Below are 72,089 nucleotides of genomic sequence, written 5' to 3' on the forward strand. Positions count from 1 at the left end.
CTTTGAACATCTCTATGGCCAACCGGTCAGAGGTCCATTGGCCCTGATCAAGAAGTGGTTGGAGAGTCCTCCTTCCCCCACGTCAGTCAGAGTCACTGACTATGTGATAGGACTCCGAAGGAGAATGTCACACATGATGGCTGAGGCAAGTGATAACTTGAAAGCAGGTCCGGCTCTGGTCAAGCATTGGCATGACCAGAAGGCCAACATGGTTTAGTTCGCTCAAGACCAGCTAGTTCTTGTTATGGTCCCAACAAGGAAGAGGGCCTTGCAGGACACATGGATGAGACTCTTCAAGGTTGTGGGAAAACCTGGAGAGGTGAACTATCTGGTGGACCTAGGCAATCCCAAGGAGGCTCCTAGAGTCTTTCACATCAACCGTCTAAAAGCTCTCGAGACCAGAACTGGGAGCTTTACTTCTAGCTTCAGCTCAAGAGGAGGAGGAGAGCAAACTGTTAGGCGGAAACCTGTGCAGTTCCCTCTGGTACCACTGCAAAAGATTTAGGACTACAGGTGGTTGGCGGTGAACCCACTTGGTAGCAGTCTGTACCACAGAGATTCACTTGGTAGCTGTGGCTGAGCAGTCATCCTTCCCTCAAGAAGAGTTGAGCAGTATGTGGAGTATACAAAATAGGGCAATTCTTCACAGCAAGACAAGCAAACACGCAACAAGGCTTAGTGTAAAGATATTAAGGTATTTATTTATAACGAAACATCTATCAAAAACACTATGGCAAATTCACGGCAAACAAATCAAACACAATTACTCTACGAAGAAGAAAAAGATCAATCCCCCTAGCAATATTTCGACAAGTCTAGGTTCTACCGGTATCACTTATTTTCAGACAGAGGTGTATACCTCAACCTAGATGGCACTCTAATATTAGTTAGGACCGGAGAGAAAAAGATAGGCAGGTTATGAAATCAACACGGTTCAATCCTTTGCGGATAATATGCAAGGCAGGAAGACAAGAATCACAATAGATCGTAAAGTTCAGAGGCCAGGCCCACTCGGAGAGAGGAAAGGCGCGATGTCCCAAAAAGTCTCTAGTGGAGATGCATTCAAGTCTTTGTAGCAAATTGTTATCGGCAGGTTGAACCAGTTCAGAACAATAAATGAGAAAAGCTTGGAGGCAACCCAACGGAAAGGAGAGGATTAAGACACCTCACTCGAACCAATCGAAAAGGGAAGCCAGGCGGACACGGTACCTTGTTGTGGAGGGCAGCTCCGGAGGGGGCAGTTGTTCCTGGTGGTGGATGCACGTCGGGTCTTTGCCAAGAGTAGAGATGATCTCGTCGTCGAAGAAAAGTGAAGTCCGGTGCACCACCAGGGAAAAGACCAGCCGCGGAGTGCTCCGTCACAAGGCACCACCTTTTGGTCACGGTACAGGGGTAGTGGCTATCCGGTTGCCGAGGTGCTCTGCACGGGCAATTCGACCACTGCGTCCTGAGGCGAATAAAAAGCAAAGGGGACTGGTTGTTCCCACCAGTCAGGGGAAGAGACTCTCCGGCAGGGAGATCTCCTCTGTCGTCGGGCAGTGGTGAGTCGGTTCTGCAGGGCTCCACCGGAGGTGTCGTTGTGCAGGTCGGCTCAGCGTTACCCTCGTCGGATGCTTAGGTCCTGTGGCGACTTCTGAAGATCCAGTCCCAAAAGCCCTGCTTTTATGCAGAAAACCCCCATTCATTCAGCCTAGCTGTCAATCAACACATGCTAAGTGGTGAGCGGGAAGGCTCACCACCTGGGCCAATCACTCCAGAGTGCGACCGGGGTTGGCAAGGCATCTCGGTCCAGGGTGCTTAAACCCCCTCCCACACCCCTGTGGTAACCCAGACAGAATGGCACCACTTTGGAGGGTCTCTGTACAGAGGCCCGCCAAAAGTGGAACAAAGGGCTCAACCTTTGGTTTAGGAGTCACAGAGACGAACACAGACGCCATTTTACAAACCGAGTTCTGGCAGAAAATACCATCCGATAAACTTATTTAAGATAAGTAGGCCGGTGGTACATTAGAGATTAATGAGAAAAGTATTACTACTGTTTTAACTTGTGGAGTGCCATTTTGCTCAGTTTTCAATCACTTATCGTTCTGCTAAAGTGTCACTGTGCATTACCTGTTCACAAAACTTCAGGGAAGTGTTGCTAGGGGGTGTTTGAAGATATTTCAGTTTAACTTGTGCTTTCCCTCCCTTTCGTTAAAATTTTAGAGTGCCATTTGTAGTTGGTTTCACTGTGCCATTTTGCTCATTTTTCACTCTACCGCAAGCTTGTCTACAATTGAAAAGGGAGTTGTATATACTTTTCCTTGACTGAACTTAACTTACTTTATCAACTGTGATTTATGTGTTGAACTAGACGTGTATAAAATAAATATATTCTCTTTTTGATACAAAGCTTTGGTCAGTGTTTCCTTGTTCCATAGTACTGTGATACTTATTGTGTAAACCCTGAATACTGCTCATCTCCCTCTTGAGATAAGCCTGACTGCTCAGCCACAGCTACCAACTAAATCTTTGTGGTACAGACTGATACCAAAGGGGCTTTATTGCTCTCACCTGTAGTCCTAATCTGGTGTAGTGCTCCCCAAGGGAACTGCACTGGATTTTGCCTAACACTATACTTAAATGACTATAGTTAATAAAAACACTCGACAAAATTGTTGATTTCGAATAGCAACAATATTGAACGTGAATTTCAATGGGGGAATTAATTGATTTATTTCATAATGATACTAAGGACTTATACAGACAACTGCAAGATTTATCAAAGGAATACGCTAATGTACACGGGCTAATACAGATTCTACTATGGGAAGGTGAATGAATTATAATGGCAATTTGGACTTTGAATGGGATTTTCAATGGGATTTTCAATGGGGTTATGTTGTAAAAAGGAAAGGATTATGTAATTTAGGGCGGGAGTTATTTGCTACTTAGAAAGTGAGCCTTGGTTTGGGATTCTGGGCAGCTAGCTGTATCTCATGACTTTCTGGACAGCTAGGGCAAGGGATCTGGTCTCAGCACTCTGCCTGGATTTGGATTCTGGACATCCAGCTGGTTCTTAGGACTCTCTGGACAGCTAGGGCAGGGGATCTGATCACAGTACTCTGCCTGGGTGGGATTCTGGACAGCCAGCCAGATTTCAGGACTCTCTGGATAGCTAGGCAAGGGGTCTTGTCTCTACACTCTGCCTGGTTGGGATCAGCTGCCTCCTCACCGTCCTCCTCCTGTCCCCCCGGATTCTTGTGTGTGTGTCTGTGTGCCCCTTTGTCTAGTACAGTCACCCCTTATATAGCCCAAATGACATCATTCATTTTACAATCTAGGGGAGTACTCCAGAATTACTCATGCCCCTGGATAGGACAGTTTCCCATTCCTTTCCCCGGGAGCACCATCTGTCTATTTGGCATTTATGAAAGTTCTTTGTTTCTTAGGTCACTTTTTGACAAAACCCAGTTATGTTCCATAACTTCATATTTCTACTAGACGCTGTCATAAGAAATAGATAGCCAGGTTCCGGGGGTTATAAGTTATTAGGCAAGCTGATCGCCAACTCTGTGCGAGGTAGCATGGCCCCTTGCACATTTCTGTCTTTTTCATGAAATGCATAACAGTGGTAACTCTGCAAATGATGGAACAATTTCATAATGTTCATCTCCATCTTTCCACCAACTGTCATATTTGTACCATTTTTAAATCAGGCAGAAACTAGTCTCTACTGGCCATTTCAGTCTACAGAGTCCTAGGAACATGCACTTAGTCTCTTCAGAACTCCCTGGAAATCACATGGAAAAATATCATAAAACAAATTATTTCTTATTCTGAGTGCTGGGAGAAATGCCTAAAAGCAATCATCTTTTAATGTCAATCTGTCACATGTGGGAGGGTGGTGCTTCAACCCCCACAGCCAAATGTCTCCCCCCATGGCTCAGCTTGCAAAAACAGATGTTTATTATGCCATTTGAAGTTTGTCAGTTAGTCCTTGGTAGTGGGTGCTGGAGGAACTTGCATATCTTGGTCAAGTACTAGCCACACTTGCTTTCTTTGTACTCCATGCTAGTACTGCCTTCTAGTTTGGCAGAGCAGAGAATCATCAAACCCTCAGCTACATCACATGTCATTGCAGAATGGTTCACTTATTTATGCAACTTCCAGTTGGAGGCAAGACTGTCAATTGAGTTCTGTGCCTGAGCCCACAAAGTGGTTTCTCTGGTATTCTGAGCCTCAAGGTGATGGAAGTCTTGTGGGGGAGAACATAATGTACATTGCTTTATTCAACACCCCACTCACAGCATATTTCACTGACATTTTCAATGCAAGCAAAGTTCACTTTCACAATGGCTTTTAAAAGCTATGTTTCTTCATTTAGAACACGTGTGCAAGCCATTTTTCATCTAACGTTTGAAATGCGGTTTTGTAGGTCATGGGATTCTTTTGATTTGTCCTTTTGAGTGAGTTTGCATTTGCTGCTGGCCCATTGACACAGAGGGGTTCTGCACATGGTTCTTTGATTTGACACGGAATAAAAATGAAAAGCAAAGTTGTTTTTTCAATTTGCAATGTTTTGAGAGCTGCGGTTCACATGAAAGGGAAAACGAAAGCTGTGTCGGTTTGACATGTTGAAATCCTTGCCCCTCATGTGAATTAACAGTAAGACAAGTCTGTTTGGCTGTAGTGCATACGTTTTGGTATTCAGATGCAAGAAAAGCAACTGCAGAGCTGTTCTGAATGCAGCACATAATTTCTTATTATTCAAATGAAGAAAAACAAACGCAGAGCCGTTCTGAATGCAGGGCATAACTTCTTATTATTCGGATGAAGAAAAACAGGGACAGCACACCATGGCCGTTTTTCATGTCACTGTTTAAATGGGGTTGTTAGGTGACAGGGATTTCTGTTAGGGCCTGTAAATACACCCCACAGTCTAGATATATAGCACCCTTTGAATTTTAATATTCTGACTGTCAGTGAACATAACCATTTGGCCTAGGTATGTCAGTGAACAAAAACATGTAGTCCAGAAATGTGATATTACGTTTGTGATATCATCTTTGATGTCCTGGGTGTTAGTCTTAGCAGTGCAGACACAAGTCATGGTTGCTTAGCTTACACGTTTCTGAGATTTTTTGGTTTTACTTGTAACCATAACGTCCCTTTAACAATGTTTTATTTCAGTGAACTTCAAGGATTTTTACCAGTGCATGCACATTTCCTACAGCTTACTAATATCATATTTACCCCAACAATGCAACATTTCTGTCCAATTTACGCAGTTTCAACTTAAAGCTCTGCCATTTCCTACCTTATAGTATCATTTGTAACACTTATATACAGTTTTTCCAATCTTTTCCACTGTTTTTGTGTTCATCGACATTCGCGAACATCTGACGTCATTGTAGACTTTCCAGACAGTGTTCGTGGACGCATCTGAAATTCGAGATCGGGTCTGTGCTTCGCGGACAGTTCAGAACTGCATTTTCTACTGATCAAGGAACTTTCAAGCTCAAAATGTACCCCTTGCACAGCTCCTAACCCATTCTTACTCATTATCCATTAATAATCTAGTACAGAGCACATACTTGGAAGAATATTAGAAAAACTGCTATTTATCTTAAAAATAGCATCTGTTTTATTTTTTATTTTTTGTTATGTAATCTATAGATTATTATAAAACTTCTATTACAACAATCCTTAACTTTACTTTAAATCTTTTTACGAGGAAAAAACAAAGAAAAACTTCTCTCGGCATCACTTCATTAGTCCAAGCATAACCGGGGTCCTGGGTTGATGCAACAGAAAAAGCGACCTACTTCCTTTTAAGTTCAATCCAATATTTTGTCAAGAAAGTTTATTACTAAGCAAGTTAGATGCACCGAGCTCCCTCTCAAGATACGAAACCACCAGTCATCCATGTTATCGACCATAGGTGCAAATTGACTCAGATGAAGTGACCTTAGATCTTTTATTGCAGGACATTCAGTTATTAGATGTTTGATAGATCCAGTCCGGTCAAGACAATGTCAACAAACATCATCTTTTGTGTCATCAATATGTCGCAAGACCATCATTTGCTTTGTTTTATGAGCATTCAGATGCAGTCTCAGAAAGCTATCACAATGAAGCCAATAAGGAAATTGCTGCAAATACTGTGGCATTTTTTCCAATCGATTCATTGTTGGCCCAAGCTCTAGCGCAGTTTGTAAACTATCATATTTGGACAGATTCTGTATCCAAAACCACTGTTTTAGCTTTTTTTTTCGTAATTTGGGGCTGGGCCAGCAGAGTGTTCATTTGGATATCAGCCGCATGCATTATGTTCTTCAAACTTTGGTTCCATCTCAATAATAAACCAGCATCAGGTCGGTTGCAAGATGGTGCGAATATTTTGTATGCTGGTTCCAGACTGGCAATTACCATCTTCCGTATTAAAGCTAGTGATTTCCAGATCACAGTTCCACATAGCTCGTCTAATGCTAGTTCATGTCTGATGCTAATCATTGATATGTATTTTGGCAGCCTCAGTACACGTCTCCAGAAGAGCCCTTCTAACTGCGACCAGATTTTATGGTCTATATTCCATCCTGTTTCAGCACCAAAGGTAATAGCAGGAATTACTTTCTGCAAGTAGAATGTTCTAACTTGGTTTAATTGAATTTTCCGAATAAGGTGTGAATTCTGGTGCCTTGTAGCGAAAACGGTTTAATCTGCTTGAATAGATTTTGTACCAAGCTCCATTCACGTATCGAACTGTTGGTAATACTCCCAAATATCGAATTTCAATGACTTCTTCAATTGCTTCAGTGTATATTTTCCAAATTAAGTTTTTGTTTTTTCTTCTTTTCGATGGGCCAAATTTCATGATTTTTGTTTTTTTAACATTTATTCTCAGTTCCTTTTCATCCATGTACCATTGTAATTTTGCAAGAAGTCGATGTAGCCCTATTTGGGTGGAATCCATTAGGACTAGGTCGGCAGCATATATTGCAGAGCTAATTTGCTGGCCATTAATTTTTGGAGGGAAGCACTTCACATTGGATAAAACAGTTGGGACGTCAGCAATAAACATCTTAAATAAAGTGGCAGCCACGGGGCATCCTTGTTTAACCCCTTTAAGTGTATTGATTGCCTCTGATTGGTCCCCTTTTTCATTAATCCTGATGCAAATTGATGTCCTGGAATGGAGAGCCTTTATTGGTTGCAATATAGTTTCAGGGCACTCCCAATTAGTAGGTTTCAGCCATAACATCTCCTGGTTTACAGTATCAAAAGCCTGTTGAATATCAATGAAGGCAACAAAGAGATTGGACCTTCTTTCTAATGCTTCTAATTTCAACAGGTTTATCATTGTCAGATTGATCTCAGTCCCGACACTCTTTGTAAAACCTGTCTGGCGGCAATCTGAGATTCCATGATTACTTGCCCAAGTTGTTCATTTTTGTTGCAGAAATGTGGCAAGTATTTTTCCAATTGTATCGAGAAGGGCAATCGGGCGATAGTTGGCCGGATCTGCCCGATGACCCTTCTTAAACACCGGCACAATTAAGGCTTCAGTCCAGGATGGTGGTACTGATCTTTGTTCTGCAATTCTAACACATAGCTTCACTATGAATTTAGACCACTCCTGTTTGTGTGCTTTCAACATCACATTTGTTATGCCATCAGGCCCAGCAGCTCTTGAATTTTTCAATTGGCCAATGGTGTTGCTTATGTCATCTTCGCTCTATAGTATCTCCCTATAGGTTGCAACCACAGCAGTTTCAGTTGGGATTATAGAAGACGCTATCGAGAATACCTCTTTGAAGTGCTTTAACCAGTCTTCTTCGGTGACCCCATTTGCCAACATATCTGTCTGATTCGCGAACCCTCTATTCAGGATACGCCAGATCTCTCTTGAGTTGTTTGATTTAATTAGAGACAACATCGCCTCACCGCTTTCCTGGTTGCGCAGGAAAGAGAATGCTTTTAACCAGTTTCGATATTTTTGCTTCCTTCGTTTGATGGCTCCGGGCGCATATGCTCCTAAATTCTTCTTAAGATCTTGTATATCTTTATTGAGTTGTTTCTTCTCATTCTTTACACTCGTGCTCCATGCGTGGATATGTGTTCTTGTTCTTTATAAATTCTGTGTCATCCTTTGGTAGGGTAATAACCATACATGATTTGGCGAGTCACAAGTTGTTTTGTCAAGTGATTGAAAGTCTTCAGTCAGATGAGTTATTTGTTTCTCTTTTAATCTGAGCTGATTTCGCCCATGATTTACTTCCAGCGCTTGGTTCAAATTTGGTAAATCCAATTTTTGACATATCAACCATGACATTTCGAGCATATCGTGAGCGCTATACTTGGTCGGCACAATTCTTAGTTTCTCGATCTTATTCCACAGGCTTTTTGAAGTGCAGATATAGGGCCTCATTACACGGAAGGCGGTGAGCCATGGCGCTATTAGCGCCATGGCTCATGCCGGTAAAATACCGGCACCGCCTTGGCGGAAAGGGGATTTACCGCCCCATTCCAAGGTTGGTGGGGCGGTAAATCCCCCTTCCGCCATTGCCCTTCCCCATTCCCATTTCTGCCCCATAGGGCTCTATGGGAATGGGGAAGGCGCTAATTACGGCACCGCAATTTTGCGGTGCCGTAATTAGCTCCGAGGTCCCTTAGCGGGTTGGTTTTTAACGCCTGCAAAAAGCAGGTGTTAAAACACCAACCCGCTAAGGGACCTCGTAGTAAGGCGGTAATGGTTAACGGCCACCGTTACCATTAACGGTGGCCGTTAACCATTACCGCCTTCCGTGTAATGAGGCCCATAATCTAAGGTCTTATCATAACCCATGTTATGCCAGGTACAATTTGGAGGTTGAATTTGTTGAAGGAACTTGGGGTTGGTCACCCTAGGTTACCTGGGGGCAACCAGACGTGGACTCCCTGCTCACTGTGCTTAGAGAGGCTCAGCTTCACCTCACTGATGATGCCCAACAAGGCTGAAACACGTGTATTGGGTTGCTGGTGGTACTCTTGTTCAGAGAGGAATTGCCATAGCATTTCGGTGCTGGACTGCCCATGTGGGCAGTACAAAGACTGATATGCAAATGGATATTTCCCATCTGTGAAAGGTACAGTGAGCAAAAAGCAGATGGCTGCTAACTTTCAATGTGGTTAACAACCACTGAACAGGTTATCATGCCTTGTTCTTCCGAGAGAGGGGCGCCTGCTACCTTTGTTGAATTTGTTGAAGGAACTTGGGGTTGGTCACCCTAGGTTACCTGGGGGCAACCAGACATGGACTCCCTGCTCACTGGCCTTAGAGAGGCTCAGCTTCACCTCACTGATGATGCCCAACAAGGCTGAAACACGTGTATGGGGTTGCTGGTGGTACTCTTGTTCAGAGAGGAATTGCCATAGCATTTCGGTGCTGGCCTGCCCATGTGGGCATGACAAAGACTGATATGCAAATGGATATTTCCCATCTGTGAAAGGTACAGTGAGCAAAAAGCAGATGGCTGCGAACTCTCAATGTGGTTAACAACCACTGAACAGGTTATCATGCCTTGTTCTTCCGAGAGAGAGGCGCCTGCTACCTTTGTCGAATTTAGAAACATTTGGAGGTATGTCACCGTTAACCTGGCCATTGACCATCTCGCAATCTCTTGCTTCCAATTCGGTCTCCCATCTATCTCTCCTGGATTTTACTCTCTGATCTTCTTTGACAGTGTCTAGAATGGGCTCTTTTTTGGCATTGAACCATGTAATATTGAAATCCCCACACACGATAATTGATAGGTCTTGATGGTTCCTTTGATTTTTATCAATTATCAGCATTATTGAAGATATAAAATGTTCAGTATTAATCTTGAGTGGGTTCCAATAAACATTTATCAGGAGCAAATGTTGTACTTTCAAAGCGTGTCCGTTCGAGTATTGTAGCACTGTTGCTTGAACAAAACTGTTTGGATTTTCATTTTCAAGTACTTCCCAGTTTGTGCCATTTTTCAGCATTGTTATTAAACCTGAAAAAGGGTGACCTTGGCATTTATCTCGGCTGGATTTAACCATGTTAGATAGCCATCTTTTACTGGTGGAGTTCACAGCCATGTTTCTTGTAAACATATGGCAAAATTGGCTGTCAGATCCACTGGGAAGTCATTGAATAAATGTCGAAATCCTCACGTGTTCCAGGATATCAAGGTAGCCGGGCCTTCATGGTCAGATATGTCTAGCTAGTGCTTCTTCATTCCAGATTTGATGCTGCCAGACTGAAACTGGGAAGTTGACGCAGTGTCTAGATGTTTCCGTAGATCGTCACGTCGCTGTTCGTTTGTTTCCTTTGTCACTGACTTCTCTTTTGAACATGATTGGCTTGATTGTACAAATGAGACGTCTTCCGGAATCTCAAAACCCAGGAACAATAGTTCATCTTTTGCTGCCATTAAGGTCTTACGTACTGCCTTAGATTTTATGTGCAAAAGGACCCGGTCAGCTCGCTCTTCAGAAATGTATTCGACTATGCTAATGTCTTGGGTAGTCACCGTCCTTAGCACAGGCACTGAGTGAAGGAGCCGAATTACATTTCCTCTGTTTAAGTTGACATCATTGTCATCATTGAATATATTCCCGATCCATATTTTCGCAGAAGACAATTTGACTTCAGTCAGATTTTGTCGCTCCAATTGCAGAATTATCTTCTGCAATTGTGCTGCTGTTTGTTTCAGATTTACAGGGTAATTCATAGAAAATCGCACAAAAGTGGCGCACGCGACTGGCGCACAGCATGCCCGTGCGAATGTCTGCGCCAGCCGCGTGCTCTAAAATCGATTTCCGCGCACAGCGTGTTCATGGATTTTCGCATCCAAAACCAGCCGTGGCGCAGCGTGGCGCTGCGACGCTGCAGCAGCGCCAGTTACGCCCCCAAGAACGCCCTCGCGCAAGGAAAAGCCCTCAAAATCCCCAAACAATCGCAAAGGGCTGCGCTAACCCTGGACCAGTTCACAGGGCTGGCAAACAGCAAACGCCAAGCGGGGACCGTGTATTTCAGTGGTTCGCGGGAAGTTCCACACGGGATTGGCTCCGTGCAAGCAGGGTACGTGTATTCCAGGGGTGCGCGGAAAGTTCCACACACGATTCCATCAGGGTACGTGTATTTCAGGGGTGCGCAGGAAGTTCCACACACGATTGGCCCCGTGCGAGCAGGGTAGGTGTATTCCAGGGGTGTGCGGGAAGTTCCACACGCGATTTCAGCAGGGTATGTGTATTGCAGGGGTGCGCGGGAAGTTACACACGCGATTTCAGCAGGGTACATGTATTGCAGGGGTGCGCGGGAAGTTCCACACGCGATTGTCCTGTGTACGTGTGCATCAGGGGTGCGCGGGAAGTATCACACGCAAATTCAGCTGGGTACGTGTATTTCAGGGGTGCGCAGGAAGTTCCACACGGGATTGGCTCCGTGCAAGCAGGGTATGTGTATTCCAGGGGTGCGCGGGAAGTTCCACACACGATTCTATCAGGGTACGTGTATTTCAGGGGTGCGCAGGAAGTTCCACACACGATTGGCCCCGTGCGAGCAGGGTACGTGTATTCCAGGGGTGCGCGGGAAGTTCCACACGCAATTTCAGCAGGGTACGTGTATTGCAGGGGTGCGCGGGAAGTTCCACACGCGATTTCAGCAGGGTACATGTATTGCAGGGTGCGCGGGAAGTTCCACACGCGATTTCAGCAGGGTACATGTATTGCAGGGGTGCGCGGGAAGTTCCACACGCGATTTCAGCAGGGTACATGTATTTCAGGGGTTCTGGGGAGTACTAAACGTGAATTGGCCGTGTGGGTCCTCCCAGGTGTTCGCTCTACAACCTCCACGGCCCCTGCAGGCAGCCCACACCACGGGGGACTAACCTGCACCCCTGCCCATGTCCCGCAGGCAGCCCATCCACCATGGGCATGCCCCCGAGCCAACCCACATGTCACCTTGCACCACTGATCAGCAATGCATGTCTCCCACCACCCCCACCCCCCAGCAGTGCAGGGGCAGCCTCCACCAGGCCCCCATTCATGTCTCCCACCACCCCCACCCCCCAGCCACCAGGGGCAGCCTCCACCAAGCCCCTACTCATGTCCCCTATTACCCCCCGCAGTGCAGGGGCAGCCTCCACCAGGCCCCCACCATGTCTCCCACCACCCCCACCCCCCAGCCACCAGGGGCACCCTCCAACAGGCCCCCACTCATGTCCCCCTGCACCCCCTACCCCCCAGCAGTCAGGGGCAGCCTCCACCAGCCCCCCACTCATGTCCCCTATTACCCCCACCCCCCTGCAGTGCAGGTGCAGCCTCCACCAGGCCCCCACTCATGTCCCCTATTACCCCCATCCCCCCGCAGTGCAGGGGCAGCCTCCACCAGCCCCCCACTCATGTCCCCTATTACCCCCACCCCTCAGCCACCAGGAGCACCCTCCACCAGGCCCCCACTCATGTCTCCCACCACCCCCACCCCCCAGCCACCAGGGGCACCCTCCACCAGGCCCCCACCCATGTCTCCCAGCACCCCCTACCCCCCAGCAGTCAGGGGCAGCCTCCACCAGGCCCCTACTCATGTCCCCCTGCACCCTCTACCCCCCAACAGTCAGGGGCAGCCTCCACCAGGCCCCCACTCATGTCCCCTATTACCCCCACCCCCCAGCCACCAGGGGCACCCTCCATCATGCCCCCACTCATGTCTCCCACCACCCCCACCCCCCAGCCACCAGGGGCAGCCTCCACCAAGCCCCCAGTCATGTCCCCTATTACCCACACCCCCCAGCCACCAGGGGCAGCTTCCACCAGGCCCCCACTCCTGTCTCCCACCACACCCATCCCACAGCCACCAGGGGCACCCTCCACCAGGCCCCCACCCATGTCTCCCACCACCCCCTACCCCCAGCAGTCAGGGGCAGCCTCGACCAGGCCCCCACTCATGTCCCCTATTACCCCTACCCCCCCGCAGTGCAGGGGCAGCCTCCACCAGGCCCCCACTCATGTCTCCTATTACCCCCACCCCCCAGCCACCAGGGGCACCCTCCACCAGGCCCCCACCCATGTCTCCCACCACCCCCTATCCCCCAGCAGTCAGGGGCAGCCTCCACCAGGCCCCCACTCATGTCCCCTATTACCCCCACCCCCCGCAGTGCAGGGGCAGCCTCCACAAGGCCCCCACTCATGTCCCCTATTACCCCGACCCCCCAGCCACCAGGGACACCCTCCACCGGGCCCCCACTCATGTCTCCCACCACCCCCTACCCCCCAGCAGTCAGGGGCAGCCTCCACCAGGCCCCCACTCATGTCCTCTATTACCCCCACCGGCCCGCAGTGCAGGGGCAGCCTCCACCAGGCCCCCACTCATGTCTCCTATTACCCCCACCCCCCAGCCACCAGGGGCACCCTCCACCAGGCCCCCAACCATGTCTCCCACCACCCCCTACCCCCCAGCAGTCAGGGGCAGCCTCCACCAGGCCCCCACGCATGTCCCCTATTACCCCCACACCCCCGCAGTGCAGGGGCAGCCTCCACCAGGCCCCCACTCATGTCCCCTATTACCCCCACCCCCCAGCAGTGCAGGGGCAGCCTCCACCAGGCCCCCACTCATGTCTCCCACCACCCCCACCCCGCAGCCACCAGGGGCAGCCTCCACCAAGCCCCCACTCATGTCCCCTATTACCCCCACCCCCCCGCAGTGCAGGGGCAGCCTCCACCAGGCCCCCACTCATGTCTCCCACCACCCCCTACCCCCCAGCAGCCAGGGGCACCCTCCACCAGGCCCCCACCCATGTCTCCCACCACCCCAACCCCCCAGCAGTCAGGGGCAGCCTCCACCAGGCCCCCACTCATGTGTCATGATGCCTACCTCTAAGGAGCCAGGCCGGGCCCAGCAACCCCAGAGGCAGACATCATTTTCCCCAGGGAAGTCTCAGCGGGCCCAAGTCGGGGCCCTTTGGACTCAGTCCTGGCGCCTTAGGCGCCAGGCTCATAGCGGACCCCAGTCCTGGCGCCTTAGGCGCCAGGCTCATAGAAGAGGATATGTGTTTAAGTGCTTGGGTGCACACTTACCTGATGCAGACCTTGCTGCTTCATCCAGGCCCTCTTGAGGCCTGAATGGGACTACTTAACCTGTAGGACTACTTCACCACCCGGGTGTGGTCGGGGAAGGATACATACCTGATTGGTGGAAGGATACATACCAGGAACTTCTTCCAAGGCTATTTAAACCCCACCCGAACAGCCACACATGCTTCGCGTTGTTCTGCACCTAGCAGCTGGACGCTCACCGTGTCAGCTCCTGCATCCTGACTTCAGCCACGCCTGCCAGCACCCTGGAACACCTGCAAGGGGAGAAAGGAAGAGAATAGGAGAAGAAAAGCCCTTACCTGCTAAATCTGCATCCCGGAGTCATTTCTCCAACGGCCCTGAAAAGGAAGACATCATTTTAAAGGCATTTCGTTTCGATCGCTGCAGCGCTGCATTTTACTCACCTTTGCAAGGCGCTTCCATCTTCAACAGCGATCTTCCGGATTCAGCTACGCCCCGGCGCCTAGAGGAAAAAAGACAAGAACAAAGGTAAGAGGGAGAAAAGGAATAAGGAAAGCTTAGTTTCCTTTTAAGTCTTACCTGTTGGATTATTCCCACTGCATTTCGGGTCCTGCCGCTTCCTGGCATCTCCGGACCCCGGCCCCTATGGGGAAAAAAGACAAAGACAAATGAGCGAATGCAAAGACATTACCTGAGCGCTCATCCAGAACTGTTTCTCTTCGGGTCGGCGCCATATCTCCCGCACTCCGAACCCCGGCCCCTAAGGGGAAAAAGACATAAGCATTAGCGCTTGCTGCAATTAGACAACGAACATTATTATTAAGCTTGAACTTTTGAACAGAACTTTTACAGCGCCTTACCTGAACAGTCAAGCTTACCTGAACTCCCATCAATCCTCAATCCAGTGAAGAAACTGGGTTTTAACGCGCCCCTGCATCAGAAGCAGGATGGAGAGCTCATCCTTCCAAACCCTAAGGTGAGGCTTCACGGGGAATCGTGGAGGAGGTATCGTGGAGGGTTGGAAGGGAGTGGGAGGCTTGAGCATTGTTCCACAGTTGGTAATACTCCCTTTTCACGCACAGGAGGGTATCCAACGAGCCAGGGAAGCCAGAATAGAGGGGCCCTTCCTGTCCATCTTCAGAGTTCTGCGCCTTCGACGCCGCGCCTCCGTGGGAACCAGGTGAGCGTTACAGAACGCGAAGCCTTACCACAATTTCCCACCTGGGCGCTATGGAGACTTCCGAGACAGATCAGCTGGCCCATCTTTTAGGGGAATTACGGGCAGAAGTGCACTCAGCCCGCCAGGAGACTAATGCTCTCAGAAGGGAACTAATCCTATCCAAGGAAAGAACTGATGATCTGGCCAAAAGGTTATTGCAGGGCCAGGCAGAGCACACTCCTTTGCCTGTTTCCGGAGATATTTCTACAACAATGGGTTCGAATAACCCGGTACAAATCAATCTACCTGGACACATGCCTTTGGCCCCGCCGGAACGTTTTGCGGGGGATCCCAAGAAATATGCCGTTTTTATGAACCAATGCCGTTTACACTTTTTATGCAGGCCCGGGGCCTTCCCCAACGACCAGACCAAAGTAGCCTTTGTACTATCTTACCTCAGTGGCTGTGCTGCCGATTGGTCTATTCCATTGGTAAATCAGGATGATCCCATTCTCCGGGATTTCCAGGGCTTCCAGGCCAGCATGGAAAGATTGTTCGCTCGACACTCGCAGGGAAAGGCCCTTGACAACGAACTGCTATCCTTACGACAAGGTAATCAGGATCTTTAGTCCTATATCGCCACCTTTAATAGACTAGTTGTGGAAACCGGATGGCCTGAAAATAAAAGGATCACATTGTTTCATCGAGGCCTGCGTGGAGAGCTTAAAGATGTTATAGCTCAGATAGTAGATCCACCCCAGGCCTGCGCAGACTACATATACTTAGTGGTTCAACTTGATCACAGACTTCAAAATAGAAAAGCAGATCGGCTCAAGTATGAAACCAGAGTACCTATCAAGACCCACGTTAACTCCAAGAGTACTGACGTTTCCGAACCTATGCAAATTGGCAGTGTTAAAGGACCATTAACGCAGAAGGAACGAGAGAGAAGGCGACAAATGCAACTTTGTCTGTATTGCGGAACTTCCGGTCACTTTCTTCAAAGTTGTCCAGTTAAACCACCCAAGAAGGTGGTTGGAGCCACTGATAACGAGTTATTGACACTTGGTTCGGGAAACGACCTAGCCCGACAAGCGTAGGGGTCCGCTTGCCGAGCTTGAAAACAAACTCTTTGACCTCGCATTTTGTCATGCCAATGGTGCTTGTGAACCCAAAACAGCCTCAGCAGTTGCATGCTATAAAAGCATACATAGACAGTGGAGCTATTGGAAATTACATAGACCGTGAATTGGCTTCCAGGATTAAGCTTCCTCTCCGCCCGAAAGTAGCCCAAGATGTAATTACTACAGTTGATGGAACCGAAATAGCCTCAGGGCCTGTAACGCATTCCACAGTTGAAATCACTCTGGTGGGTCAGGACGGACATCGGGAAGCAATCGTGTTTGATGTGATCAAGGCCCCACAATTTCAAGTACTTCTTGGAATCCCTTGGTTAGAAACACATAATCCGAGAATAGACTGGCGAGCAAAGAAGATAACTTTTCCTGATTGTGAACCAACCTGTTACCCAAGGAATCCAGCTATGGGTCTAGCCTCTGTAACTTCCACCTCTGTACAGCTACCATCTGAATACCAAGAATTCCAAGACGTTTTTCAGAAAGAGCAGGCTAACACCTTACCTCCCCATCGATCTTACGATTGCCAAATCGACTTGGTACCCAATGCACAACTACCTTGTAGTAGGATTTATGCTCTTACTGAACCTGAGAACCTGCATTTGCGCCAGTATTTGAATCAATACCTGGCCAATGGTTTCATTCGCCCATCAAAGGCACCAGTCTCTTCCGCTTTGTTCTTCGTACCTAAAAAGGAAGGAGACCTTAGGGCCTGTATTGACTACCGCGCCCTAAATCAGATAACGATTAAGAATCGTTACCCTTTGCCCCTGATACCTGAGCTTATCGACCAAGTAAAAGATGCTCGTGTGTACACCAAGCTAGATCTCCGAGGAGCTTACCACCTGGTACGTATAAAAGAGGGCGACGAGTGGAAGACTGCATTCCGCACCAAATTTGGGCTCTTCGAATATCAAGTAATGCCCTTCGGTTTGTGCAACGCACCTGCCGCCTTTCAGTACTTCATGAATGATGTTCTTCGGGAACTTATCGATGTTTGTGTCATCGTTTATATTGACGACATCCTGGTGTATTCCTCCTCAGAATCTGATCACAGAAACCATGTTAGGGCAGTTCTTGAGAAATTGCGCCAGCACAAATTATTTGCCAAGCTCGAAAAATGCGTTTTTCATACCACAGAAGTGGAGTTTCTCGGATTCATCCTGACACCTCAAGGAATCCGAATGGACCCGCGGAAAGTGGACGCCATTCTCAAATGGCCATCTCCTAGCTCTGTGAAGGGAGTGCAAAGCATGCTTGGCTTTGCCAATTTCTATCGAAGGTTCATCCCGGAATTTTCTCGAACTGTTCAACCCATCACAGCTCTCCTAAAGAAAAATAAACGCTTTGAATGGACTCTTGAGGCTGAACAAGCCTTTCAAGGCCTAAAAACCAAATTCACCTCTGCACCTGTATTGAAGCACCCGCGCCCAGATCTCCCTTACATCGTGGAAACCGATGCATCCAGTTCGGCCATGGGAGCTGTCCTGTCGCAAAGAGACCCAGAAACTAACCAACTACACCCTGTAGCCTTTTGGTCCAGAAAATTCTCTCCACCTGAACTCAATTACGCAATTACCGACAAAGAACTACTGGCTATTAAATCAGCTTTCAAGGCTTGGCGTCACTATCTTCTCGGTGCAAGATACACCATCACCGTAATTAAGGACCACAGAAATTTGCAGTATTTAAAGACGGCCAAAGCTCAATCTTCGCGACAACTCCGATGGGCTTTATTCTTTGCGGAATTTGATTTTGTAATTACCTATCGCCCTGGCTGCAAGAATGGTAAGGCAGATGCCTTATTCCGGATAGGCATGGAAGAACCCAATTCGAGTTTAGAACCTGTGCCAATCATACCGGAACAAAGAATTCTGGGCTTGACTTCATTGCAAACCATTGAGGACATCCAAGCTCAAGTAAAACAGCTTTTTGACTCTTCTGCCTTACTGGAATGGAGTCAAAAGGGTCCTCACTACACCGTTAAGGATGATTTACCCTACTTCCAAGAGCGGTTATTTCTGCCAAGTAAAGAATTGCAGGAACTTGTCATTACCCGTCATCATGAATCATTAATGGAAGGACACACCGGTATCGCGAAAACAGAAGAAAAGATCAAACGCCACTTCTGGTGGCCTTCTTGGAGAAAAGACATAAAGTCATTTGTGTTGTCTTGCGGAATCTGTGCCCAAAATAAGAGTCAAAAGAAAAGGCCAGCCGGCCTACTTCAACCTTTGGACATTCCACCAGCACCTTGGCACACCTTGTCAATGGACTTTATAACTGACCTGCCTCCTTGTGGTGGTTACAACACGATTCTCGTAATAGTGGATCTATTCTCCAAAATGGCCCATTTTATCCCTTTAAAAGGATTGCCGTCAGCTTCCACCTTGGCCAAGGAATTTATGGAAAATATAGTGCGGTTACATGGTTTCCCTTCCATATTAGTCTCAGACCGTGGAAGTCAATTTATCTCCCACTTTTGGAAGAAATGTTGCCAACTAGCACAAATAGACGTGCGGTTATCCACCAGCCACCACCCCCAGACCGACGGACAAACGGAGAGAACCAATCAGACTCTCGAGCAATATCTGCGGTGCATGTTACACCAATCGGGCCCCCACTCATGTCTCCCACCACCCCCACCACCCCCTACCCCCCAGCAGTCAGGGGCAGCCTCCACCAGGCCCCCACTCATGTCCCCTATTATCCCCACCCCCCCGCAGTGCAGGGGCAGCCTCCACCAGGCCCCCACTCATGTCTCCTATTACCCCCACCCCCCAGCCACCAGGGGCACCCTCCACCAGGCCCCCACCCATGTCTCCCACCACCCCCTACCCCCCAGCAGTCAGGGGCAGCCTCCACCAGGCCCCCACGCATGTCCCCTATTACCCCCACACCCCCGTAGTGCAGGGGCAGCCTCCACCAGGCCCCCACTCATGTCCCCTATTACCCCCACCCCCCAGCCACCAGGGGCACCCTCCACCAGGCCCCCACTCATGTCTCCCACCACCCCCACCCCGCAGCCACCAGGGGCAGCCTCCACCAAGCCCCCACTCATGTCCCCTATTACCCCCACCCCCCCGCAGTGCAGGGGCAGCCTCCACCAGGCCCCCACTCATGTCTCCCACCACCCTCACCACCCAGCAGTCAGGGGCAGCCTCCACCAGGCCCCCACTCATGTCCCCCTGCACCCCCACCCCCCAGCAGTGCAGGGGCACCCTCCACCAGGCCCCCACCCATGTCCCCCTGCACCCCCACCCCCCAAGCCACCAGAGGCAGCCTCCACCAGGCCCCCACTCATGTCTCCCACCACCCCCTACCCCCCAGCAGTCAGGAGCACCCTCCACCAGGCCCCCACCCATGTCTCCCACCACCCCCATCCCCCAGCAGTCAGGGGCAGCCTCCACCAGGCCCCCACTCATGTCCCCCTGCACCCCCACCCCCCAACAGTGCAGGGGCACCCTCCACCAGGCCCCCACCCATGTCCCCCTGCACCCCCACCCCCCTAGCCACCAGGGACAGCCTCCACCAGGCCCCCACTCATGTCTCCCACCACCCCCTACCCCCCAGCAGTCAGGGGCACCCTCCACCAGGCCCCCACCCATGTCTCCCACCACCCCCACCCCCCAGCAGTCAGGGGCAGCCTCCACCAGGCCCCCACTCATGTGTCATGATGCCTACCTCTAAGGAGCCAGGCCGGGCCCAGCAACCCCAGAGGCAGACATCATTTTCCCCAGGGAAGTCTCAGCGGGCCCAAGTCGGGGCCCTTTGGACTCAGTCCTGGCGCCTTAGGCGGAATAAGGAAAGCTCAGTTTCCTTTTAAGTCTTACCTGTTGGATTATTCCCACTGCATTTCGGGTCCTGCCGCTTCCTGGCATCTCCGGACCCCGGCCCCTATGGGGAAAAAAGACAAAGACATTGAATGAGCGAATGCAAAGACATTACCTGAGCGCTCATCCAGAACTGTTTCACTTCGGGTCGGCGCCATATCTCCGGCACTCCGAACCCCGGCCCCTAAGGGGAAAAAGACATAAGCATTAGCGCTTGCTGCAATTAGACAACGAACATTATTATTAAGCTTGAACTTTTGAACAGAACTTTTACAGCGCCTTACCTGAACAGTCAAGCTTACCTGAACTCCCATCAATCCTCAATCCAGTGAAGTAACTGGGTTTCAACGCGCCCCTGCATCAGAAGCAGGATGGAGAGCTCATCCTTCCAAACCCTAAGGTGAGGCTTCACGGGGAATCGTGGAGGAGGTATCGTGGAGGGTTGGAAGGGAGTGGGAGGCTTGAGCATTGTTCCACAGTTGGTAATACTCCCTTTTCACGCACAGGAGGGTATCCAACGAGCCAGGGAAGCCAGAATAGAGGGGTCCTTCCTGTCCATCTTCAGAGTTCTGCGCCTTCGATGCCGCGCCTCCGTGGGAACCAGGTGAGCGTTACATCATGTCCCACTGCACCCCCACCCCCACGCAGTGCAGGGGCAGCCTCCACCAGGCCCCCACTCATGTCTCCCACCACCCCCATCCCACAGCCACCAGGGGCACCCTCCACCAGGCCCCCACTCATGTCTCGCACCACCCCCTATCCCCCAGCAGTCAGGGGCAGCCTCCACCAGGCCCCCACTCATGTCCCCTATTACCCCCACCCCCCCGCAGTGCAGGGGCAGCCTCCACCAGGCCCCCACTCATGTCTCCCACCACCCCCATCCCACAGCCACCAGGGGCACCCTCCACCAGGCCCCCACTCATGTTTCCCACCACCCCCTACCCCCCAGCAGTCAGGGGCAGCCTCCACCAGGCCCCCACTCATGTCCCCTATTACTCCCACCCCCCCGCAGTGCAGGGGCAGCCTCCACCAGGCACCCATTCATGTCCCCTATTACCCCCACCCCCCTGCAGTGCAGGGGCAGCCTCCACCAGGCCCCCACTCATGTTTTCCACCACCCCATCCCACAGCCACCAGGGGCACCCTCCACCAGGCCCCCACTCATGTTTCCCACCACCCCCTAACCCCCAGCAGTCAGGGGCAGCCTCCACCAGGCCCCCACTCATGTCCCCTATTACCCTCACCCCCCGCAGTGCAGGGGCAGCCTCCACCATGCCCCCACTCATGTCCCCTATTACCCCCACCCCCCCGCAGTGCAGGGGCAGCCTCCACCAGGCCCCCACTCATGTCTCCTGTTAGGCGGAAACCTGTGCAGTTCCCTCTGGGACCACTGCAAAAGATTTAGGACTACAGGTGGTTGGCGGTGAACCCACTTGGTAGCAGCCTGTACCACACACATTCACTTGGTAGCTGTGGCTGAGCAGTCAGACTTCCCTCAAGAAGAGTTGAGCAGTATGTGGAGTATACAAAATAGGGCAATTCTTCACAGCAAGACAAGCAAACACGCAACGAGGCTTAGTGTAAAGATATTAAGGTATTTATTTATAACGAAACATCTATCAAAAACACTATGGCAAATTCACGGCAAACAAATCAAACACAATTACTCTACGAAGAAGAAAACGATCAATCCCCCTAGCAATATTTCGACAAGTCTAGGTTCTACCGGTATCACTTATTTTCAGACAGAGGTGTATACCTCAACCTAGATGGCACTCTAATATTAGTTAGGACGGGAGAGAAAAAGATAGGCAGGTTATGAAATCAACACGGTTCTGTGGCCACTTCTGAAGATCCAGTCCCAAAAGCCCTGCTTTTATGCAGAAAACCCCCATTCATTCAGCCGAGCTGTCAATCAACACATGCTAAGGGGTGAGCGGGAAGGCTCACCACTTGGGCCAATCACTCCAGAGTGCGACCGGGGTTGGCAAGGCAACTCGGTCCAGGGTGCTAAAACCCCCTCCCACACCCCTGTGGTAACCCAGACAGAATGGCACCACTTTGGAGGGTCTCTGTACAGAGGCCCGCCAAAAGTGGAACAAAGGGTTCAACCTTTGGTTTAGGAGTCACAGAGACGAACACAGACGCCATTTTACAAACCGGGTTCTGGCAGAAAATACCATCTAATAAACTTATTTAAGATAAGTAGACTGGTGGTACGTTAGAGATTAACGAGAAAAGTATTAATCTCCAACAATGGGACGAATCCCATAGGGTTATGTCCGGGGTCGGACATAACAAGTAGTTTCCACTGCCACCAGCCAAAACTCGACGAGGGGGGACGGGACAGTGCCCCCTCGAGTAACAGATCCAGGAGTAATCGAATTACCCCTACTAGTACGCCCACAATAAGATGGCTTGTACTAGTTATGTTAGTAAATTTAGGTCTAGTAAAGCCAATGGTGACTTTACATGCCCGGGGAGACAGTAGTCAGTCCCCGGGTATGGAGTTTATGGTGGAGGTCCGCTAGGACACCCCAGTGTTACGGCGCGTAGGGTGCGGTGTAACACACATAGAAAAACATATGAGACCCTATGGAGTAAAAGACCCCATAGCCCATAGAACACATTGGCATTCAAAGGAATAACACACATACATGTCCAAGAGTGGGGGAAAAAGAGTCTCACTCTTGGCAGGATGGAAAAAAACAAACTCCAGAAATCCAGCAAAGCTGCTGGGGGGCTCACTAGGTTAGGAAATTCAGCCTAAACAGAGAATTCTCCCTAACACTCTCCCCCCCCCAGACTAAGGAACAGGAGGATTTAATCCACTCCTGGATGAATCTCATACCTCTAGTCGATGACATACATCCTAGAGAGACCATCAGCATTTTGGTGGTGACATCCTGACCTGTGCTCAATGGTGAAATCAAACCCTTGCAGGCAGATTGACCATCTCAATAGTTTTGGGTTTTCCCCTTTCATTTGCATTAACCATCTCAAGGGTTGGTGGTCAGTCTGAATGACAAAAGTAGAACCATACAAGTACGGCCTAAACTACTTCAGAGCTCACACGATAGCAAAGCACTCTCTTTTGATTGTTGCCCACCTTGTTTCAGGATCCTTCAGCTTGCGGCTGATGAAGCAAACAGGGTGCTCCCTACCTTTCCCATCCAGTTGACTGAGTACGGCACCTATTCCTACATTTTAAGCATCTGTCTGCACAATGAAGCGTTGGCGGTAATCAGGAGCTCTGAGTACTGGGGCTTGGCAAAGAGCCTTTTTCAGGTTTTCAAAAGCCTGATTGCACTCCTCGTTCCATTTGACCTTTTTAGGAAATTTGGGCGAGGAGATGACATTCAGTGGAGAAGCTATGGTCCCATAGTTCTCTATGAAATTCCTGTAATACCCAGTGAGGCCTAGGAAGGCTCTCACCTGGGTTTGAGTAGTCGGTGTTGTCCAATTTTGCACAGCTTCATTTTTACTGAGCAAAGGCCTTATTTCTCCACCTCCTACCTCATGTCCAAGATAGACTACCTTACTCTGTCCAATTTGGCATTTACTCGCCTTTATGGTCAGATTGGCTCGCCCAAGAGCCTGCAAAACATCTCTCAGGTGGGTTACATGTTCTTCCGAGGAATTGCTGAACACTGCGATGTCATCCAAGTATGCCATGCAGAAGTCCTCCATCCCATTCAGAACCTGGTTTACCATCCGTTGAAACGTAGCAGGTGCATTCTTCAGTCCGAAAGGCATTACCTTAAACTGGTATAAGCCAACGGGGGTAGAAAATGCAGTTTTCTCCTTGGCATGGTCTGTCAGGGCTATTTGCCAATAGCCTGACGTCAAGTCAAATGTGCTGAGGGACTTGGCGGTGCCAAGTTTATCCACCAACTCATCTGTTCTTGGCAAAGGGTGGGCATCAGTCTTGGTGACTGCATTAAGAGCTCTATAATCCACGCAGAATCTAAGTTCTTTAGTCCCGGCCTTTGGTACTAACACAACTGGGCTAGACCATGGACTAGTAGAGGGCTCTATTACCCCGAGATCGAGCATCTTGCTGACCTCACCTTTGATGTGGGTTCGTACGTTTTCTTACATGCGGTATCCTCTGCTTTTGACTGGCAGACAATCACCAGTGAGTATGTCGTGCTGGCCCCAAGGGGTCAAGCCTGGTGAAAGCGAGAACAGAGAGGCAAACTGATTCAACATAGATTTGCACTCTTCTTGTTGCTCGGGTGTCGAATTGGAGGAGAGATTTACTCCTTCAATTTTTTCATCTAAAGGTAAGCCTCTGAGGAGATCCGGAAGAGCTTCACTCTCTTCTTCTTCCTCGGATGACGCTAGAAGCAACGCTCCTACATCAGGTCGCGAGACATACGCTTTAAGTCGGTTGATGTGAAAGACTGTTGGAGCCTCCTTGGGATTGCCCAAGTCCACCAGATAGTAACCTCTCCGAGTTTACCCACTACTCGGAAGGGTCCCATCCACTTATCTTGCAAGGCCCTCTGCCTTGTTGGGATCATAACGAGAACGAGCTGGTCTTGAGCGAACTCAACCATGTTAGCCTTTTGATCGTGCCAGTGCTTGACCAATGCTTGTCCAGCTTTCAAGTTATCGCTTGCTTCCGTCATCAAGTGTGACACTCTCCTCCCGAGACCTATCACATAGTCAGTCACTCTGACTGGCTTGGGGGAAGGAGCACTCTCCAACCCCTCCTTACTCAGGGCCAATGGACCTCTGACGGGATGACCATAGAGTAGTTCGAAAGGTGAGTAACCTACACCTTCCTGAGGGACTTCTCTATAAGCAAAGAGAAGGCATGGCAGTAGAAGGTCCCACTTATGCTTAAGGGGTTCCTCTAAAGCACCTATCATGCTCTTCCTGGTTCGGTTGAACCGTTCTACCAACCCATTGGTTTGTGGGTGGTAGGCCGTTGAGAACTTGTAAGAAACTCTGCAGGTTTTCCACATGGCTTTCATGTAGTTGGACATAAAGTTTGACCCCCTGTCAGAGATTACATCCTTAGGAAACCCGACCCTAGTAAAAATACCAAGGAGGGCCTTAGCCACAGCCGGGGCTGTAACAGTCCTCATAGGAATTGTCTCAGGATACCTAGTAGCATGGTCTACTACAACAAGTATAAACCTGTTGCCTGAGGAGGTGGGAGGATCAAGGGGACCAACAATGTCAATCCCTACTCTCTCAAATGGGGCTCCCACAACTGGGAGAGGCACTAAAGGTGCCACATTCTTGGAGCCAACCTTACCAGAGGTATGGCAGGTGTGGCAGCTCCTGCAGTGTTTTTCTACTTCGGCCCCCATCTTTGGCCAATAGAAGTAGAGGGAGAGCCTTTCCTTAGTCTTCTTGAAACTCAAGTGACCAGCCAAAGGAATCTCATGGGCTAACTGCAAAAAGTGTGGTCTGTTCTCTTGGGGAACTACAAGTCGTTTGTAGTCTCCAGGTGCAGACTCGGTCGGTTCACTGTAGAAGAGGCCATCTTCCCAGTGCAACCTGTATTTCCCAGGCTCTTGCCCTTCAGCCTGAGCTTCTGCCTGGTGGCGAAGACCTTCCAGAGTTGGGCATTCTCTCTGTCCCTTACTGAAGTCTGCCCTGCTGGGTCCACCTTCTGCCAGTAAAGACTGCAGCTCAGGATGGTCAACAGGATCCAGATCTCCAATGACTTCCGGGCCTTCCATTAGCTCTTCCTCAGAGTCTAATTCTACCACACAGGGTTGTACCACCCTCTCAGCCTCGGCTGGAGGTGGAGTTACGGGTGTAACTTTGGACAACCGCGGGAAAGTCCGTGTTGGCTGCACTGGAATGCTGGCTGCTGGTTTCGGGATAGAAGTCTTAGGTTTCCCTTTCGCTTCTGGTTTCTTGGAGACAGCGGCCAACAATTCCAGTGGAGCAGGAGTGATTTCTTACTTCATCATCTCCTGAAGAGTACCTCGCATGGTCCTCTCTCTTGCAGGTCTGGTTAGCTCCTGTAACCGTTTACTAGGAGGTCTGGGAGTATGCGATACAACTCCGAGAGTTTTCAGATCGTTACCCAACAGTACGCGTCCTGGTACCTCACTCTGTATGCTGACAGGTATCTTCACAGTCATGTGGTTACACTGGATGAGAACTGGTAATTGGGGAAGCATCTGCACAGGCCCTCCAGCTAACTTGGTGAGGCGTTTGGGTGCCTTAGCAACATCCTCAGCCTGAAAAAACGATTTATCCACCACAGTTATGCTGGCCCCAGTGTCCCTAATGGCAGGAGTCTCCTGACCATTCACCTGGACACTGTCCTTATAATACTCTTTAGTATTATCGGGAATAGAATTATAGACATCTAAATTCTGTTGTTCCCACAACCCCACAGATACTAAAGAAACGCTGGCTGAGACTCCAATGGGTTCGTCAGCTAGCAGTAGAAAGTTTCCACTTGCCATTTGGACTTCCTCCTCTAGAGCGAAGGCTAAGGAGACAAGCTGGACCCCTGAAGGTTTACCCTTACATCTGGGATCTCCTTTCACGTGATCAGTCGAGCCACAAACAAAGCATTTCCCGATTGCTTTCTGGAATGGTGGCTTGTTCTGACCTCCTTCCGGTTTGGCACCAGAAGACACACTATTCTGCTGTGGTTTTCCTTGTGACTTACCCTTCTGGTTTTGTTTGGGGCCCTCTTTGGAATGTGAGTTATTAGAATTCTCTTTTGAGTCTTTTTTAGGCTGTTTTCGCTCATCCTTTTTCTGAGTTGCCCGAGAATCCTTATGAGTAGCCCTGTTGGCAACCCACAAGTCAGCAGCCTTAGCTAGCTCCCTGGAATCCAATTCCTTCGAATCAGCCAAGTGCTGTCTGAGCTCAGGAGAACAGGCATCATTAATAGACTCCAACATGAAAAGATTCCTCATACCCTCATAAGTGTTCACTTTGTAACCCTTAATCCATCCCTCTAAGTTTTTCAACCCTTCACTCACCCAGGTAGCCCAAGGGGTACCATCATGCTTTTTGAGGGTTCTAAACCTCTTAAGATACTGGGAAGGGGTCTTCCCGAATCTAGCTATTAAAGCTAGTTTCACACTTTCGTAATCCGTCTTATCCACCTCCCCCAACTCCATTACCACATCAATCGCAACAGGAGGGAGCCTAGAGAACAACCAGGGAAGCAACGCATTCCCGGTGATGTCCTGGAGCCCATGATTGTATTCAAACAGTTTCAACCAATCCAATACATCCAACCTCGGTTCATACATACCCACTAATTACTTCGGCATCCGGGGTCTTTTGGGACTGGAGCTCCTAGAGGAACCAGAGGAGAGAGAAGCATTTTCCATAGACAACTTTTTCATCTCTAACTCGTGATTAAGTTCTATTTCTCTGAGTCTTAACTCAGCTTGCTTCTGCTCAGCCTGGGCATTCATCCGTCTGAACTCGAGCTCTTGGTTTCGTTCAGATTGAGCCAAGAACTGTTTGTATTCTAGTTCGAGCTTCATTTTTTCAAGTTCAAAATAAGCAGGGTTACTTGTGGGACCTGGTATGGGCCCCGTAGGCTCAGCTGGTAAGGCAGGTAGAGGAGCAGGGGAGACAGTTTCATTAGCCCCTCATTCCTCGTCAGCCTCCTCATCGCTATCATCAGAATCACGATTCAGATCAACACCATTACTGTTATCTACATTTGCTGGAGCGATTGGTTCCTCTGAATCAGTACCCAGACTTTGGTTCGCCAGCAATCTCTCGATTAGTTCTAACTTCTTGCCTCTTACAGAAAGATTCTCTTGCCTACAGAGAGCTCGCAAACTCTCGGTATTTTCACCTGACAAAGACTCTTGACTGTAAGTTTCCATCGTAGACATGTTTTTTGAAAGTTGCTTTTTGTGCAAAGTTTTGTGGTTAGTTATCCTACAGTGTCGAAAAGCACTCTAAACTGTATACTCGATACAAATCCCACCGCTGCCAACAGTGCTAGGCGGAAACCTGTGCAGTTCCCTCTGGGACCACTGCAAAGATTTAGGACTACAGGTGGTTGGCGGTGAACCCACTTGGTAGCAGTCTGTACCACACAGATTCACTTGGTAGCTGTGGCTGAGCAGTCAGACTTCCCTCAAGAAGAGTTGAGCAGTATGTGGAGTATACAAAATAGGGCAATTCTTCACAGCAAGACAAGCAAACACGCAACGAGGCTTAGTGTAAAGATATAAAGGTATTTATTTATAACGAAACATCTATCAAAAACACTATGGCAAATTCACGGCAAACAAATCAAACACAATTACTCTACGAAGAAGAAAACGATCAAGCCCCCTAGCAATATTTCGACAAGTCTAGGTTCTACCGGTATCACTTATTTTCAGACAGAGCTGTATACCTCAACCTAGATGGCACTCTAATATTAGTTAGGATGGGAGAGAAAAAGATAGGCAGGTTATGAAATCAACACGGTTCAATCCTTTGCGGAAAAAAAAATGCAAGGCGGGAAGGCAAGAATCACAATAGATCGTAAAGTTCAGAGGCCAGGCCCACTCGGAGAGAGGCAAGGCGCGATGTCCCAAAAAGTCTCTAGTGGAGATGCATTCAAGTCTTTGAAGCAAATTGTTATCGGCGGGTTGAACCAGTTCAGAACAATAAAGAAGAAAAGCTTGGAGGCGACCCAACGGAAAGGAGAGGATTAAGACACCTCACTCGAACCGATCGAAAAGGGAAGCCAGGCGGACATGGTACCTTGTTGTGGAGGGCAGCTCCGGCGGGGGCAGTAGTCCCTGGTGGTGGATGCACATCGGGTCTTTGCCAAGAGTAGAGACGATCTCGTCGTCGAAGAAAAGTGAAGTCCGGTGCACCACCAGGGAAGAGACCAGCCGCGGAGTGCTCCGTCACAAGGCACCACCTTTTGGTCGCGGTACAGGGGTAGTGGCCATCCTGTTGCCGAGGTGCTCTGCACGGGCAATTCGACCACTGCGTCCTGAGCCGAATAAAAAGCAAAGGGGACTGGTTGTTCCCACCAGTCAGGGGAAGAGACTCTCCGGCAGGGAGATCTCCTCTGTCGTCGGGAAGTGGTGAGTCGGTTCTGCAGGGCTCCACCAGAGGTGTCGTCGTGCAGGTCGGCTCAGCGTTACCCTCGTTGGATGCTTAGGTCCTGTGGCGACTTCTGAAGATCCAGTCCCAAAAGCCCTGCTTTTATGCAGAAAACCCCCATTCATTCAGCCTAGCTGTCAATCAACACATGCTAAGGGGTGAGCGGGAAGGCTCACCACTTGGGCCAATCACTCCAGAGTGCGACCGGGGTTGGCAAGGCAACTCGGTCCAGGGTGCTAAAACCCCCTCACACACCCCTGTGGTAACCCAGACAGAATGGCACCACTTTGGAGGGTCTCTGTACAGAGGCCCACCAAAAGTGGAACAAAGGGTTCAACCTTTGGTTTAGGAGTCACAGAGACGAACACAGACGCCATTTTACAAACCAAGTTCTGGCAGATAATACCATCCGATAAACTTATTTAAGATAAGTAGACCGGTGGTATGTTAGAGATTAACGAGAAAAGTATTAATCTCCAACAATGGGACGAATCCCATAGGGTTATGTCCGGGGTCGGACATAACAAGTAGTTTCCACTGCCACGAGCCAAAACTCGACGAGGGGGGACGGGACAGTGCCCTCTCGAGTAACAGATCCAGGAGTAATCGAATTACCCCTACTAGTACGCCCACAATAAGATGGCTTGCACTAGTTCTGTTAGTAAATTTAGGTCTAGTAAAGCCAATGGTGACTTTACATGCCCGGGGAGACAGTAGTCAGTCCCCGGGTATGGAGTCTATGGTGGAGGTCCGCTAGGACGCCCCAGTGTTACGGCACGTAGGGTGCGGTGTAACACACATAGAAAAACATATGAGACCCTATGGAGTAAAAGACCCCATAGCCCATAGAACACATTGGCATTCGAAGGAATCACACACATACATGTCCAAGAGTGGGAGAAAAAGATCTCACTCTTGGCAGGATGGAAAAAAACAAACTCCAGAAATCCAGCAAAGCTGCTGGGGGACTCACTAGGTTAGGAAATTCAGCCTTAACAGAGAATTCTCCCTAACACTCGCCCCCCCCCCAGCCTAAGGGACAGGAGGATTTAATCCACTCCTGGATGAATCTCATACCTCTAGTCGATGACATACATCCTAGAGAGACCATCAGCATTTTGGTGGTGACATCCTGACCTGTGCTCAATGGTGAAATCAAACCCTTGCAGGCAGATTGACCATCTCAATAGTTTTGGGTTTTACCCTTTCATTTGCATTAACCATCTCAAGGGTTGGTGGTCAGTCTGAATGACAAAAGTAGAACCATACAAGTACGGCCTAAACTTCTTCAGAGATCACACGATAGCAAAGCACTCTCTTTCGATTGTTGCCCACCTTGTTTCAGGATCCTTCAGCTTGCGGCTGATGAAGCAAACGAGGTGCTCCCTACCTTTCCCATCCAGTTGACTGAGTATGGCACCTATTCCTACATTTGAAGCATCTGTCTGCACAATGAAGCGTTGGCGGTAATCGGGAGCTCTGAGTACTGGGGCTTGGCAAAGAGCCTTTTTTAGGTTTTCAAAAGCCTGATTGCACTCCTCGTTCCATTTGACCTTTTTAGGAAATTTGGGCGAGGAGATGACATTCAGTGGAGAAGCTATGGTCCCATAGTTCTCTATGAAATTCCTGTAATACCCAGTGAGGCCTATGAAGGCTCTCACCTGGGTTTGAGTAGTCGGTGTTGTCCAATTTTGCACAGCTTCAATTGTACTGAGCAAAGGCCTTATTTCTCCACCTCCTACCTCATGTCCAAGATAGACTACCTTACTCTGTCCTATTTGGCATTTACTCGCCTTTATGGTCAGATTGGCTCGTCCAAGAGCCTGCAAAACATCTCTCAGGTGGGTTACATGTTCTTCCCAGGAATTGCTGAACACTGCGATGTCATCCAAGTATGCCATGCAGAAGTCCTCCATCCCATTCAGAACCTGGTTTACCATCCGTTGAAACGTAGCAGGTGCATTCTTCAGTCCGAAAGGCATTACCTTAAACTGGTATAAGCCAACGGGGTAGAAAATGCAGTTTTCTCCTTGGCATGGTCTGTCAGGGCTATTTGCCAATAGCCTGACGTCAAGTCAAATGTGCTGAGGGACTTGGCGGTGCCAAGTTTATCCACCAACTCATCTGTTCTTGGCAAAGGGTGGGCATGAGTCTTGGTGACTGCATTAAGAGCTCTATAATCCATGCAGAATCTAAGTTCTTTAGACCCGGCCTTTGGTACTAACACAACTGGGCTAGACCGTGGACTAGTAGAGGGCTCTATTACCCTGAGATCGAGCATCTTGCTGACCTCACCTTTGATGTGGGTTCGTACGTTTTCTGACATGCGGCATCCTCTGCTTTTGACTGGCAGACAGTCACCAGTGAGTATGTCGTGCTGGCCCCAAGGGGTCAAGCCTGGTGAAAGCGAGAACAGAGAGGCAAACTGATTCAACATAGATTTGCACTCTTCTTGTTGCTCGGGTGTCAGATTGGAGGAGAGATTTACTCCTTCAATTTTTTCATCTAAAGGTAAGCCTCTGAGGAGATCCGGAAGAGCTTCACTCTCTTCTTCTTCCTCGGATGACGCTAGAAGCAACGCTCCTACATCAGGTCGCGAGACATACGCTTTAAGTCGGTTGATGTGAAAGACTGTTGGAGCCTCCTTGGGATTGCCAAAGTCCACCAGATAGTTAACCTCTCCGAGTTTACCCACTACTCGGAAGGGTCCCATCCACTTATCTTGCAAGGCCCTCTGCCTTGTTGGGATCATAACGAGAACGAGCTGGTCTTGAGCGAACTCAACCATGTTAGCCTTTTGATCGTGCCAGTGCTTGACCAATGCTTGTCCAGCTTTCAAGTTATCGCTTGCTTCCGTCATCATGTGTGACATTCTCCTCCGGAGACCTATCATGTAGTCAGTCACTCTGACTGGCTTGGGGGAAGGAGCACTCTCCAACCCCTCCTTAATCAGGGCCAATGGACTTCTGACGGGATGACCATAGAGTAGTTCGAAAGGTGAGTAACCTACACCTTCCTGAGGGACTTCTCTATAAGCAAAGAGAAGGCATGGCAGTAGAAGGTCCCACTTACGCTTAAGGGGTTCCTCTAAAGCACCTATCATGCTCTTCCTGGTTCGGTTGAACCGTTCTACCAACCAATTGGTTTGTGGGTGGTAGGCCGTTGAGAACTTGTAAGAAACGCCACAGGTTTTCCACATGGCTTTCATGTAGTTGGACATAAAGTTTGACCCCCTGTCAGAGATTACATCCTTAGGAAACCCGACCCTAGTAAAAATACCAAGGAGGGCGTTAGCCACAGCCGGGGCTGTAACAGTCCTCATAGGAATTGTCTCAGGATACCTAGTAGCATGGTCTACTACAACAAGTATAAACCTGTTGCCTGAGGAGGTGGGAGGATCAAGGGGACCAACAATGTCAATCCCTACTCTCTCAAATGGAGCTCCCACAACTGGGAGAGAGACTAAAGGTGCCACATTCTTGGAGCCAACCTTACCAGAGGTCTGGCAGGTGTGGCAGCTCCTGCAGTGTTTTTCTACTTCGGCCCCCATCTTTGGCCAATAGAAGTAGAGGGAGAGCCTTTCCTTAGTCTTCTTGAAACTCAAGTGACCAGCCAAAGGAATCTCATTGGCTAACTGCAAGAACTGTGGTCTGTTCTCTTGGGGCACTACAAGTCGTTTGTAGTCTCCAGGTGCAGACTCGGTCGGTTCACTGTAGAAGAGGCCATCTTCCCAGTGCAACCTGTATTTCCCAGGCTCTTGCCCTTCAGCCTGAGCTTCTGCCTGGTGGCGAAGACCTTCCAGAGTTGGACATTCTCTCTGTCCCTTACTGAAGTCTGCCCTGCTGGGTCCACCTTCTGCCAGTAAAGACTGCAGCTCAGGATGGTCAACAGGATCCAGATCTCCAATGAGTTCCGGGCCTTCCATTAGCTCTTCCTCAGAGTCTAATTCTACCACACAGGGTTGTACCTCCCTCTCAGCCTCGGCTGGAGGTGGAGGTACGGGTGTAACTTTGGACAACCGCGGGGAAGTCCGTGTTGGCTGCACTGGAATGCTGGCTGCTGGTTTCGGGATAGAAGTCTTAGGTTTCCCTTTCGCTTCTGGTTTCTTGGAGACAACGGCCAACAATTCCAGTGGAGCAGGAGTGATTTCTTTCTTCATCATCTCCTGGAGAGTACCTCGCATGGTCCTCTCTCTTGCAGGTCTGGTTAGCTCCTGTAACCGTTTACTAGGAGGTCTGGGAGTATGCGATACAACTCCGAGAGTTTTCAGATCGTTACCCAACAGTACGCGTCCTGGTACCTCACTCTGTATGCTGACAGGTATCTTCACAGTCATGTGGTTACACTGGATGAGAACTGGTAATTGGGGAAGCATCTGCACAGGCCCTCCAGCTAACTTGGTGAGGCGTTTGGGTGCCTTAGAAACACCCTCAGCCTGAAAAAACGATTTATCCACCACAGTTATGCTGGCCCCAGTGTCCCTAATGGCAGGAGTCTCCTGACCATTCACCTGGACACTGTCCTTATAATACTCTTTAGTATTATCGGGGATAGAATTATAGAAATCTAAATTCTTTTGTTCCCACAACCCCACAGATACTAAAGAAACGCTGGCTGAGACTCCAATGGGTTCGCCAGCTAGCAGTAGAAAGTTTCCACTTGCCATTTTGACTTCCTCCTCTGGAGCGAAGGCTAAGGAGACAAGCTGGACCCCTAAAGGTTTACCCTTACATCTGGGATCTCCTTTCACGTGATCAGTCGAGCAACAAACAAAGCATTTCCCGATTGTTTTCTGGAATGGTGGCTTGTTCTGACCTCCTTCCGGTTTGGCACCAGAAGACACACTATTCTGCTGTGGTTTTCCTTGTGGCTTACCCTTCTGGTTTTGTTTGGGGCCCTCTTTGGAATGTGAGTTATTAGAATTCTCTTTTGAGTCTTTTTTAGGCTGTTTTCGCTCATCCTTTTTCTGAGTTGCCCGAGAATCCTTGTGAGTAGCCCTGTTGGCAACCCACAAGTCAGCAGCCTTAGATAGCTCCCTGGAATCCAATTCCTTCGAATCAGCCAAGTGCTGTCTGAGCTCAGGAGAACAGGCATCATAAATAGACTCCAACATGAAAAGATTCCTCATACCCTCATAAGTGTTCACTTTGTAACCCTTAATCCATCCCTCTAAGTTTTTCAACCCTTCACTCGCCCAGGTAGCCCAAGGGGTACCATCATGCTTTTTGAGGGTTCTAAACCTCGTAAGATACTGGGAAGGGGTCTTCCCGAATCTAGCTATTAAAGCTAGTTTCACACTTTCGTAATCCGTCTTATCCGCCTCCCCCAACTCCATTACCACATCAGTCGCATCAGGAGGGAGCCTAGAGAACAACCAGGGAAGCAACGCATTCCCGTTGATGTCCTGGAGCCCATGATTGTATTCAAACAGTTTCAACCAATCCAACACATCTAACCTCGGTTCATACATACCCACTAATTCCTTCGGCATCCGGGGTCTTTTGGGACTGGAGCTCCTAGAGGAACCAGAGGAGAGAGAAGCATTTTCCATAGACAACTTTTTCATCTCTAACTCGTGATTAAGTTCTATTTCTCTGAGTCTTAACTCAGCTTGCTTCTGCTCAGCCTGGGCATTCATCCGTCTGAACTCGAGCTCTTGGTTTCGTTCAGATTGAGCCAAGAACCGTTTGTATTCTAGTTCGAGCTTCATTTTTTCAAGTTCAAAATAAGCAGGGTTACTTGTGGGACTTGGTATGGGCCCCGTAGGCTCAGCTGGTAAGGCAGGTAGAGCAGCAGGGGAGACAGTTTCATTAGCCCCTCCTTCCTCATCAGCCTCCTCATCGCTATCATCAGAATCACGATTCAGATCAACACCATTACTGTTATCTACATTTGCTGGAGCGATTGGTTCCTCTGAACCAGTACCCAGACTTTGGTTCGCCAGCAATCTCTCGATTAGTTCTAACTTCTTGCCTCTTACAGAAAGATTCTCTTGCCTACAGAGAGCTCGCAAACTCTCGGTATTTTCACCTGACAAAGACTCTTGACTGTAAGTTTCCATCGTAGACATGTTTTTTGAAAGTTGCTTTTTGTACAAAGTTTTGTGGTTAGTTATCCTACAGTGTCGAAAAGCACTCTAAACTGTATACTCGATACAAATCCCAACGCTGCCACCAGTGTTAGGCGGAAACCTGTGCAGTTCCCTCTGGGACCACTGCAAAAGATTTAGGACAACAGGTGGTTGGCGGTGAACCCACTTGGTAGCAGTCTGTACCACACAGATTCACTTGGTAGCTGTGGCTGAGCAGTCAGACTTCCCTCAAGAAGAGTTGAGCAGTATGTGGAGTATACAAAATAGGGCAATTCTTCACAGCAAGACAAGCAAACACGCAACGAGGCTTAGTGTAAAGATATCAAGGTATTTATTTATTACGAAACATCTATCAAAAACACTATGGCAAATTCACAGCAAACAAATCAAACACAATTACTCTACGAAGAAGAAAACGATCAATCCCCCTAGCAATATTTCGACAAGTCTAGGTTCTACCGGTATCACTTATTTTCAGACAGCGGTGTATACCTCAACCTAGATGGCACTCTAATATTAGTTAGGACTGGAGAGAAAAAGATAGGCAGGTTATGAAATCAACACGGTTCAATCCTTTGCGGAAAAAAAAATGCAAGGCGGGAAGGCAAGAATCACAATAGATCGTAAAGTTCAGAGGCCAGGCCCACTCGGAGAGAGGCAAGGCGCAATGTCCCAAAAAGTCTCTAGTGGAGATGCATTCAAGTCTTTGTAGCAAATTGTTATCGGCGGGTTGAACCAGTTCAGAACAATAAAGGAGAAAAGCTTGGAGGTGACCCAACGGAAAGGAGAGGATTAAGACACCTCACTCGAACCTATCGAAAAGGGAAGCCAGGCGGACACGGTACCTTGTTGTGGAGGGCAGCTCCGGCGGGGGCAGTTGTTCCTGGTGGTGGATGCACGTCGGGTCTTTGCCAAGAGTAGAGACGATCTCGTCGTCGAAGAAAAGTGAAGTCCGGTGCACCACCAGGGAAGAGACCAGCCGCTGAGTGCTCCGTCACAAGGCACCACCTTTTGGTCGCGGTACAGGGGTAGTGGCTATCCGGTTGCCGAGGTGCTCTGCACGGGCAATTCGACCACTGCGTCCTGAGGCGAATAAAAAGCAAAGGGGACTGGTTATTCCCACCAGTCAGGGGAAGAGACTCTCCGGCAGGGAGATCTCCTCTGTCGTCGGGAAGTGGTGAGTCAGTTCTGCAGGGCTCCACCGGAGGTGTCGTCGTGCAGGTCGGCTCAGCGTTACCCTCGTCGGATGCTTACGTCCTGTGGCGACTTCTGAATATCCAGTCCCAAAAGCCCTGCTTTTATGCAGAAAACCCCCATTCATTCAGCCTAGCTGTCAATCAACACATGCTAAGGGGTGAGCGGGAAGGCTCACCACTTGGGCCAATCACTCCAGAGTGCGATCGGGGTTGGCAAGGAAACTCGGTCCAGGGTGCTAAAACCCCCTCCCACACCCCTGTGGTAACCCAGACAGAATGGCACCACTTTGGAGGGTCTCTGTACAGAGGCCCGCCAAAAGTGGAACAAAGGGTTCAACCTTTGGTTTAGGAGTCACAGAGACGAACACAGACGCCATTTTACAAACCGAGTTTTGGCAGAAAATACCATCCAATAAACTTATTTAAGATAAGTAGACCGGTGGTACGTTAGAGATTAACGAGAAAAGTATTAATCTCCAACAATGGGACGAATCCCATAGGGTTATGTCCGGGGTCGGACATAACAAGTAGTTTCCACTGCCACCAGCCAAAACTCGACGAGGGGGGACGGGACAGTGCCCCCTCGAGTAACAGATCCAGGAGTAATCGAATTACCCCTACTAGTACGTCCACAATAAGATGGCTTGTACTAGTTCTGTTAGTAAATTTAGGTCTAGTAAAGCCAATGGTGACTTTACATGCCCGTGGAGACAGTAGTCAGTCCCCGGGTATGGAGTCTATGGTGGAGGTCCGCTAGGACGCCCCAGTGTTACGGCACGTAGGGTGCGGTGTAACACACATAGAAAAACATATGAGACCCTATGGAGTAAAAGACCCCATAGCCCATAGAACACATTGGCATTCAAAGGAATCACACACATACATGTCCAAGAGTGGGAGAAAAAGAGTCTCACTCTTGGCAGGATGGAAAAAAACAAACTCCAGAAATCCAGCAAAGCTGCTGGGGGACTCACTAGGTTAGGAAATTCAGCCTAAACAGAGAATTCTCCCTAACACTCGCCCCCCCCCCAGACTAAGGGACAGGAGGATTTAATCCACTCCTGGATGAATCTCATACCTCTAGTCGATGACATACATCCTAGAGAGACCATCAGCATTTTGGTGGTGACATCCTGACCTGTGCTCAATGGTGAAATCAAACCTTTGCGGGCAGATTGACCATCTCTGTCAGGCTCCAACCTTCAAGCGCAGGAGTGGCACGAACCAACCACCCCCTCCGCGGTCCGAGTGCCTGCAAGTCACAGCTTACACAGGCCTCCGAGACCCCGGCGGGGAAAGAGGGTTAGGGAATCGATGGTTGGACAGGAACTGGTTTTCAGGATAACCGGGACAAGGGTTAGGAGAGGGAAGGTGGACAGGACTGGGGGTGATAGGGTAAATACAAACTAACAATTAAACATGCATACCAAACCTGCATATACATTACATGCCCACATTACAGACTGTCATCAATGAGGCAGTTAGAGCAAAGGACTTATCTCTGTTTTTGAGTGCTGGCCTCCTGCCTGCGCACTCTCAGGTCCGGTCTCCGGAGCAGATAAATGCTGCAAAGAGAGTTATGAGTTACTACCTTGTGAGTGTTTCCTCACACACACAACAGATCCATCAGTGGATAAGCGACATTCCTTCATGCACCCCCCACGTTCTAACTCGTATGCCCCCTTGAGTGGGTTTCACCCTGATATGCGGTTAGGCCGCACGTGGCCCCGCAGTTCTCGCTAATCCATGTGTTAATAAGCACACGTAGATTAGAATAAACGTGCCGCTAGCCGCACGTGGCGCAGTGCGACTTCTGTACCAGCCACGCCGCTGTGCTCCCAATTGCGGTTCCCTTAGCTAATGCACATGGCTAATTATGCATGCAAATAATATGCACTGCTCGTGGGATCGCTGCGCTTCGGTGCGAGCCTTGCGCGGGTCTTAGCTTTGGAGTTATGCTGGACTTATCTTTTGCCGAACAAGGGGACTGATGAGTCTGGGCGGTGCCCCCTTGCGTGTGCCCCGCTTCGCGTGAGAGATTCCTGACTGTTCGCCCCTGAACGCGGCTTTGCTGCTCAAGCGCAGCTCCCCTGCGCTTGCTGTACTTATCTCAGGCGTGTGAGGGGCCCGGGTGATGGCTGGCTGGGGCGTGGCCCCTCGCGTGTGTCCCCTTCCTCGGAGCTGCAATAAACACGTCCTCTTCATTCGGGAGTTCAAGCACAAGCCCTGTGCTAACATGCGCGCGCGCATGCGCGGATGTGCTCCACCCGACGTGGGTGGGGTTTTGTAGTTTCAGGCCCGGGGCCTGCTGGGAGTTGGAGTTTGTAGGCCTTTGTTCCTGCAAAGAGGGCACAGAAGCCTTCGATAAGGCAATATCCGTTTGCGCTGGGGTTTTTTGTGTTTGTCCATGTGTGGACCACGTCCACAACTCACTCCAGGCTCCCCTTTACATAATCCCAAGGCCTGCACCTTGACAGTACTCCCCCCCGCACAGAAGGCTCTGGGTTTGGGTTTCCCTGGGTAATCTCGATGAAACGCTCTAACCAACCTGGGCGCATGCACATTGCAGGCTGGCTCCCAAGACCGGTCCTCCGGGCCATATCCCACCCAATCAATAAAGTAGTACAAACCTTTTTTCCGATGCTGATAATTCAGAATTGCTCTAACCTCATATTCAGGGTGTCCCTGGACTAATATTGGAGGTGGTTTCTTAGTAGGGACAGTGGAGGGTGCAGGTTTCAAAAGGGATACATGAAAGGTGGGGTGGATCTTCATTTGTTTTGGCAAGGCCAGCTTTACTGCCACCGGATTAATTATTGCAGAGATGGTAAAGGGACCCAGATATCGCGGTTGCAACTTACGTGGGCCGGACATTTTAATATTGCGTGTGGATAGCCAAACGCGGTCCCCTTGTTTATATGGAGGACTTTGTCTCCTTTTCAAATCGACGTAATTTTGTATGATTGTTTTGCAGCATCTAAATTTTTTTGTATACTAGACCAGATTTGTTGTGCATAAACATGATGCCCCCTGAGTGTGGGTATATCCTCCAGGGATGGGCTGGGAACTATGGGCAAAACCCTAGGGTGGAAACCATAAACCCCGAAGAATGGGGTATGCTTTGTGGAACTATGGAGAGCATTGTTGTACGCAATTTCTGCCAACCATACATACTGAACCCACGAAGTTTCAGTGTCTGCAGTGTAGCAGCGTAAGTACTGCTCCAGGCCCTGGTTTAATCGCTCGGTTTGTCCATCGGTTTCTGGATGGTATCCCGAGGACAAACTTACTTCCATACCGATTAACTGGCAAAAGGCGTGCCAGAAGCGGGAGGTGAACTGTGGACCACGATCAGTAATTACTCGTGTTGGAAGTCCATGCAGTCGCACTATGTTTTGTAAGAATAGTTCCACCAATTCCCCAGCTGTGGGTACCCCTTTACATGGAATAAAATGACCCATTTTTGTGAGTGAATCAATCACTACCAAAATGGAAGTGTATTTTTGGACAGGTGGCAAGTCCACAATTAAGTCCATGGTAACAGTGTGCCATGGGGTGGTGGGAGTTGGCAAGGGTTGTAGTAATCCCGCCGATTTTTGATGGCTGGACTTCTGTCTTCCACAAATGTCGCATTCTGTCACATATTTGCGCATATCCCGTAACTGTGTAGGCCACCAAAAAGGCCGAGCAACGTTCCGCTGGGTTTTGGCTACACCTGGATGACCTGCGGTAGTGGCATCATGGTACCATAGCATAACCTCTTTTCTGAGCTCTTCTGTGGGCAGGTACAATGCTTTAGCATAGTAGGGAAGTCCATTTACCAGAGAATGATGTGAACCCTTCCCACACCAGTCTTGCAACTCTTGTGTAGTCATGGCTGTTTGCACATCTTCGAATATGTTAGGCCGTCCGACTACCCCAATAATTCGCGGAGGAGGCACAATAGGCCGATTTTCCATACATTCCTTATCGTCCGAATCGGGGTATCGCGACAAGATATCCGCTTTTTTGTTGTCAGTTCCAGGCCGATAAGTAATCAGAAAATCATAATCAGCGAAGAATAATGCCCAACGTAGTTGGCGTGGACTAAGTGTCTTAGCTGTTTTAATGAACTGTAGGTTCCGATGATCGGTAATCACAGTCACGGTATGATGAGCCCCCATGAGGTAATGTCTCCATTCCTCAAAGGCCGCCTTGACTGCTAGCAATTCCCGATCAGCTATGGTATAATTAGCTTCGGCAGGGAGTAATTTGCGGGAATAGTAGGCAACAGGATGGAGCATTCCCGTCTGCACTTCCCGTTGCGAAAGAACTGCACCGATGGCGTAGCTGGAGGCATCTGTCTCGACCACGAAGGGCTGAGCTAGATCGGTATGCTTTAGCACCGGGGCAGACGTGAAAGCCTTTTTCAACTGTTGAAAGCCTAGTTCTGCGGCTTCGTTCCACACATAAGAACGTCCTTTTTTTAGCAAAGAGGTAATGGGGGTCACCAATTCTGAGAAATTTCGGATAAACCGTCGGTAGAAGTTAGCGAAGCCTAGGAAGGATTGCACTTCCTTCACCGATTTCGGTGCTGGCCAGTCTAAGATTGCTTGCACTTTTCGTTGATCCATTTGTACCCCAGACGGGGTCAAAAAATACCCCAGAAATTCCACCCTAGAAGAGTGAAATTCACACTTCTCCAGTTTAGCGAACAAACCATGTTCTCGTAAACGTTGGAGTACTGCCTTGACATGTTTGACATGTTCGTCTTTGTCTTGTGAGTAAATTAAGATGTCATCGATGTATACCACCGCAAAGATATCTAGAAATTCACGTAGCACTTCATCCAGGAAATGCTGGAAGGCAGCTGGGGCGTTGCACAGACCGAACGGCATCACCTGATACTCGTACAGGCCAAACTTAGTCCGGAACGCTGTTTTCCATTCATCCCCAGCCCGCACTCGTACCAGGTGATATGCCCCTCGAAGGTCTAGCTTAGTGTATATGGTCGCCTTCCGCACTTGATCCAGTAAGACCGGAATTAACGGTAATGGATACCGATTTTTAATGGTGATACGATTTATTCCGCGATAATCGATGCATGTTCTTAAGTCTCCGGTCTTTTTCGGTATGAAGAATAATGGCGAGGAAACTGGAGAATTAGAGTGTCTAATAAACCCACTCCGTAGGTTAGTGTCTATGTATTCCTTTAGATGTTTCGTCTCATCTTCCGTGAGCGCCTACACCCTACTGCAGGGTAAGACTGCTCCTGGCTCTTGGTCAATTCGGCAATCAAATGGCCGATGAGGTGGCAGGGTTTCAGCCGCTTGTTTGTTAAACACATCGGTATATTCCGCGTACTCGGCAGGTAAGGCACTCATGTCTGAGGGTTCGAATGTGGCTATACATGGTTTCTTTTCGGCTTGTAAGCACTGTGCGAGGCAGAATTCGGAAGAAAAGCTCACCTTGTTTTCTGACCACACTATCTTGGGATTGTGTTTGTAAAACCAAGAAGGCCCAAAATAATCCCGAATTGTGGTGCTGCAATTAAATCGAATTGGATGTCTTCCAAATGATTTTGCTGACAACGTAGGGTTACCACTTGTGTGCTTTGGATGACAGGTCCAGAACATAATACAGTACCATCGACCGTCCTGACGGATTCCGGAGTAGATTTACTAAACAAAGGTAGCCCCAGCTTGTTAGCATACGCGACATCAACGAAATTGCCGGTGGCTCCTGAATCCAAAAACAATGTAACCGTAACCTCCTGGTGCAGGAAACCTAACACACCAGACAACGTGACATGCGGAGCATAATTGCTGAAACCAACTGCTGGGGCAATCTCCACGACCTGGCTCGACTGTACCACCCCTACTACTGCCGAGCCAAGGCGTTTCCCTGCGGCTTAGGTTTATTAGGGCACTCTTTTACAAAGTGCCCCGAGATACCACAGTACAGACATAGTCCTTCCTTGCGTCTACGCTCCCTCTCCTGTTTAGTGAGAGGACCACGAACAGCTCCTATCTGCATTGGCTCGTCTCCTGTCACTCTCTCCACAGATGATGTGGGAGGACGGGAAGTCCCAAAACGGTCCAACCTAGCTATGGGACGCGGGTCCCCTCGCTTCTTGTCTCCGCGACGTTCAGCTTGCCTATGATCCAGTCTTAATGCTAGGTCAATCATTGACGGACAATCCTGGGGCTGTGGATCTACCTGGGCTATGAGATCTTTTAATTCATCACGTAACCCTAGGTAAAAGAGAGACATTTGCTTTTCTCTTGGCCACTCAGCTTCAGCGACCAACCTATTAAACTGTGTGACATATGTCACCAGTTCCTTGCTACCTTGACGTAAGGTGAGCAATTCCCTGTCCCTACACGTGGCGGCTGCCTTCCGGTTGAAGATCTTGCCAAATTCCAACTGGAATTCATCCCAATCGTACAACACTCCATCATCCCTATGCACCAAAGGGTTTGCCCAAGCTGCAGCGTCCCCAGTTAGATAAGAAATTACGAAAGCGGTTCGGGCTTGGATGGTCCGAAAGGCTGCTGGTTTCGTAAGGAAGTGCAGCTGGCATTGGGTCATGAAGGTCTGGTATTTCTGGGGGTCTCCCGCATACCTCTCAGGTGGAGCTAAGGGTACTACAGGTTCAGGAGTAACCTGGACTTGTAAGGGCGTAGGGCGCGTAGACTCTGTAGGGAGGGGGGCTGCTTGTGCAGCTAAACTCCGCACTTGCGTAGCTAACACAGCGTACTCCTGTCTGGTGGCAGTAAGCTCAGCCTGGAAGCACTGCAAAACCTTGGTAAGATCCTCCATGACAGGCTGGTTCGCACCACTCGGTCGCCTGTTACACTTGGGCTTGTGCTTCTGTCAGGCTCCAACCTTCAAGCGCAGGAGTGGCACGAACCAACCATCCCCTCCGCAGTCCGAGTGCCTGCAAGTCACAGCTTACACAGGCCTCCGAGACCCCGGCGGGGAAAGAGGGTTAGGGAATCGATGGTTGGACAGGAACTGGTTTTCCGGATAACCGGGACAAGGGTTAGAAGAGGGAAGGTGGACAGGACTTTGGGTGATAGGGTAAATACAAACTAACAATTAAACATGCATACCAAACCTGCATATACATTACATGCCCACATTACAGACTGTCATCAATGAGGCAGTTAGAGCAAAGGACTTATCTCTGTTTTTGAGTGCTGGCCTCCTGCCTGCGCACTCTCAGGTCCGGTCTCCGGGGCAGATAAATGCTGCAAAGAGAGTTATGAGTTACTACCTTGTGAGTGTTTCCTCACACACACAACAGATGCATCAGTGGATAAGCGACATTCCTTCATGCACCCCCCACGTTCTAACTCGTATGCCCCCTTGAGTGGGTTTCACCCTGATATGCGGTTAGGCCGCACGTGGCCCCGCAGTTCTCGCTAATCCATGTGTTAATAAGCACACGTAGATTAGAATAAACGTGCCGCTAGCCGCACGTGGCGCAGTGCGACTTCTGTACCAGCCACGCCGCTGTGCTCCCAATTGCGGTTCCCTTAGCTAATGCACATGGCTAATTATGCATGCAAATAATATGCACTGCTCGTGGGATCGCTGCGCTTCGGTGCGAGTCTTGTGCGGGTCTTAGCTTTGGAGTTATGCTGGACTTATCTTTTGCCGAACAAGGGGACTGATGAGTCTGGGCGGTGCCCCCTTGCGTGTGCCCCGCTTCGCGTGAGAGATTCCTGACTGTTCGCCCCTGAACGCGGCTTTGCGGCTCAAGCACAGCTCCCCTGCGCTTGCTGTACTTATCTCAGGCGTGTGAGGGGCCCGGGTGATGGCTGGCTGGGGCGTGGCCCCTCGCGTGTGTCCCCTTCCTCGGAGCTGCAATAAACACGTCCTCTTCATTCGGGAGTTCAAGCACAAGCCCCGTGCTAACATGCGCGCGCGCATGCGCGGATGTGCTCCACCCGACGAGGGTGGGGTTTTGTAGTTTCTGGCCCGGGGCCTGCTGGGAGTTGGAGTTTGTAGGCCTTTGTTCCTGCAAAGAGGGCACAGAAGCCTTCGATAAGGCAATATCCGTTTGCGCTGGGGTTTTTTGTGTTTGTCCATGTGTGGACCACGTCCACAACTCACTCCAGGCTCCCCTTTACATAATCCCAAGGCCTGCACCTTGACAATCTCAATAGTTTTGGGTTTTCCCCTTTCATTTGCATTAACCATCTCATGGGTTGGTGGTCAGTCTGAATGACAAAAGTAGAACCATACAAGTACGGCCTAAACTTCTTCAGAGCCCACACAATAGCAAAGCACTCTCTTTCGATTGTTGCCCACCTTGTTTCAGGATCCTTCAGCTTGCGGCTGATGAAGCAAACAGGGTGCTCCCTACCTTTCCCATCCAGTTGACTGAGTACGGCACCTATTCCTACATTTGAAGCATCTGTCTGCACAATGAAGCGTTGGCGGTAATCAGGAGCTCTGAGTACTGGGGCTTGGCAAAGAACCTTTTTCAGGTTTTCAAAAGCCTGATTGCACTCCTCGTTCCAGTTGACCTTTTTAGGAAATTTGGGCGAGGAGATGATATTCAAGGAGAAGCTATGGTCCCATAGTTCTCTATGAAATTCCTGTAATACCCAGTGAGGCCTAGGAAGGCTCTCACCTGGGTTTGAGTAGTCGGTGTTGTCCAATTTTGCACAGCTTCAATTTTACTGAGCAAAGGCCTTATTTCTCCACCTGCTACCTCATGTCCAAGATAGACTACCTTACTCTGTCCAATTTGGCATTTACTCGCCTTTATGGTCAGATTGGCTCGTCCAAGAGCCTGCAAAACATCTCTCAGGTGGGTTCCATGTTCTTCCCAGGAATTGCTGAACACTGCAATGTCATCCAAGTATGCCATGCAGAAGTCCTCCATCCCATTCAGAACCTGGTTTACCATCCGTTGAAACGTAGCAGGTGCATTCTTCAGTCCGAAAGGCATTACCTTAAACTGGTATAAGCCAACGGGGGTAGAAAATGCAGTTTTCTCCTTGGCATGGTCTGTCAGGGCTATTTGCCAATAGCCTGACGTCAAGTCAAATGTGCTGAGGAACTTGGCGGCGCCAAGTTTATCCACCAACTCATCTGTTCTTGGCAAAGGGTGGGCATCAGTCTTGGTGACTGCATTAAGAGCTCTATAATCCACGCAGAATCTAAGTTCTTTAGACCCGGCCTTTGGTACTAACACAACTGGGCTAGACCATGGACTAGTAGAGGGCTCTATTACCCCGAGATCGAGCATCTTGCTGACCTCACCTTTGATGTGGGTTCGTACGTTTTCTGACATGCGGTATACTCTGCTTTTGACTGGCAGACAGTCACCAGTGAGTATGTCGTGCTGGCCCCAAGGGGTCAAGCCTGGTGAAAGCGAGAACAGAGAGGCAAACTGATTCAACATAGATTTGCACTCTTCTTGTTGCTCGGGTGTCAGATTGGAGGAGAGATTTACTCCTTCAATTTTTTCATCTAAAGGTAAGCCTCTGAGGAGATCCGGAAGAGCTTCACTCTCTTCTTCTTCCTCGGATGATGCTAGAAGCAACGCTCCTACATCAGGTCGCGAGAAATACGCTTTAAGTCGGTTGGTGTGAAAGACTGTTGGAGCCTCCTTGGGATTGCCCAAGTCCACCAGATAGTTAACCTCTCTGAGTTTACCCACTACTCGGAAGGGTCCCATCCACTTATCTTGCAAGGCCCTCTGCCTTGTTGGGATCATAACGAGAACGAGCTGGTCTTGAGCGAACTCAACCATGTTAGCCTTTTGATCGTGCCAGTGCTTGACCAATGCTTGTCCAGCTTTCAAGTTATCGCTTGCTTCCGTCATCATGTGTGACATTCTCCTCCGGAGACCTATCACGTAGTCAGTCACTCTGACTGGCTTGGGGGAAGGAGCACTCTCCAACCCCTCCTTAATCAGGGCCAATGGACCTCTGACGGGATGACCATAGAGTAGTTCGAAGGGTGAGTAACCTGCACTTTCCTGAGGGACTTCTCTATAAGCAAAGAGAAGGCATGGCAGTAGAAGGTCCCACTTACGCTTAAGGGGTTCCTCTAAAGCACCTATCATGCTCTTCATGGTTCGGTTGAACCGTTCTACCAACCCATTGGTTTGTGGGTGCTAGGCCGTTGAGAACTTGTAAGTAACTCCGCAGGTTTTCCACATGGCTTTGATGTAGTTGGACATAAAGTTTGACCCCCTGTCAGAGATTACTTCCTTAGGAAACCCAACCCTAGTAAAAATACCAAGGAGGGCCTTAGCCACAGCCGGGGCTGTAACAGTCCTCATAGGAATTGTCTCAGGATACCTAGTAGCATGGTCTACTACAACAAGTATAAACCTGTTGCCTGAGGAGGTGGGAGGATCAAGGGGACCAACGATGTCAATCCCTACTCTCTCAAATGGGGCTCCCACAACTGGGAGAGGCACTAAAGGTGCCACATTCTTGGAGCCAACCTTACCAGAGGTCTGGCAGGTGTGGCAGCTCCTGCAGTGTTTTTCTACTTCGGCCCCCATCTTTGGCCAATAGAAGTAGAGGGAGAGCCTTTCCTTAGTCTTCTTGAAACTCAAGTGACCAGCCAAAGGAATCTCATGGGCTAACTGCAAGAACTGTGGTCTGTTCTCTTGGGGCACTACAAGTCGTTTGTAGTCTCCAGGTGCAGACTCGGTCGGTTCACTGTAGAAGAGGCCATCTTCCCAGTGCAACCTGTATTTCCCAGGCTCTTGCCCTTCAGCCTGAGCTTCTGCCTGGTGGCGAAGACCTTCCAGAGTTGGACATTCTCTCTGTCCCTTACTGAAGTCTGCCCTGCTGGGTCCACCTTCTGCCAGTAAAGACTGCAGCTCAGGATGGTCAACAGGATCCAGATCTCCAATGAGTTCCGGGCCTTCCATTAGCTCTTCCTCAGAGTCTAATTCTACCACACAGGGTTGTACCTCCCTCTCAGCCTCGGCTGGAGGTGTAGTTACGGGTGTAACTTTGGACAACCGCGGGGAAGTCCGTGTTGGCTGCACTGGAATGCTGGCTGCTGGTTTCGGGATAGAAGTCTTAGGTTTCCCTTTCGCTTCTGGTTTCTTGGAGACAGCGGCCGACAATTCCAGTGGAGCAGGAGTGATTTCTTTCTTCATCATCTCCTGGAGAGTACCTTGCATGGTCCTCTCTCTTGCAGGTCTGGTTAGCTCCTGTAACCGTTTACTAGGAGGTCTGGGGGTATGCGATACAACTCCAAGAGTTTTCAGATCGTTACCCAACAGTACGCGTCCTGGTACCTCACTCTGTATGCTGACAGGTATCTTCACAGTCATGTTGTTACACTGGATGAGAACTGGTAATTGGGGAAGCATCTGCACAGGCCCTCCAGCTAACTTGGTGAGGCGTTTGGGTGCCTTAGCAACATCCTCAGCCTGAAAAAACGATTTATCCACCACAGTTATGCTGGCCCCAGTGTCCCCAATGGCAGGAGTCTCATGACCATTCACCTGGACACTGTCCTTATAATACTCTTTAGTATTATCGGGGATAGAATTATAGACATCTAAATTCTGTTGTTCCCACAACCCCAGAGATACTAAAGAAACGCTGGCTGAGACTCCAATGGGTTCGTCAGCTAGCAGTAGAAAGTTTCCACTTGCCATTTGGACTTCCTCCTCTGGAGCGAAGGCTAAGGAGACAAGCTGGACCCCTGAAGGTTTACCCTTACATCTGGGATCTCCTTTCACGTGATCAGTCGAGCCATAAACAAAGCATTTCCCGAATGCTTTCTGGAATGGTGCCTTGTTCTGACCGCCTTCCGGTTTGGCACCAGAAGACACACTATTCTGCTGTGGTTTTCCTTGTGGCATACCCTTCTGGTTTTGTTTGGGGCCCTCTTTGGAATGTGAGTCATTAGAATTCTCTTCTGAGTCTTTTTTAGGCTGTTTTCCCTCATCCTTTTTCTGAGTTGCCCCAGAATCCTTATGAGTAGCCCTGTTGGCAACCCACAAGTCAGCAGCATTAGCTAGCTCCCTGGAATCCATTCCTTCGAATCAGCCAAGTGCTGTCTGAGCTCAGGAGAACAGGCATCATAAATAGACTCCAACATGAAAGGATTCCTCATACCCTCATAAGTGTTCACTTTGTAAACCTTAATCCATCCCTCTAAGTTTTTCAACCCTTCACTCACCCAGGTAGCCCAAGGGGTACCATCATGCTTTTTGAGGGTTCTAAACCTCTTAAGATACTGGGAAGGGGTCTTCCCGAATCTAGCTATTAAAGCTAGTTTCACACTTTCGTAATCCGTCTTATATACCTCCCCCAACTCCATTACCACATCAGTCGCAACAGGACGGAGCCTAGAGAACAACCAGGGAAGCAACGCATTCCTGGTGATGTCCTGGAGCCCATGATTGTATTCAAACAGTTTCAACCAATCCAACACATCCAACCTCGGTTCATACATACCCACTAATTCCTTCGGCATCCGGGGTCTTTTGGGACTGGAGCTCCTAGAGGAACCAGAGGAGAGAGAAGCATTTTCCATAGACAACTTTTTCATCTCTAACTCGTGATTAACTTCTATTTCTCTGAGTCTTAACTCAGCTTGCTTCTGCTCAGCCTGGGCATTCATCCGTCTGAACTCGAGCTCTTGGTTTCGTTCAGATTGAGCCAAGAACCGTTTGTATTCTAGTTCGAGCTTCATTTTTTCAAGTTCAAAATAAGCAGGGTTACTTGTGGGACCTGGTATGGGCCCCGTAGGCACAGCTGGTAAGGCAGGTAGAGGAGCAGGGGAGACAGTTTCATTAGCCCCTCCTTCTTCGTCAGCCTCCTCATCGCTATCATCAGAATCACGATTCAGATCAACACCATTACTGTTATCTACATTTGCTGGACCGATTGGTTCCTCTGAACCAGTACCCAGACTTTGGTTCGCCAGCAATCTCTCGATTAGTTCAAACTTCTTGCCTCTTACAGAAAGATTCTCTTCCCTACAGAGAGCTCGCAAACTCTCTGTATTTTCGCCTGACAAAGACTCTTGACTGTAAGTTTCCATAGTAGACATGTTTTTTGAAAGTTGCTTTTTGTGCAAAGTTTTGTGGATAGTTATCCAACAGTGTCGAAAAGCACTCTAAACTGTATACTCGATACAAATCCCACCGCTGCCACCAGTGTTAGGCGGAAACCTGTGCAGTTCCCTCTGGGACCACTGCAAAAGATTTAGGACTACAGGTGGTTGGCGGTGAACCCACTTGGTAGCAGTCTGTACCACACAGATTCACTTGGTAGCTGTGGCTGAGCAGTCAGACTTCCCTCAAGAAGAGTTGAGCAGTATGTGGAGTATACAAAATAGGGCAATTCTTCACAGCAAGACAAGCAAACACGCAACGAGGCTTAGTGTAAAGATATTAAGGTATTTATTCATAACGAAACATCTATCAAAAACACTATGGCAAATTCACGGCAAACAAATCAAACACAATTACTCTACGAAGAAGAAAACGATCAATCCCCCTAGCAATATTTCGACAAGTCTAGGTTCTACCGGTATCACTTATTTTCAGACAGAGGTGTATACCTCAACCTAGATGGCACTCTAATATTAGTTAGGACGGGAGAGAAAAAGATAGGCAGGTTATGAAATCAACACGGTTCAATCCTTTGCGGAAAAAAAAATGCAAGGCGGGAAGGCAAGAATCACAATAGTTCGTAAAGTTCAGATGCCAGGCCCACTCGGAGAGAGGCAAGGCGCGATGTCCCAAAAAGTCTCTAGTAGAGATGCATTCAAGTCTTTGTAGCAAATTGTTATCGGCGGGTTGAACCAGTTCAGAACAATAAAGGAGAAAAGCTTGGAGGCGACCCAACGGAAAGGAGAGGATTAAGACACCTCACTCGAACCGATCGAAAAGGGAAGCCAGGCGGACACGGTACCTTGTTGTGGAGGGCAGCTCCGGCGGGGGCAGTTGTTCCTGGTGGTGGATGCACGTCGGGTCTTTGCCAAGAGTAGAGACGATCTCGTCATCGAAGAAAAGTGAAGTCCGGTGCACCACCAGGGAAGACACCAGCCGCGGAGTGCTCTGTCACAAGGCACCACCTTTTGGTCGCGGTACAGGGGTAGTGGCTATCCGGTTGCCGAGGTGCTCTGCACGGGCAATTCGACCACTGCGTCCTGAGGTGAATAAAAAGCAAAGGGGACTGGTTGTTCCCACCAGTCAGGGGAAGAGACTCTCCGGCAGGGAGATCTCCTCTGTCGTTGGGAAGTGGTGAGTCGGTTCTCCACCGGAGGTGTCGTCGTGCAGGTCGGCTCAGCGTTACCCTCTTCGGATGCTTAGGTCCTGTGGCGACTTCTGAAGATCCAGTCCCAAAAGCCCTGCTTTTATGCAGAAAACCCCCATTCATTCAGCCTAGCTGTCAATCAACACATGCTAAGGGGTGAGCAGGAAGGCTCACCACTTGGGCCAATCACTCCAGAGTGCGACCGGGGTTGGCAAGGCAACTCGGTCCAGGGTGCTAAAACCCCCTCCCACACCCTTGTGGTAACCCAGACAGAATGGCACCACTTTGGAGGGTCTCTGTACAGAGGCCCGCCAAAAGTGGAACAAAGGGCTCAACCTTTGGTTTAGGAGTCACAGAGACGAACACAGACGCCATTTTAAAAACCGAGTTCTGGCAGAAAATACCATCCGATAAACTTATTTAAGATAAGTAGACCGGTGGTACGTTAGAGATTAACGAGAAAAGTATTAATCTCCAACAATGGGACGAATCCCATAGGGTTATGTCCGGGGCCGGACATAACAAGTTGTTTCCACTGCCACTAGCCAAAACTCGACGAGGGGGGACGGGACAGTGCCCCCTTGAGTAACAGATCCAGGAGTAATCGAATTACCCCTACTAGTACGTCCACAATAAGATGGCTTGTACTAGTTCTGTTAGTAAATTTAGGTCTAGTAAAGCCAATGGTGACTTTACATGCCCAGGGAGACAGTAGTCAGTCCCCGGGTATGGAGGCTATGGTGGAGGTCCGCTAGGACGCCCCAGTGTTACGGCACATAGGGTGCGGTGTAACACACATAGAAAAACATATGAGACCCTATGGAGTAAAAGACCCCATAGCCCATAGAACACATTGGCATTCAAAGGAATCACACACATATATGTCCAAGAGTGGGAGAAAAAGAGTCTCACTCTTGGCAGGATGGAAAAAAACAAACTCCAGAAATCCAGCAAAGCTGCTGGGGGACTCACTAGGTTAGGAAATTCAGTCTAAACAGAGAATTCTCCCTAACAGGGTGGTGGGTGACATGCGTGGGGGCCTGGTGGAGGCTGCCCCTGCACTGCTGGGGGGTGGGGGTGGTGGGAGACATGAGTGGGGGCCTGGTGGAGGCTGCCCCTGCACTGCGGGGGGGGGGTGGGGGTGGTGGGAGACATGAGTGGGGGCCTGGTGGAGGCTGCCCCTGGTGGCTGGGGGGTGGTGGTAGACATTAGTGGGGGCCTGGTGGAGGCTGCCCCTGCACTGCGGGGGGGTGGGGGTAATAGGGGACATGAGTGGGGGCCTGGTGGAGGCTGCCCCTTGTGGCTGGGGGGTGGGGGTGGTGGGAGACATGAGTGGGGGCCTTGTGGAGGCTGCCCCTGACTGCTGGGGGGTAGGGGGTGGTGGGAGACATGGGTGGGGGCCTGGTGGAGGGTGCCCCTGGTGGCTGGGGGTTGGGGGTAATAGGGGACATGAGTGGGGGCCTGGTGGAGGCTGCCCCTGCACTGCGGGGGGTGGGGGTAATAGGGGACATGAGTGGAGGCCTGGTGGAGGCTGCCCCTGGTGGCTGGGGGTGGCGGTGGTGGGAGACATGAGTGGGGGCCTGGTGGAGGCTGCTCCTGCACTGCTGGGGGTTGGGGGTGGTGGGAGACATGAGTGGGGGCCTGGTTGAGGCTGCCCCTGACTGCTGGGGGGTAGGGGGTGGTGGGAGACATGGGTGGGGGCCTGGTGGAGGGTGCCCCTGGTGGCTGGGGGTGGGGGTGGTAGGAGACATGAGTGGGGGCCTGGTGGAGGCTGCCCCTGGTGGCTGGGGGGTGGGGGTGGTGGGTGACATGAGTGGGGGCCTGGTGGAGGCTGCCCCTGCACTGCTGGGGGGTGGGGGTGGTGGGAGACATGAGTGGGGGCCTGGTGGAGGCTGCCACTGCACTGCGGGGGGGTGGGGGTAATAGGGGACATGGGTGGGGGCCTGGTGGAGGCTGGCCCTGCACTGCTGGGGGTTGGGGCTGGTGGGGGACATGAGTGGGGGCCTGGTGGAGGCTGCCCCTGCACTGCGGGGGGTGGGGGTAATAGGGGGCATGAGTGGGGGCCTGGTGGAGGCTGCCCCTGGTCCCTGGGGGGTGGGGGTGGTGGGAGACATGAGTGGGGGCCTGGTGGAGGCTGCCCCTGACTGCTGGGGGGTAGGGGGTGGTGGGAGACATGGGTGGGGGCCTGGTGGAGGTTGCCCCTGGTGGCTGGGGGGTGGGGGTGGTGGGAGACATGGATGGGGGCCTGGTGGAGGTTGCCCCTGGTGGCTGGGGGGTGGGGGTGGTGGGAGACATGAGTGGGGGCCTGGTGGAGGCTGCCCCTGGTGGCTGGGGGGTGGGGGTGGTGGTAGACATGAGTGGGGGCCTGGTGGAGGCTGCCCCTGCACTGCGGGGGGTTGGGGGTAATAGGGGACAAGAGTGGGGGCCTGGTGGAGGCTGCCCCTGGTGGCTGGGGGGGTGGGGGTTGTGGGAGACATGAGTGGGGGCCTGTTGGAGGCTGCCCCTGACGGCTGGGGGGTAGGGGGTGGTGGGAGACATAGGTGGGGGCCTGGTGGAGGGTGCCCCTGGTGGCTGGGGGGTGGGGGTAATAGGGGACATGAGTGGGGGCCTGGTGGAGGCTGCCCCTGGTGGCTGGGGGGTTGGGGTGGTGGGAGACATGAGTGGGGGCCTGGTTGAGGCTGCCCCTGACTGCTGGGGGGCAGGGGTGGTGGGAGACATGGGTGGGGGCCTGGTGGAGGGTGCCCCTGGTGGCTGGGGGGTGGGGGTGGTGGGAGACATGAGTGGGGGCCTGGTGGAGGCTGCCCCTGTTGGCTGGAGGGTGGGGGTGGTGGGTGACATGAGTGGGGGCCTGGTGGAGGCTGCCCCTGCACTGCTGGGGGGTGGGGTGGTGGGAGACATGAGTGGGGGCCTGGTGGAGGCTGCCCCTGCACTGCAGGGGGGTGAGGGTAATAGGGGACATGAGTGGGGGCCTGGTGGAGGCTGCCCCTGGTGGCTGGGGGGTGGGGGTGGTGGGAGACATGGGTGGGGGCCTGGTGGAGGGTGTCCCTGGTGGCTGGGGGGTAGGGGTGGTGGGAGACATGAGTGGGGGCCTGGTTGAGGCTGCCCCTGCACTGCGGGGGGGTGGGGGTAATAGGGGACATGAGTGGGGGCCTGGTGGAGGCTGCCCCTGGTGGCTGGGGGGTGGGGGTGGTGGGAACATGAGTGGGGGCCTGGTGGAGGCTGCCCCTGAAAGCTGGGGGGTAGGGGGTGGTGAGAGACACGGGTGGGGTCCTGGTGGAGGGTGCCCCTGGTGGCTGGGGGTGGTGGGAGACATGAGTGGGGGCCTGGTGGAGGCTGCCCCTGCACTGTGGGGGGGTGGTGGTAATAGGGGACATGAGTGGGGGCCTGGTGGAGGCTGCCCCTGGTGGCTGGGGGGTGGGGGTGGTGGGTGACATGTGTGGGGGCCTGGTGGAGGCTGCCCCTTCACTGCTGGGGGGTGGGGGTGGTGGGAGACATGAGTGGGGGCCTGGTGGAGGCTGCCCCTGACTGCTGGGGAGTAGGGGGTGGTGGGAGACATGGGTGGGGGCCTGGTGGAGGTTGCCCCTGGTTGCTGGGGGGTGGGGGTGGTGGGAGACATGAGTGGGGGCCTGGTGGAGGCTGCCCCTGGTGGCTGGGGGGTGGGGGTGGTGGGAGACATGAGTGGGGGCCTGGTGGAGGCTGCCCCTGGTGGCTGGGGGGTAGGGGTGGTGGGAGACATGTGTTGGTGATCAGTGGTGCAAGGTGACATGTGGGTTGGCTGGTGGGCATGGCCATGGTGGATGGGTTGCCTGTGGGACATGAGCAGGGGTGCAGGGTAGTACCCTGTGGTGTGGGCTGCCTGCAGGGGCCGTGGAGGGTGTAGAGGGAACACCTGGGGGGACCCACATGGCCAAATCACGTGTAGCATTCCCCCGCACCACCGAAATACACGTACCCAGCCAAATCGCGTGTGAAACTTCCCGCGCACCTATGGAATCCACGTAACCAGCCAAATCGTGTGTGAAACTTCACGCACACCCCTCAAATCCACGTACCCAGCCAAATCGCGTGTGGAACTTCCCGCGCACCCCTGAAATCCACGTACCCAGCCAAATCGCGTGTTGCACTTCCCGCGCACCCCTGAAATCCACGTACCCGGCCAAATCGCATGTGGAACTTCCTGCGCACCCCTGAAATCCACGTACCCAGCCAAATCGCGTGTGAAACTTCCCGCGCACCCCTGGAATCCACGTACCCAGCCAATTCGCGTGTGAAACTTCCCGCGCACCCCGAAATACACACACACGTTATTTTTCAGTCAGCGGGTGTACCCCTTTGCACGTCATTTGTCCTGGAGGGCCACAGTATAGGACATTCATCATAGCTGTATATAGGTGCTATTTGTTGGCGCACCTTTTGGCGCACATTTTTTACAGGCGCAGGGACGCTACTGCCTGCTTTCTTGTGGCGGTCGTGTTTGTGCCTGTGCGCTGGTTTGACCGTGCGCTGTTTGCCCTATTCGATTCCATGAATACGTGTTGTAGGCGAGCGTGTGGGCGTTCCGCGCACTTGCACCCTGTACTTCCCCCGTGACGCCCACATTTTGGCAAGTTGTTCCCCATTCCGAGTGTTACGCCCCGTGTTCCGCCTACTTTTGTTGTGTGCGCCGCGCTATGTGCGATTTTCGCTGTGGCCTGTGCGATTTTCGCTGTGACCTGGCGCACGCCGTTAGATGGCCTGTGCGCCAACGTGCGCCACGCACTTTTTTAGCGCACATCAGATGGTTTTTTCGCGCACGCCCTTCCATGAATCGATGTGCGCTGCTTTTCGTCCGATTTTCGCACTTGGACTGCGATTTTCACAATTCCACTGCGATTCGCACGTTTTTGCCCACTTGCGCCGCGCTAATTATTCCATGAATCGGCCTCCTAATTTTACCTGAGACTTTTGCATGGTATCAGAATTAGTGTTTGCTGGATTGCCAGATGGTTTTTCAAACCTAGCACCAGGTACAAAAGGTCCTCCAGTCATTTCTTCATTTATTACTTTAGGCGTTGATGGAATGACAGTTTGCCTCGTCGCGTTAGTATTGTGTTGTGCCAATTTAGGCAGGCACTTCTCATCCGCTTCTCGACAGTCAGAGTCACTGTCCTCCTCGTAGGGTTCTGAATAAGTCGGTAAATTACAGAGGTCCACAGATGACATCGCTGAGTGAATTGAATTAACATCTCAATCGAGTCTCAATCGTTTTTTTGGGTAAGTCGAGTTGGATTTTGTAATTTCTCCATCTACTTTTGCATACTTTTCACTTTAGCTAATTTGTTGGATGGCTCAACCTTCTCCCTTGAGAATAGACTTGGTTTACAAGGCGTAGGCAAGTTTCGTATAAACTTTCTTGAATTGCTTGTCTGTTTTTTGGATGGACCTATGTTTTTTTTTTTCTGTTTTTTTAGCAGGACATTGCTTAGCCTCATGAATTATCAGGGACGTCACATCCCTTACAAGATTTTTTGCTGCCCCGCTAAATATGCCATATGCCAGCTTTGTTGTTGAACACTGGGGTATTTCGCGAGGCTTTTGAACCGATTCCGCATCAGCGACTGCGTTGTTTGTGCTTTCAGGTGACGCCTCATAAGGTGATTCAATTTCATTGCACTCTCACTTGCGGGTGCTGCCCCCAGCCCGATTTGAATACAGTTCTCCGACAAATTGGCATTCTTTAGGGGCAGGGGGCAACGACACCATGAAATTCCGCTTCATTGTACTCTGATGTCGGGCCCGCCATGTCCAGCAGTCATGCTGACAACATCAGTGCCACTGCAGACCCGAGTCCCAACATTCATTTTGTGGCGATTTAAACTTCGATTCTCAGTGAGGTTGTTATTCGCGTTCAGGGTCACGTGTTTGAAGCATCCCAGCACCGCCACCATTAGGGTGTTTTTTTCAATGTTGTCTTTCATTGTTAGATCACTTAGCCTATTGTGCCAGGAAGCCTATTTTTCAGCTTCATTTTCCAGACGTGTTTGAAGCGCTGTGTTTAGGCATTCCATTTTTAGTATTTTTTCATTTCAATGACCAAGTAGTGCACCATTATTTTGAATGTCGTTGTTTAATGATTCGTAAAGTTTTATGAATGGAATTAAGGCCAATGACGTGGCGGCAAATACGTTGTTATGGATCTGTATGGCTGCCGCCGCCGTCAAGTTTGATTTCAAAGATGGCTCTAGGTCCATGAAACTTTGTTGATTGTCTTTAGACGTGGTCATTTGCTCATGATCACCTCGAGAAGGGTGACCCAGGGGGCCTAGTGGTGATTGATCAGGGACGCTGCGCATACTCAGCGTCTTTGGTGTAGAGCAATTTGATACTTGCTTCGCTGGAATTCTATTTTCCATGAAAGATTGAAATGGCAAACCTAGCTGGTTTTGTTGTGGGTTTGCATATGTTCCTTGTGTTAATTGGCGGGGTGGGACTACCCCCACGCTTGTTACAGAGTCCTCGGATTGACATTGTACTAGAGGACTTTTTCCAGTGTTTTGAACACGATTTCCCGGTTCATGGAGCTGTACCAGAGCAGAGCAGGTATGGGCGCTTGCACATTTATCATTTATTTTTTGAGGGTTAGATAAACTCTCAGCCAGCTTTCCCTTCATTACCTCAAAGTCGGCTTTCAGCCATGCAGTTAATCTGGCCTCGCGGCCTGCCAAATCGAACCCAGCATTCAGCGTCTTTGCTTTGCATGCAACATGGGCCCAGCTGTCTTCGCTGCCCTGCCATGGGCAACTAATGGCCTCGCCTGCCATGCCTAATAGTTCATTCTTCTCATGCACATTTGTGCACATGTTATTAATCTTTGAGTGTGAATGTTCGCTGTTGATTCCATTCGTAGTTGTCGATAGATTTCCTCCAAGATGTTTCTCCACGATGGGGTTGTTAAGCCCACCATCAGCTGTAGGAAAAATTTATTTAAGGAGATTTGCGACTGTAAGCGACCGTGGCACTTCTAATTCGAGGAGCTCGATGTCAGTGACATCAAAAGGTGATTCAAATTATGCCGCATTGATTTCGTTCGCTTTAGCACATTCTCCATGTTTTCGTGTCTCAATGTTGGTAAATATTGGTGATTCATTTGCACAAGCCCCCCTGTTCATGGCAGGCTGAATCGTGTCTCTCACAACTCCCACACCCGCACTCACCCTGGGGCCAGCTGCCAAATTGCCCGATGCCTCATTCGTATCCATGGACCTATTTTGTGGCCAACGCTGTTTTGATGTAGAAATGCATTTTGTAGCCAGAAGTACCAGAGAGGGAAAGACAGCCATTACTGATTCAGTATTAGGAGCAGCAGGCAGTCTTTCCTCACAGTGATCATGCGACCAGTCATACCCCCCCAGATCACACGTTAGGGCTGATACTTCCTTCTCAGTTCACAACGTGTTTTCATTTGGAGAACCAGCCCGAAATCGTAAAGATTGTTTTAACTTTAAATGAGTCAAAGGGCCAGATTCAGCCATAGTTTGCCGCTTACCTGCCGCGGACTGCTGCAGACTGAACTCTGCACCCGAACTCCACAGGCGCCCTCCGCATGCGTGCTTAGCGCCTGCCAGTAGTTTTTAAAGGAGATTGGGCTTGATTCGTTAAAGGGACGGGAAAAAAAAGCACAAAGTCCCAGAAAAGCTCTCCAACAGTCGCTGCAGCTCCTCTCACCACCACAAACTACTGCAGACTGAACTCTGCACCTGAACTCTGCACGCACGCTCTCCATGCGCACACCGCACATGCCAGTAGTTTTTAAAGGAGATTGGGCTTGATTCGTTAAAGGGACAGGAAAAAAACCCACAAAGTTCTAGAAACGCTCTCCAACAGTCGCTGCAGCTCCTCTCACCGCCACAAACTGCTGCAGACTGAACTCTGCACCCGAACTCCGAATCAGTTATTGCCATCCCTACTTCCCAAGAGCCACCACCAACTGGAGGACCTACACAACAAAAAATGTGGAGTACTTCCAAAAACAATGAAGAGGACCAATACGATGAGGTCGAGGAAGTGCCTACCTCTAACACCAAGAGAGAATCAAGGATGTACGATTTCTTAACCACTGTTGGGAATGTATCAAAGGCTAAAGCTACCAAAGGGCAATGTTATACTCAGTCACGGACTAGCTGGACAGTACTCCTATGGGACCACCTCTGTGCGCCGCCACATCCAATCTAAACCCCGCAATGTAGCAGGCAGCAAGTAGTAGGCTGTCTTCCTCCACCTCTCCCTCATCTTCCTCAACCAATACTGTAACCACAAAGCCTACTTTTGTGGGAAACAAAATCCCACCAGCCACCTTGCAAGCAATAAAAGAGGCAGTTGAACGATATTGTTCAAAGACAACAGTACTGCAACACACAACTCTGCAGTTGGAAGCAATTTCAAAGTGCTTTTAAAGCTGTATTCAAGGAGCATGAGAAACACTGCCCCCTACCTTAGATGTAACACACAATCATCTTCCCCTGTGCACTACCACTCCATATTAGTGCTTGGCGCCTCTTCCTTCATTTCCCTCCCCACCTTACATTCTAACTTCTCCAGCAAAAAAAAATAAAACAACAAAAAAAAGGTTCCTTTAGGAACAACCTTTCACTGTTAAAAAATAGAACTAAAAATAAAAATCTTACAGAATCCATTTACTTTACATTTCTCAGTAAAGTACATAGACCCAATAAGAGTTTCCAACATTTCCATTAGCATTTTGTGTCATGCTAATGGGAATAATGTGGCTTTCATCCTCTGTTCCAGGCACTGGATCGGAGATAACGTCCCGCCAGCCCAAGTTATTGGCCCAAGCGAATAAGGAGGGCTTTGTAACGCTATCCCCCCGTACCAGCCCCTGCAATGGGGGATGAAGGCCATTAGCACTCCGGGTTGCCAAAGCAGTAATACGGGGTGCTAGAAAAAAGGATGTTCCGCTGTAGGAAGGAAAGTCCTTTTCCAAGATGGCCACCATGGAAGATAAAGAGAGAACCCTATGACAATATTACCACAAGCATATTTTTTTCCCTTTCAAACCTATCCCAATTTCGAAAAATTTTACCACATAGCCGGTCCCTGGTGAACATGGCCACTTTATCCCCATTGGTTGCCCCTCGTGGTCATGGCCAGTAGCCAGATTGTCCAGGTCATGACCTTTAACCACTGCCCATAATTACAGGTTATACCTTAGTCACCAACGGCATATCACGTTTTTTTGTGCCTACATTATGACACTTGTCAAAAAAGGAAACAAGGACATATTTGCAAAACCATGCTTTCAGGTTCTTGCCAATGCTCCTTTCATGAGTTTGCTGGAAATCTGCCCATGTTTTATTTTTTTCAAAAGTGTCAAATTGTATGTACATACAATAGTCATATAACTTATCCCCCACTTGGCAAAATCCATTCAGACTTTGCACAAACATTCAAGGTTGGGTCTGTAATCTTTCTGAAAACTTGAGTCCACATTCGTGAAATGGCAACAAAGACATCTGAAAATGTTGAGACCCCCCCTCTAATTTAGTCCCCTCTTGACAAAATCCCACCAAACTTTGCAAACCCTTTTATATCTAAATCTAAAATCTCTTTGCACACCTTTGTGCAGATTTGTCTATTCGAACCTCATTTATAAGCCTTTACAAAATGTTGAGATCTCCTCTCATTTTGCCCCTCTTGAAAAAAACCCCACCAAACTTTGCAAAACATTTATATCTAGATCGAAAATCATTTTGCAAACCTTTGTGCAGATTCGTCAAATGACACCACATTTATAAGTATTTACAATATTTTGGGACCATGCCTCTTATTTTGTTTCCTCTTCACAAACACTGCCACACTTTTCACAACCATTCAGAATCAGGTTGAGAATGAAATAACATTTTATGCAGTTTCATTGAGTGGCACCTAAGTTTTAAGCCATCTAAAAACTGCTTTTCAACAACCCTATAATGCACAAATAAGCATAGAAACATCTATGTTGTTCGCTAACACCGGGGAAGAAAAACACCTGTTTTTTGGCATTTTAAGGCTATATCCATCCCAACCTCATCATCCCTTACCTCCCCAAAGATTGTTTGATAAGTTCACAAGTGCAATGTTGTGTTTTTCAATATGCTTTTACCGCGATGTTCGCGGACACCGGCAGATGTCAGGGAAAACAACATGGCAGGCGTTTCCAAAAGTCTGACGCACTTTTTCACCATCTAATCATTAGACGTGACTGATGTCCGCGGTCTTCACGTCAGCCTATAGACAAATCGGAGGCCCATACGCAAACCGAACAAGGAACTGAGTTTGCGAACCGAACCCAGATATCACTCATTTTCTTTACCTACTTTTTGGTCGTTTTAAAATAAACTACTGGACCGATTTACAACAAATCTACAAAAGCATACTTTCAAGACCAAAACCGTTGCTCTAAGCGCAAATCTGATGAAAATCCGTCCAACGGTTTGGGCTGTAGGCATGATGAAAACATTTTTTCTATTGCATCTATTGGAAAAAACACACATTTTGGGACCCGCCTATAACTTTGCCTCTCCTTTAGAAAACCTCACCACACTTTGCAGGCTCAATCTGATGGGGTCATATATTCTTTGTGCAATGTTTCGTGAGGGGGCGATGTTGTAAGCCGCCCAAATAGTGCTCTTCCTAAGGGTTGAGCAACTTAACCATAACTTCAGGGCCGCTACCGCATTGCATTTAGGAGTAGGCCTGAATCCTCACAGGCCATGTTGAAAACACAGTACAACAAGGCCTCATCTTGTCGATTACTTTTACATTTCGATTCCCCAGGCGCGGTGAGAAACACCTGTGTACACCCAAATCAGCTAGGCCTTTGAACAATTAAGCAGGAATGTGTGTAGCCGATCATGTAAGGGCATGCGGCCTAGCATGAAGGACATATTTTTGGAAAGCAAGGCAGAGATCCTGGGATGCGAAAACATGAACCACAATTTAAGAAACTAGACGCCCCCCAGGATGATAGTCATTCTATTTGAATTACCAAATATGAAGAATAAGTGGTCCTACTGTCATGATCACTACCAAAGTGCCTGCTAATTAACCCCAACAGTGTATCAAAGGGAGTCAGATTCCCAGTTTAGGAGCAAAATGGTTATTAGCATGGCATTCCTGGATTGTACATATGCTTGGTCATTCAGTAGTAATTCCTTGATGGGGTTGATGTGACTTCCTGGTGCCCTAATATGGGTGCCCAGTTGGATGTAGGCATACTCATGGTGTCGTACTATGCATCTAGCGTGGCTGCCCTTATAAGCCACGCCCGTGAAATAGCCTGTGCTTCGCATTGTGTCTGTTAGTTGCAGTGCAGCATTTATCGCCGTTCTCCGACCCTGAATTCAAGTTTTATGAACACTATCAGAGTTTTCGTTTTTCACTAAAAATCATCGTAAAGAATTACATTTGAGTTCTGTTGGATATTGGTTGCATATTGGTAGAAGGTTTTCCCATTAGTTACTTACTCATTTTTTCAGAGTTTCAGCTTCGTTGGATTCAGCTGCCCCTCGCACATTCTGTTGAAGACTTCCGCAGTTGCAGAACTTCGTTTTCCGACAAGCATGGAAAGGAGGAAGAAGGATTGAAGATTCAGTCTATCGCAAAGTCTAAGAATAACTAGAAGTACATGTTATGCAACTATCTGTTAATCAATCCAAAGGCTCAGCCTGAACAATATCACTCGGGGCAGAGCCACAGTTCTATCTATTCAGTTCTAACATTAAAACTCACAGAGCTGCCACGTACCCAAGTTAAACTCACAAGTGGTAGCGTTCTTTCACCTCGCAATTGTTATTTCTTTGAAGTACAATTTTACGCGCTCCCGTGAGCCTATGCAGTTTTGGTTAAACAAGTTAATTGACACGCTTCACGTGTCCAGACACTTTTGTTTTCATTCTTTTCAACAACCATACACTACTTACCTAAAAGACTGTTCTTCCCCTTCGAACTCTTGCTCACTCCAGGAACGTTTTCAAGTTAAACCTGCAAAGCAACAGAGAGAGAAAGCAATGTTAGGAAATATAAGAACAGCAATGTTATAGCATTACCGCAAAACCGCATTAGCCCTTGAACCATTTCCCCGCAGTGCACAGAATTAATACCCATTTGAGACGTATCATTGTGGGTATTTTTTCCATTGAACTTTTGTTACAATTCCTGAATCATATCAAGAAATCAATTCGACAACAGTACAGGAAAAATATGCAGGACATGCGGCCCTGCCAATCTGCAGGATGGAGAGCTCATTTAATCTAAACTGCAGGTGAGCCTACTAACTTCTCGCATAGAGGTTCTAGGAAAAGAATACAGATCCATGGAGGTTGGGAGAAGGATTAAATAAAAACTGAAGCTAATTAGGAAATAACCAGTGTGTCTCTTTTTCCAGTATCTTTACCTGCCTCACAACAGAAAGAATAACTTTGAGGAACACATTGTGGAAGAGATCAGGAGCGCTCCTGCAGAGATCAGCTAAGCGTCACACCTAAATCCTTTGTGAACTGGATTGTTTCGTAGGACACTAGCTTTATTGGATAATTCTTTAACAGTCATCAGAGAAGACCCAGTCGTATCAAAAACTTCGGCAGATCCTTTACGAAGGGTTTTCCTAGAAAGGTCCATCCTCTGTTCTATGTCAGAAGTCATCCCTAAACAGGGTGGACACGCATCAGGATCCTGCAAACAGACAGTGTCAATCTTATTGGTAGACGTGCATGATCCTGCTAGCCGCAGTCTCTGCTTCCTACTTGGACTCAGTGCCAAAACCTCAGCCAAGCGAGAATTCCTGGATGGGGGGTCTTCTGAACAGGCATTGAGGGGGAGCATGCTGAGGGGGAGGAATTTGTACACACTTTACCAACATTGGCTCCAGTGATGGTATTATTAGACAAACCATCAGTACAGCTGTCTGCTGGCAAAATAAACAGTTTGCCTGTTTTTTAATGTTGGTTCTTGTGGTAGGCATTTCAGAAATATTAAAAGTACACAGAGTAGGTTGCCATATACTTACTAAAGAAAATCAGAAGAAAGCAGCCCTCTAAAGCACCAGACAAACGTCAATTCATGCTACGCTACTGGGCCCGGAATACTGAAACAGTGAGTGCCGCACTAGGGCAGACCTGCACGCTGATCGAGCTGGCACGCTTGCCAGGTTCCTGCACCCAACTATCTGGAGCGCCAAGGGAAAGCTAAGACTGTATGCTTCCAACCACATGCAGTCAGTGATGCCCCAATGATCTCCCCAATGAGCTGCCTTATCTTAGAGAAGGAACTCTGTCTCTCCGTCTCGGGACACAGCAGCAGGACACCTCACCAGCTTCCTGCCAACAAGTCACACCAGGAAAGCGCACAGATATGGAGTCACGCAAAAGGGCGATTGTCACCGGCCACCTCCGTCAGCCTCCTAAAAAAGTGGAGCAGCACTACTACTGCGGCTTTCATCCTGAGTGCCCCTGTGGTTCTTTCTGGAACAGATCAGTACCCCTCATTAGGGTGTTACCCCACACATGCTGTGTCAGAATACACAAATCCTATGTATGTCCCTTTACCCGTCACGGCTCCAGCTCCAGCCACAATATCAGAATCTTCCTAAACCCATGGCATCAACTGATGTGAGGGTTAGGGATTAAAGGGAAATTATACCAAATCACAAAAAGAGTTGGTTGATGCACTGAAAAAGGTGGAGGGTGAATTGGCTCTTCAAGTGTCACGACACTGAACATAGCACAGCTAGTGATGCCCAGAATGCTGCATAAATGTTAGGAAATGAGTTTTGTGCATACTTGACATGCATACTTAACATGTATGACCGCTAGTATCTATGTCATTTCAGATCAACTCAAGCACCCAGGGGGTCGGTCTCAGAACACAGATGAAGACCATTCATCAACCGGAATTTCTGAACTACTACATCTACCTAGACTTTTTGCTGGAGACACAATATTGATTCAGAACTTTACCAGAAATTGGCATGAGCCACAATTTAGTGGACCTTATATAGTGGAGTATGTTACTCCCTCAGCAGTGAAAGTCCAAGGGAGATGTGCTTGGATCCATTTGAACAACATCAAACTCCACACTGGTGAGACCGTCACACCCCTAATGATCGATTCGGAAGCAAGACAAGAAGAAAAGGTTCAGCTCATGCAGAACTGATCAATGACGAGGAAGAAGGATGCTAAGGTTGCTGATTAAATAAGTGTGCATTTTTAACTGTGGTTCGCCCACGGACACTCTTTATAGATATTATAGCAGGAGTTCAATCTCAGTTCTTGAGCTGCAGGAATCTTTGAAAAATGAACTTTAGAAAAGTGTTGACATGTTATGGATATGTTTGAGCGGCAACATCTGATAAGGGATTGGAAGCGTGAACAATACGCTGATTCTTTTCATACAACGCAATTGTTTGGTTGAGTCTATGGTTCTGACAAACGATGATGCCCATAGGCTCCTTCTCGCTGGTTTCATATTTATTCGTCAAGCTTATCATGCTCTTGTTGGGCGTAGTGTCAACATACCTACTTTTCTGCATGATTCTAAAAAATTGCCCTGCGATAAGGAGGCTGCTTGTGGCGATAGTTGAACAGATCCTGCAGCTACCTGACTTACCAGAATTGCCTGATTAAAAAGGGTTTTTCCTTCTTTAAAGAAGTATTCAGGCACAATGAGGAACTTTGAAAATGTTACAGTTTTGGAAAATGAGCGAGTTCAACGAAGTTCAAAATGGCGCAAATGGCTGGGATTAGCATGTTGGTTTGTGATATATATATGTGGGACCATACGTTGTGTCTTTTTGTTTCTCTTGTTTAACCTTCCTTATTATCTTGATGCTTCTGTTGTGATAGAGACAACTATGATTTCCCCCACTCCAGTAGCTCCTGTAGAGTTTCCTATTGCTGAGACAAATGTTCCTTTGTTTTTCCCTGAAGGGAGGACTATTACTGATATGCTTCTTGATTATTATGCAAGCACTTACTTTGCAAAAGGGAGACAAAAGAAAAGCACAAGGGAAGGTGATAATGAATTAAATAATTATCTAGACAGTACAGCCCACTTGGGTGATAACATGTGGTATCAACACATGAAAAAGGTGGGAGAGAGAGCACATCCAAAGGGAGTTGCTATGTTTGTGCTCTCATACCTTATGCCATGGGGACTTCTAAGATAGACATAGCTAGATAAGTAGCAGTCCAGAAATCTCATTGCTTGATGCACCTTGCAGTCTGCCAGACAAGAGGTCAGTTACAGGGCCGAACAGCATCCTTGGTATGGGTGACTGAGAAGACATCTCCAAGAGAAGATGACTATGTGCAAGACTTAAAGACAATCGAGAAATCAGAGACAAGGAATCAATTGATACAATATGAACAGCCTGGAATAAACGAAGATGGAATCAGAAGAGAAAACAATATGCTCAATTGTCAAGGAATGAACCCTGAAGAGATAGGAAGATGCCAGGAAAGAGGTCAGCTGCAAATGAAGGGAACAGTGCCTACTTTGGAAGGATGGGAACCAGCACTAACTGGATGACCTGAAGCAATAGTGTGGCATGAAGAGAGTGAATGCAAACATCATTGGCTGAACAATGTGAAGTTGCTTACGTAGGTCGATGATAAAGTAGGACCTTCACAGATAGTACCTCTAGCAAATGTATCCTTGTGTTTCAGAAGCAATAGCACTAGAAATGTCGGAATGAATCAGCAGTGCGGCTGAATTTTGATATACCAGGCATGAAGGATGGAACAGTAGTGTTAATGGATTACTACTGGGACTGTGGATCCAGAGCTTATATGGAATTGCCCAAAGATTGGGGAGGGTTGTGTTCCATAGTACTTATTCATGTTCCAGCATTAGTGATTCCAAAGAGTGACTAACATTGGAGAATTTCGAAAAAGCCGATGCTCATATGAGGAAGAGAAGATCATTTGGATTTCTCAATCAGACAAGAATAGATCATTACTTTTCAGCTAAGTCAATATAAGCCTTTGGGCCTCATTACGAGTCTGGTGGTAACCTGCTGTTTTTTCCGGCTCGATTACCGCCGGACTCGTCTTACCATTCTGCCTCCGTGATTCCTGGAATTACCGGGGCATTACGACCCCGGTGTCCCGGGAATTTCGGAGGCGGAATTTGGTAAATCCCCATTCCCATTGAGTCCAAAAGGACTCAATGGGAATGGGGAATTGGAAACACCGGCACCATCTCATGATGGTGCTGGTGTTTCCACGTCTGCATGCAGGCGGGCGGTGTTAAACCCGCCAGGTCAGACCTGGCGGGAATGCCACCTCCCGCCTGCAGGACTCGAGATCGGATGGTCCGGAATTAACAGTGGTGGTGGGTTTACCACCACTGTTATTTCCAGACCGTCCGACCCGTAATGAGGCCCTTTGATTGTATTCCGTATGAACACTGGTTGTTCAGTCAGACTGCTGCAGTATTAACGACTATCTTTATGCCAGGGATCCAGACAATGTCCAATGCTAAATGGTTAAGATTACCAGATGGGAACTCCTGCAGATGATCTATAAAGGGATATCCCACATACAATTCATATGTGGGATGTCATTGATGACATCCCACATACAATTCATTTTGATGAATAGTCTCTACACTACTATAAAGGGATTCAATGATATCAAGGAAAAATTTAGAGCCATAATACTGATCACTCTCCAGAAAAGGTATATCCTGGACATGATTACAGCAATGGATGGAGGTGTTCGTGGAATTATGTTGCACATTCATACCTTCTCAGAATGCCGAGAATGGGAACTTGACAGAGGCCATGACGTTGCTTTTATCTTCTCATGAGTTCCCCTATAGATGGCGAATATCTTCAAGTTTCTTGGAGCACTATTGGTGATGATCATGTTTGGATTCTGTGTGATCAGGATAATAATCAAACAATGTAAGAAGACTGCAAAAAAACAGTAGGAATGATGGTCCTGATCGATGTTGCGTCTGGGTTCAGACAAAGGGAGCTGATGGATGAAGAAATCAGAAAATATATAGATGCAAGCATTCTAGCACCTGAGGGAACAAAGTTCCTGTATCCAAGGAATGAGAAGAAGTATGTGGGATGATGGTTTTACTGCAGCCCGAATGGACAATGTTGTCACATGACCTGGAGTGTTGATGACCATGTCTACCAGAAGTCCCGCCCCTATTCTGCCTATATGTTGGAAGCCAGAAATTGTGACATGCACAACACTGATAAGGATATCTATACCGCGAAAGATATTCAAAACTAGGTATCCATTGAGAAAGCGCTATAAAATCTACCCGCAGAGAGATGACGATCTCCTGAGAGAGAGCCCCGAAGAAGTGTGAAGCAGTGAACAAAAGAGGCTGGTGATGTGACAAAAGATGAGAGTGACACACTGAGAAGGATGACCAGAGAAGAGAAAGCGTAGACCTTATGGAATTTGATGACGAAATAAAGAATGGAGTAACCTTTCATGTACGAAATGAAGATTTTACATGCGAAGAACACAGAACAAAATATAAGTCACTTTATAACTGTACAGATAATGCAATGCAAGTAATCATGAAGGCTGGCTATACGTATTGAATAGACTGCATGCAGTGCCGCCAACATGTATATTTACATGTATAGAATCTGGATATTCGAAGTCGCAACTTTAATAAGCCGGGGCCCATGAAAGAGAAGGGCTGAAATGATGGCGCAACAGAGAAACCGGCTGAAAATCGAATAAGGATCGAGAAGGCGATCTGGTCCAGTGTCAAGTGTTGGGGCAGCCAATAACTGGTTATCTATTCATGGAGATACAAAGAACGTGAGAAGCGAGGCAAGCTCTTGTTAAGGTGTCACATAAAAACTATGAGTGCCAAGTTTTATTCATTTAATATCATTAAATGCAAAGAGGGAGCTCAAACACAGCCTCCTGTCACCTGGGGTAGATGGAAATAGAACATGGGCAAGCAGCACTGAGACCTGAAGATAAGAATGTGCTTGCACTCCCTTCTATTCTCAGGAGCAGTGATACTTTGCAAGGCCAAGTTCAAAGACAATGTGAATGGCAGACACCATGAGTGATGATGTTTGATGTGCTAATTTTGCGGTAGGCATGGTCAAGTCTACCCACAAGCACCTGGGGTACCAGCTTGTGTGTTGCTAGCGAGTCGAATATTCCACAATTATAGAGGGCCAGGTATTGAAGAGCCCCATAGTTTGAGAGCCAATGGTGTGTAGTGTATCTAACAAATGTTGAGGATGACTTTCACAAAAGGTGGGTATAAGTTGTCCACCTGACTATAGAGACCCAATCACAATCCAATCCCCTCTAAAAAGTATACTTAGATGTTCCCCTTAGACCAACCACAATCCTAAATAAGTTTTCTTAGTTTGCACATAGTATGATGTTACATATGACAAGTTTTTACTATAAAAGTGTTATTTTTATGTGATGCGTTGAGATGATGCTGTGAGATGTCCGTTGATGTCTGTTGTACTCCCTGTTTTAGATAATTGAGAATAAAACAGATTTCCTTTGCCAACTACTTGACTCAGTCTTTTTAGTGGTGTAAGAGTTATTCTGAATCCCCATCCATTTAACAACGCACTGCCTCATTTAAAAGGGCCAAATGGTTCAGTATGATCCCATAGGCCAGTCATTTTTTGCTGCGAGGTACCTCTATTATCAAATCTATTGTCCAATTTCCCTTTCTTGGCCCGCAGTGCACAGCTCCTGATTATAGGAGCGTGTGAGGGGCAACACACTCTCTTGCCTTGTTTTAGAGCCTCACTGCGCAAAGTGTACTTCTTTTTCACAGGCATTTTCAACCAAGTATTTGATTATTGTTTCTTCGATAGAAGTAGAGGAGACAGGAGTAGGTAAAACTCAACTTCAGGCTATTAAAAAACGAGCGAGGAGAAACTGCTATTCGCCGCTGATGTAAAGAAGGTTACTACACACAGAGCTCGGAAAGTATACAGCAGGCACAAGCATAAGCCAGTTATTACAATAGCCTCAAGCAGGCTGCAGCGGATTATGAACCTCCATACAAAGGGGAGTGGCCACACTCCCGCAACGCTCTCCCACAATAGGAATAGATGATGAGATAATAAAATGTGGGCTTACATGGAGAGCACGCCTTGACCCGACTACTTAGACTGTGCCACTTCAACAGTACAGAAGGGGTACCTTAAGTTTTTACGAAAATAGGGTTGAGCTGCACAGACTATTATGACTGCAGTCAGCTCTCCCAGCTAGTCATAAATTCCTTTGAAGGATGGAAAGAAATGCAAAGGCTCCCAATCCCTCTTACTTGTCCTGTGGCAACTGCCGTCATACTCCCCAACACAATATATAGAACTATGGTGATCAGCTTGTCACATCCTTCCTCATCTTGTAAGAGACTTGCACACTAGAGATATATATATTTTTTCATTCCAGCTGCCCGGATATAACAGTGACAGCGTTGGAAGCGTCTTACCGTCTCGCACCCTTCACAAGTATTATGATGTGATGTCTTGTAAAGCAATGGGTGGCATGGTTGGCCGTGCCACTGCACAGAGGCAGATCCCAATAGGCTGACTTAACTGCAGCACACAGCGGCTCCGGCTGACCGCTGTGGAACTCTGCAGAACACTTTTTCATCCACTTTCACTCCGGTGTCACCACCTGCAGAGTTTTTAAAGAAACCAAGCTGCTTCTGGGTAAATCGGAAAAAGGTGCAGAGCAGAGCCAACACTGCAGAACACTTTTGCATCCACTTTCACTCCGCTTTCACCACCTGCAGAGTTTTTAAAGAAAAAAAGGTGCTTCTGGGTAAATCCGTTAAAGGTGCAGAGCAGAGCCAACTCTGCAGAACACTTTTGTATCCATGTTCACCTTTCAGTGCATTTTAGCAGCTTTAGCCTTTGGTAAATTCCCAACAGTGATAAAGAATTACCACACCCATGATTCAATCTGGGTGGTAGAGATAGGCACTTCCTGTACATCACCTTCTTGGTCCTCTTCATTGTCTTTGGTAATACTGTGCATTTTGTGTTTTGTAGATACTCCAGCTGGTGGTGGTGGTGGCTCTTGGGAAGGAGGGATGGTAATAACTGATGCCAATTCTAAGATAAATAGCAGTTTTGCTAATATTCTTCCAAGTGTGTGCTCTGTTCTAGATCGTTAATGGATAATGAGTAAGAATAGGTGTAGGAGCTGTTTAAGGGTACATGTTGAACATGAAAGTTCCTAGGTCAGCAGGAAATGCAGTTCTGAACTGTTCGCAAAGTGTGGACAGGTTGGTGGACATTTCATCATACCACACACGTGCGGTCATTTGACACTATCTGAAAAGTTTGCAAGGACGTCAGATGTTCGTGAACATCGACAAACACGAAAACAGTGGGAAAAGTTGCAAAAAGTGAATTGAAGTGTTAAAAATGATCATTGTTAAAGGGATGTTATGGTCAAGTTGAACTAATAAAAAACCTTTGAAATTCACTGAAAAAACTTTGTTAAAATTCACCATTTATGGTAAGCTAAGCAACCATACCTCACGCCACCACTGTGCACTGATAATACTTACACCGAGGACTTCAAAGATGACATCACAAATGTCATTGATGACATCCCACATACAATTCATTTTGATGAATAGTCTCTGCAAGGGGTTGTGTTTATAATGTTGGAAACACGATGTCAGGAGTGATCAGGAGACCTATTCAGAACTATTTAATGTATTAAAGAATGTACTCATCCAAACAAAACGTTATATTGGAGTGTTGTTGTTAATACAGGCACCTAATCATACACACATATAGGCAATGGCTGCAGCATGCAGCATGCAGCATAGAAGTACAATATTTATAATTTGGTAATTTTGGATATTCAAATAATGAATGGTACCTTATCAGATTTTTCAGTAATGTTAAACATGGAATAAATAGCTAATAATTCAAGACATACTACATACTTGAGTTAGTGCAAACAATACATATGAAGACACACAATGCACACAAATCAGAGACATATATAGGGAAAATAAATTAAGGAAGAAAGAAACAACATCACCAGAACATTTCAATAACATTAAAGTTCATAATCATGTATACAAATGAATTGTGTGTTTGAGGCGTGCATATTGCCCCATATATGTGCACCAAGAGCTGAGACCAAACCCTAAGTACTTTAAGAACATACAAGATGGTTAATGCCTAGATATATAACACATTTTCAATTTTTATATAAAACCAGCTGCCATAGATATGTCAGTGAAAGTTAAAGTGAGTTCAGGCAAATTTCTGGGAGTTTTCGGTTTTACTTGTAACCATAATGTC

The sequence above is a fragment of the Ambystoma mexicanum genome, chromosome 1q, assembly GCF_040938575.1.
Source record: "Ambystoma mexicanum isolate Mex_15411 chromosome 1q, UKY_AmexF1_1, whole genome shotgun sequence".
Taxonomy (NCBI): domain Eukaryota; kingdom Metazoa; phylum Chordata; class Amphibia; order Caudata; family Ambystomatidae; genus Ambystoma; species Ambystoma mexicanum.